Consider the following 72,089-nt stretch of genomic DNA (forward strand, 5'->3'; position numbering starts at 1 on the left):
CAATTTTCTCTTTACAGTACATAAGTCTTTTAAAAATTTTGCATAAGAATGTATTTGTTTAATAGCATCTAATAATGGAATATTTATCTTCACTTGTTTAAAAACTTCATAGATATCAGAATCACTTTTTTGTTTTTTATGATTTGTTAATGCATGAGGAAATGGTGGAGGTTTATTTGACTTATTTACTATTTCAGATGATTTATCATTCACCATATTATTCTTAAAATTTAAGGTATCATCATTCTCAAAAGTATCAGGATTATCATCCTTACTCTTTGATTTTAAATGATCCTTGTTTTCATTACTATATGGATCATTAACTATTTTACCACTTCTAAGGGTAATAATAGATTTTATTTGATCAATTTTTTCATTTTTTAATTCTTGATTTTGATTTTTAGGATTAGGTTGAGGTTGAGATGGAAATTTTCCTTTTTCATGAATATTAAGTGCAGATGCAAATTTTGCAAGAGTTTCTTTCAAATCACTCATAGATTGACTGTTTTGAATATTGATAGACTCTTGCTTTTGGATAAATGCATGAATTACATCTTCAAAGTTTTTTCTTGGAGGTGTAACATAAGGAATATAATCTTGATGATTTTGGTTATTTTGAAAATATTGTTGTGACGGTTGTGCATTATTATCATTCCTCCAACTAAAATTAGGATGATTTTTTCATCCAGGATTATATGATGGTGAAAAAGGATCTAGTATTGGTTTTTTATAATTGTTAACATAATTTGCTTGTTCATGGATACATTCTTTAAATAAAGGTAATGTTGGACAATCTTTTGTAGCATGATCATGTGTATCACATATATGACAAACAATTTCTTGAATACTTTTTAATTGACCACTCTTTTTCATTTCTAATGACTCAATTTTTCTTGCTAAAGATGCAAGTTTAGCTTGAATATCTATATCATCTTTAAGATTATAGATACCATCCCCATTTGTTGAATTATTGTTTTTAGTTGTTGGTGGTTCTATTGTGCCTATATTATCCCAATTTTGAGCATTTTCTGCTAATGAATCCAAATATTCCATAGCTTCATTTGGGTTTTTATCTTCAAAAGTTCCATTACACATGAATTCTATCATTTGCCTATCTTTAGGTATTAGACCTTCATAAAAGTGAGAAACTATTCTCCATGTTTCAAAACCAAGATGTGGGCATGTATTAAGTAAATCTTTATATCTATCCCAACATTGATAAAACGTTTCTCCTTGTTTTTGAGAAAAAGTTGTAATTTGTCTTTTAAAAGAGTTTGTTCTATGGGATGGGAAAAACTTTTTGAGAAATTGTTGTTGCATTTCTTCCCATGATCTTATTGAACTTGATCTTAAATTTTGTAGCCATGTTTTAGCTTTATCTTTTAAAGAAAAAGGGAAAAGCTTTAATCGAACTATATTCATGCTATAATTTTGATCATTATAAGTGTTACAAACTTCCTCAAATTCTCTTAGATGCAAATATGGATTTTCAGAATCTAAGCCATGAAAATTTGGTAAAAGTTGAATAATTTGAGGTTTGAAGTTGAAATTAGATGCATCAGGAGGAAAAACTAAACAAGATGGGGCACTAGTTCTAATAGGGTTCATATGGTGCCTAAGTGTTCTTAATTGATCATGTTCTTGATTATTATTATTATTATTATTATTATTATTATTATTATTATTATATATTATTATTATTATTATTATCATCTTGATTATTTGAATTATCATCCATATTTAAATTATTTTCAGATACTCGAATAAGTCTACCACTTTTTTTTCGACTCCAAATACTCATACAAAAAAAAAAACAACACAATACTTATAAATAAAACATAATTAACAAATATAATCTTAATTTATACCTCCCCGACAACGGCGCCAAAAACTTGCTGCTACTTAAATAATAATTCACCCAAGTGTAGGTTGTCTGCAAGTAATATATTTCGTAAATACGAGATCGATCCTCAGAGAGGTTATTTTGAGTTTAAATTTATTAATTTATATATTACCAAATGCAAGAATGAAGTTTACAAATTATAAATTTTGTCAAGGCTTGAGGATTTATTCTTGGTTTATGTAATATTGTTTAACTAAAAGTAAAACAAAAGAAACCACCATAAATAATGGTTCCAAGAAAATTAAACACACACATAATATAATATAGTTCCCACTATAGAAAATACCGAATTAACCGATATTTTATATATGGTACCTATGATTATAATTATAACTATATAAATAAATAATTGCATAAAGTAAATGTTAAATTAAATCATTATATTTCATTTAGAACAACCGGCAGAGCCACGCTATTGCCTAAATGAAATATATTGATTTAATAAGTTAGTTGCGGTAAAGTAAAAGTTAGTTGCGATAAAGTAAATGTTAGTTGCGGAAAAGTAAAAGTTAGATGCGAGAAATAAAAGTTAGTTGCGATAAAGTAAATGTTAGATTGTTAGATGTTAGTATTAAATCATAATATTTCATTTAGAACAACCGGCAGAGCCACGCTATCGTCTAAATGAATATTATGATATTATTATATAAATATATATATATATATATATATATAATAATAAGTGATGAAATATTTATTGTATCAAAATTAAACAACAAATCAAGATAACCACTTTAATGGTATCAAGCATTTGATGTAAATTGATAACAACAAATAATTCATTTTTATACCTACAATAAAAATAAGTTAGCTAAATGAAATAAATAAATAAAGAATATACAAAATATAAACAATCTTACTTCACCAATAATGCATCCTCTTCACCTTGACATAATAGATTTAGCTTGCCATAAGCTTACTTTTGATCAACACTAAAATATCACTCATAGTTGAGAACATGAAAGAAAATATATTGGAACTTAGAACTTTGATACACACTCACACTATATTTCACAATGAGATAGAATGATTCTCAAGCTAGCACAAGGCCTCTATTTATAGGCCAAATGAGAGAAATGGTCAAAATTTTTATTAATGTCATTTGTTGCAATAGTATTCTTTTTCTCCTTCAAGTTCAATTCCATGTTCCTTCTTTCAATGCTTTGTTCCTCGACTTTAATCACCGAATTTGACTCTGCTCAAAACGGCAAACATGTGGGGAATTGTCTGTAGATGAATTTTGCCACTTGGTTCACCTCATTTGGTTAAATATTGAAATAGTTATGATTTTTTTACTATATGCTGGTCATAGTAAAAGTAAATTTGTCCTCCTTTTGATATTTGCACAACTTGATCATCTTAATGAACTTTTTAGGCAATCATGTCTTATGCAAAGTTGTAGATAATTTCTCAAGAATTCCAAACATGTTTGAGTCACCTCCATTTGAATTTTCTAGCTTGAGTTATCATTATTTTACCAACACGTAGAAAACCTGAAAATAAAACATATTTAGTAAGACAATTAAATATAAACAAACAATACTAAAATAACATAATTTTATAATTTTAATGAAACTTAAATTTTAAAATACAGGTTTTAACATATAATAAATTATTAATTTTAAGTTTCATCACATATTGGTGAGGAGATTGGAGGCGCCGAAGACTGAGTAGGCGGAGTTGGATGTGTGCACGCTAACCCGAGGACCACACTTTTTCCGCACATCATGTTTATGAGTTGGGAGTGATCATGGATATTTTCTTACATTTTATTATTTATATGTTTATGGTTTGACAGGACTTGCATGTTGTTTATTTGAGCTCTTTTAAGCTGCAATATTTTTGCCCAATAGTTGAATATCTTTTATTTTTTAAAATTATGTTATTAACGGTGCCTATAAATATATTTTTGAAATAAAAATGTTTATTTCGAGATTTAGTTTAAAAAAAATCTCTAGTAGTATTTTAAGTCGTAGACATTTCAGTTGGTACAGAGCGAAAATCCTGTATAAGGTTGTGCCACTGCCAGCTTCACCAGCTCAGTTTTCAAGATTCAAGTCTGTAAGTTTGCATGTTTTTTAAATGTTTTGAATGGTTTAACGCTATCAACTGCATGTTTACATGATACATATTTTTCAGTGATTTACAATATATGTTTAATTGTATACATGATTTAAGGATTAAAAGTTTTAAAAACTAGATTAAATTTCATGATGGGTTACGTTTAAAATTTGGATTATATTTAGATACTATACCTCCCAGACGCGGCCCTAGCATTGATAGACATGATGATACTTCTGGAGGCGATAGAGGCCTTCCACCACCACCACCGCCACGAGACGCAGCTACCCGAGTCCTTGAGGGTATTGCTAGATTGATGGAGCAGGCACAGCAGGCTCCCAGGCCCCAGACAGACATCTATGAGCAGTTTAGACGGCTCAACGCAAAGGGGTTCGGAGGTACTACTGACCCTTTTGTAGCGGAGGGTTGGATACGGTCATTGGAGCTACACTTTTAGTATTTGGAGATGAGGGATGGCGACTGAGTCACGTGTACCACTTACATGCTGAGGGATGACGCATCCCTATGGTGGGAGGGAGCTGCTCACGTGGTAGACTTGGCTACCCTTACTTGGAGTCAGTTCAAGGATATCTTATACAACAAATATTTTCCAGTGGATGTTAGGGGACGCCTGACGAAGGAGGTCATAAGTCTCCGACAGGGGGACTCGTCTGTGGCAGATTTTATCAAGAAATTCAACAGGGGCTGTCACTTTGTGCCCCTTATTGCGAGGGATGTCGTATAGAAGCTGAGGCATTTCATGGATGGCCTCAGATCAACCTTGGGCCAAGATGTATGCTGATGAGACCGGAGAGCTATGATGAGGCCACCGCTTGTGCTTTTCAGGCGGAGGAGACCATGAGGGACATTGATATGGAGATGCAGCGGAAGAGGAATCAGGTCCAGCAGAGCTTGCAGCCACATAAGAAGCAATTCACAGGGCCACCGAGGCATCAGAGGCAGCAGAAGCCCCAGGGTTAGTTCAAGAAACCCGGACAGTAGCGGCCACCACTGGCACCAGGGGATCCTAAGCCGAAGGAAGGAGAGCCTTGCAAGTAGTGCAACAAATTACACTATGGCATGGTGTATGTGAGTGACCTTCAAGTGCTTTATATGTAAAGAGAAGGGCCATAAAGCAGCTGATTGCCCTAGGAAGAAGGGCCCACGACTTGCGAGGCCTATGTGATGCATGCAGAGGAGGCGGAGGCTCAGCCAGACTCTACACTTATCACCGGTAACCTTTACGTTTAAAATTTTTATTTACCGCCTCGATTGCATGAACTATTATGTTGGTTGTGGGAATTATTTTGGGATCGAGAACCTAGAATAAATTAGGTTGCATGTTCTAATAGTTTGACTTAAGGATTGAATTGAGTTCATAAAGAGTGTTAAGGGCTGAATTGTTATTAACTGAAATTCCAAGGACCAAATTTATAATTTTCGAGAAAATTAAGGTTCAAATTGTGTAGATTCAAACTTTCATAAGGACTAAGATGCAATTTTCGAAATTTTGAAGGGCCAAATTGTAAAGAATCCTGAACTTTAGGGGTCAATTTGCAATTTACAAAATTTTTGGGGTTAAAATTTGAAATTTTGATGGGAAACTAGAAGTAAATGAGTGATTGTTCAAGGATTTTGGGTTAATTACTGATAGAAAATCTCTTAAGTTTTTACACGATCAGATTTGATGGTATGTTTTGTCGCAAGAAGGATATATATTTCAGGTGTAGCCACGTATGCATTGCTAGATTCCGAAGCTACACATTCACTTATATCCGAGTCATTTTTCAAGCAGCTAGGAATCATACCAGAGGCTATGAATTTGGGATTCGGAGTTTCGATTCCGTCTGGAGATCAAATGTTTACCTCACAGATTGTGAAGATTTTGGAGCTTCGGTTACAGAAAAATGTTGTGCAGGCAGATTTAATTGTTGCTACCGTTGCCGGAGTTCGATATTATTTTGGGTATGGGCTGGATTTCTTCGAATTGAGCCACTATAGATTTTCTATGGAAGTCAGTATCTGTCCGACCGCCCAGCGGTCAGCCATTTATTTTTTAGGCAGCCAGATAACAGCAGATGTCGCACATCATTTCTTGCATCTGTGCGAGAAAGCTCATGAGAAGAGGCTGCCAGGCATTTTTGGCGAGTATTGTGACAGTGATCGAGCCAGTCAGTCAGAGGCTAGAGGATGTCAAGGTCGTCGGGTATTTCCCCAGCGTTTTCCCGGATGATGTTTCAGTAATTCCACCAAACATGGAGGTCGATTTCTCTATCGAGTTGATTCCAAGTACAATGCCGATTTCTAAGGCACCCTATCGTCTAGCACCTGCAGAGATGAAGGAGCTGAAGGATCAAATATAGGACTTGCTAGATAAGGGTTTCATTCGCCCGAGCTTTTCTCCATGGGGAGCACCGGTACTGTTTGTTAAGAAGAAACACGGCAGCATGCGCTCTGCATTGATTACAGAGAACTGAACAGTGTCACGGCCAAGAACAAGTATCCACTGCCCAGGATCGAGGATCTATTTGATCAGCTTCAAGGAGCATCAGTATTCTCGAAGATAGATCATCGATCAGGATACCACCAGCTGAAGGTGAGAGAGTCTACCGTGCATAAGACGGCTTTCAGGACGCGTTATGAGCATTATGAGTTTATGGTTATGCCCTTCGGCTTGACGAACGCGCAAGCGATCTTCATGGATCTCATGAATCATGTGTTTCAGCCGTACTTGGATCAGCTCGTCATCGTTTTCATAAGCGACATCCTGATCTATTCGAAGAGCATAGAGGAGAACAACCAGCATCTGAGGACCGTACTGCAGACCTTACATGACAGACGGTTGTATGCCAAGTTCAGTAAATGCGAGTTTTGGCTAGACAGAGTGGCATTCTTGGGCCACATCATATCTCGAGATGGAGTGGAGGTTGACCCCAGTAAAGTCGATGCAGTCCGAGGTTGGCCAGTGCCTAAGAGTGTGACAGAGATCTGCAGTTCTTGGGTTTGGCTGGGTACTACAGGAAGTTTATTCAGGGCTTTTCTTCTATTGTGGTGCCTATGACCACCTTGAAAAAGAAGAATGGAAAATTTGTTTGGGGATCAGAGTGCCAGGAAAGTTTTGATAGACTGAAGCAGGCATTGACTTCAGCACTAGTTCTAGCTATGCCATCAGGGCAAGAGAAGTTTGTGCTTTATACAGATGCTTTGAAACTCGGTTTGGGCACGGTTCTGATGCAGCATGACAGAGTTATATCCTACGCGTCCAGACAGTTACAGGACCATGAGAAGAATTATCCGACTCATGACCTCCAGCTAGCAGCAATGGTATTCACCCTTAAGATATGGAGACACTATCTGTATGGAGAGAAGTGTTGGATTTCACTGATCACAAGAGCCTGAAGTACTTCTTCACACAGAAAGAGCTGAATATGATACAGAGGAGATGGCAGGAACTGGTGAAGGATTATGACTGTGACATTAGCTACTATCCGGGTAAGGCTAATGTGGTTGCGGATGTCCTGAGCAGGAATAATGCAGTGATCACTCAGTTGTCGGTACAGAGACCATTGCAGGCAGAGATTCGGAGGTTTGAGCTTGCAGTCTATGCCAGGGGCGATGCCCCTAATCTTTCTATTCTCGAGTGAAAATGGGAAAACATACCATGGACTTTGTGACTGGATTACCGAGGACAACTGGGGATATAATGTCATTTGAGTGAAAGTTGATCAGCTCACTTAGTCAGCACACTTTCTACCGATCAGAAAGACTTTCACCTGGAAGATCAACAACTCGTTCTAACTTATCAAGAATTATGGTTTTAAGTATACTTTCGCTACAGTTTATTTGTTAACTTATTGATGATTTACATGATGGATTATGAGTTTTCATATGATATTCTCCAACATTAAAATTATTTTTCACTTGAATAAAATCCATATAAAAAGATATTCATATATTTTTCTAGTATCTGAATAAAATCTTATTTTCTTTATCAAGTTTACCAATTAGAGAAAAGCATCTGACTTTTCATTGAGAATCTTAATCATGCAGCATAAACACATATTATCTTATTATTTTGTGTGTGGATTTTAAAGTATTTTTCTTCGCCACGAACTATTCAAATGAATGTGCTATAAAAGTAGGATTTTAAATATCATCCTGCCCCATGCTTTTAAAAAGCAGCGCCTCGCAAAGCAGGAACACACTCTGTGTCTATATATACACAAAACATACACGAAAATAATCCTTGCACAGAATCCCAATGGCAGCAAAGCGGCCATGCACGGCGAGCCGTACCGAGGATTCATTGTTGCCAATATATTCTAAAGAAGCCAGCTTTCCACCGGAGGAGAAAGGAAAAGGGTTGCAAAAAATAGCCATATTTTCGGTCACCGGAATGACGTGCTCCGCCTGCGCTGGCTCGGTGGAGAAGGCAGTCAAACGCCTCCCGGGAATCAAGGAGGCCGTGGTTGACGTTCTGAACAACCGGGCACAAGTCCACTTTCTACTCTAATCTTGTCAATGTAAGTCGTCCATATAGTAAAAATTTTGAATTTGACATAGAAATTTTTAGGGAAAATTGAAATTTTGATTGACTGTGTTTGCTTCTATATATGTAATTTTAGTCTTCTATCTATGTTATAAAATTCAATCTCAGTCCCGCATGTTCTTATTTTTGGTAATTTTAATATATTTTTAATTGAGAGTGTTGATGTGACACTATATACGTCAGGGTCATGTTAGCGCCGCACAGATGCCACCTCAGAAAGAAAATTAAAATTGCGAAAAAGTTAAGATAATGGATTAAGACTGAAATTCATCAGACACAAAATCGAACAAAACGAGCACACAATACCATAATAAATTTTAAGAATGGGTATTGAAAAAAATAATTCTCTATAACTTTATTTTTATTTCTAGTTATTGTTTTAAGGATTTAGGATGCAAAACAATGTAACCCTTTCATGCACAAGCTTGAGCAATCATTGAAGTTCCTATATATTTTATAGAATAATTATAATATCTATATATTTTGTGTATTTTAACATATTAAAACTAAAGCAACATCTTACCAGGTTAGTCATTCATGTGACTTCTATTTGATTTGAATTCAATATATGTTCAAAATAGGAACCAGAAGTCATGCTCAATACATGCCAATTAAATTTTAAAACATTTAATATTTATCGAAGCATGATTTTAGGTTCAATTAGATTTCAATTCGATACCGATATAAGTCCGAGAATGAAGTATCAAATAGTACTTTTTGGACCAACGAAATGGCAAAACGAGTCATAGGGGAAAAGTAATTATCCAAATTTAACGGTAAGATTTGTTTCAGTTTTATCTAAATTTAAATGATCAGATTATTCCAAGTACAAAAAATTGTTAAAAGAACATCATAAATTCAAAAATAGCTAAACTTATCATATTTAAATATTTAATATAATCAGTATACAAAATTTTATTTAAAAAATTCTCTAAATTTTTAGTTTTAATATAATCTCTACGTATTTAATTCACATCAAAATAGTTTTGGCAAAAACTTGTGTGATACGGTCTCACGGGTCGTATTTTGTGAGACGAATCTTTTATTTGGATTATCCATGAAAAAATATTACTTTTTGTGCTAAGAGTATTATTTTTTATTATGAATATCGGCAGAGTTAATCCATCTCACAGATAAAGATTCGTGAGGCTGTCTCACAAGAGACCTACTCATTAGTTTATTGTCTGCCGATCAAACACTATTAGTTATTTATGAAGCCTGAGAATTTCAGATGGTTTCACCATTTTTTTAACAAAATTACTCTTATTAAACAACAAAAGTCTTAGGCCCGTTAAATTAACAGAATATAGATATTAAAAATAAAATTAAAATTAAAAAAATGGAAAAGAATCGATCAAATTACATAAAAAATTGTTTAGAAAAATATATTTATTTTGCAAAAATATTTGTTATATGGAGGAGTATGATTCCAACAATATAGTGGAGTAGATAATGAACATTTGATTAGATTTTCAACTTTAATAAAGTATATAATAATTTACTAATTATACTCTATGTTTTCTTTAAAATATGCGCTTTGGCATCGAGGTTCTTGGGTGAAAAAGTTCGTTCGTAGAAAAATATATTCTTTAGGGTCGTGAAATCTGTGATGTCGAGTGGCCAATATGAACATTACCTTAATAATTATGCAAAGGAAAGCATTTTACTTTTGCAAATATTTCACCACTACTAGATATTGTTAAGACAAATTAAATATATAATAATTAAATATCTTCAAGCACTTGGTATAATGCCAATTTTCAAAAGTTTGGTCTTTTTAGAGATGGGATGTTATTGGGTAATAGTATTTTATGCTAGTTTCTAGTTGAATGTTGTTATATTGTTGGGATGTAATAATAATGATATTTTTGTGATAACAATCAAAATGTAGCGTTTCAATTGTTGTACGATCTCGAAGTCATATCATCGACACATGGCTAGCGAAATTCTCATGTACTTTAGAATCACAATTGGTGAAAAAGATTCGTACCACAGTTCAATGCATATTCTTTTGCTACTAGTCAATACTTTCTCATCTGCTCAAAATTTTCATTTGTAGATCCACTTGCAGCCAATAGGAACGATTTAAAGTCCATCCTAGTTTAGATTACATGGAGTCCATTTTGGATTTTATGGCGTCTGTTCGATATCCGAAATCGACGTGGTCCTTGAGGATCTTCGAAAGTCCATTTCGGTATATAGTAGAGGCATGGTCGGCTCACTTGATCATATTGTTTTCACGTTATCAATGGGTGTATATCTTGAATTTCGTTTGCCTATAACTATGCACGTACAATAAAGTTAAAAGATTAGCCTTTCAATTTCTTGCTTCATTGATAATCCTGACTTGAGTGTCTTAGTCGCTTGGCAGAAAAATTCCCTGTATCCTTTCACTTATTTGTCCTGTGGCTTATATCTCACATCCCCATCATTCAAATCTGAATCTTAATCAAAGTCCTGCGTGAATTATCTCTAGTTTAAGTTGCATCAATTGCCAATAACTCCAATTCTAGACATGACAATATGTCACTCCACAACCTTTACTCAACATTTACAGCAAATATTTTAGACATCATTTTTGTGAAGAGTGCTTATAGTAGTTGCCTTTCAAATTTTAGGAGGAGAAGATCCGCGAGGCAATAGAAGACGCAGGCTTTCAATCCACTTTGATTACAGAAAAAATAAACGAAAAGTCCATCCAAATATGTCGTATTCATGTAACGGGGTTGACATGCACATCTTGTTCCACAACTATTGAATTCATTCTGCAAGCTGTAAATGGTGTACAAATGACAAGAGTTGCTACAGCAACAGAAGAGGTTGAAGTTCATTATGATCCGAAATTTTTTTCCCACACCCAGGTATTGGAAGCAGTATCAGAATTTGGATTTCATGCTGTTGTCATTAGCACAGGGGAAGATGTATGTCAAATTCAACTGCAAGTTGATGGAGCTCACTCCGAACATTCCATGAAAATTGTTAGAAACTCAGTTCAAGCACTTCCAGGAGTTCAAGAACTGAACTTTGATCCAGGCCTCAAAAAATTATCGATTTCTTACAAACCAGATTTGGCAGGACCTAGAGACTTTATCGAAGTAATCGAATCAATTGATAAGGGAAGTTTCAAGGCTATGATATATCCGGAAAGGGATGGAAGAGAAGGTCATCGAGTGGAAGAAATCAGGAAATACTACAAATCTTTTCTGTGGAGCTTGGTTTTTGCCATTCCCCTTTTTTTATTGTCAATGGTTTTTATGTATATCCCTAGCATCGGTCGAAAACTTGATGCCAAATTAGTGAACATGCTTAGCATTGGTGCCATTTTGAAGTGGATTTTGTCTACTCCTGTGCAGTTCGTCATTGGCAGACGATTTTATATTGGCGCTTACAAAGCATTGCGCCATGGTTCAGCAAATATGGATGTTCTGATTGCCTTGGGAACAAATGCGGCCTATTTTTATTCCGTTTACTCAGTGTTGAGAGACTCGACTTCTCAAAACTTTGAGTCATCCGATTTTTTCGAGACTAGTGCATTACTCATCACATTTATTCTTCTTGGAAAATATCTTGAGGTTTTGGCGAAGGGGAAGACATCGGAAGCCATAGCAAAGCTCATGGATTTGGCTCCAGAAACAGCAACACTCTTAACCCTTGACAGCAAAGGAAATGTGTTGAAAGAGCAAGAAATAGAGGGCCAGTTAGTACAAAAAAATGATGTGGTGAAGATTATCCCCGGAGCGAAAATAGCCTGTGATGGTGTTGTAGTATGGGGTGAAAGTTACGTGAATGAGAGTATGATAACTGGGGAATCGAAGCCAGCGGCCAAAAGGAAGGGTGATATGGTGATTGGAGGAACTGTGAATGCAAATGGGGTGCTGCACGTTAAGGCAACCAAAGTTGGATCACAAAGTGCTCTTTCTCAAATTGTTCAATTAGTCGAATCAGGGCAGATGGCCAAAGCACCGGTTCAAAAACTTGCTGATCATGTATCCAAATTCTTCGTTCCTTTAGTATGTGAAAAACCACTTTATCCATTCTAGTTACTGTATTGCTGACCATGCATTTTTACTAGAGGGAGTGATCATCGTACTGTCCCCTCATTGGTTCAATTTGTTGCTCGCACATTGAATATTGCCTGTAGTTTAAAGTTGAATGCTCCTCTGCGATTTGCAGGTTATAGTTCTTTCATTTTCAACTTGGTTTGCCTGGTTTTTAGCTGGAAAATTGAACAGCTATCCTAAATCTTGGATTCCATCATCCATGGATAGCTTCGAGCTTGCATTTCAGTTTGGCATTTCTGTAATGGTCATAGCTTGTCCTTGTGCACTGGGGTTGGCTACTCCAACAGCTGTAATGGTGGGCACTGGAGTAGGTGCCTCTCAAGGTGTTCTAATTAAAGGCGGAAATGCATTAGAAATCACTCATAAGGTAGAAATCATTTAGTTTTTAAATTTTCATACAAACTAGCCGAGGTTATTACGGCTCAATATACCAAGTGCGATGACTTCTTTATATAACATGTGCAAGCTTGTCAAAAATATAGGTGAATTGCATCATTTTTGACAAGACAGGAACTCTCACTCTGGGGAAACCGGTGGTTGTCGACATAAAGCTCTTGAATGGTATGAATCTGAATGAATTTCTTGAGCTGGTTGCTGCTGCTGAGGTATTACTTCTTGGTTACACCCTTCAAAATTTTGTAAAACATTGTCCATTTGTTCATTGTTTCTTCCATTCATCAGGTAAACAGCGAACATCCATTAGCAAAAGCGATCGTGGAGCATGTCAAAAAGTTGAGGGGAGATGGAGAAAACCATGTTTGGCCTGAAGCCAAGGATTTTAAGTCAATCACTGGCTACGGTGTTGAGGCGTTCGTGAACAGCAAAAGAGTTCTTGTGGGGAATAAGAACTTAATGTTGGATAGGGATGTTGCTATTCGAGTTGATGCTGTGGAAATACTAGCAGAAATAGAAAGATTAGCTCAAACTGGAGTTCTTGTGTGTATTGACAGGGAACTGGAGGGGATTCTTGCCATATCGGATCCGTTGAAACCTGGGGCAAGTGAAGTTGTTGCGATTCTAAAGTCGATGAATGTGAGTAGTATAATGGTGACCGGTGACAACTGGGGAACTGCTTCTGCGATTGCGAAAGACGTCGGGATCGATACAGTTGCTGCAGAAGCCAAACCAGAGCATAAAGCTGAGAAAGTGAAAGAACTACAGGTAGGAATATTACGTTGATTTCTGTATAGTCTCGTAGTATTGGCACATATAAATTAACTCCACACACTATTGTTCAGCCTAGGAACAAGAACTCCTATAGTTTGATTTACTTGCAGTTACACCTGTTAAAATACTGCTTCCTGTGACTAAATTGTGATACATTTCCTACCATCTTTATCCTATATGTCAGTAGGCGACTATTGTCTCGTCATCAGTGTAGATCTTCTTCGTCGAACAATGTAAAATCTTGTGTTGTATTGCAGTTTAATTTAACTATATTTCTTCTATTCAATGCAATACGCAGGCAGCAGGTAAAATTGTAGCAATGGTGGGAGACGGGATCAACGACTCACCGGCGCTCGTAGCTGCAGATGTTGGAATAGCTATCGGTGCAGGCACCGACATTGCCATTGAGGCAGCCGACATTGTTCTCATGAGAAGCAATCTGGAGGATGTTGTGACTGCTATAGACCTTTCAAGAAAAACCTTCTCCAGAATCCGCCTCAACTACTTGTGGGCATTCGGGTACAACGTGCTCGCTATCCCCATAGCTGCCGGAGCTCTACTCCCGGCCATCGGACTGCGGTTACCTCCATGGATCGCCGGAGCAGCAATGGCTGCATCTTCAGTTAGTGTTGTTTGCAGCTCACTCTTCTTGAAAAGTTACAAGAGACCAAAGGAATTGAATACTGTTTGAGGTGACTGAAATAACTGTGGAATGAAAAAGAATCTTGTAATATACATATTTGCAGTCGAGATTTGTTGCACTGCTTATTTTATTTAAATGTATATGATTTTTAAACCCACTATTCTGAACAGAAAAGAAACATCATACGCATTTTCTTATCATGGGTTCCAAGATAGCAGTAAAATATCCCGTAACCTCCGCATTGTCCGCTTCTTCGAGTGCACTGCAAAAGAACAGGACATTCAAGAAAATCAACAAAAAATTAATATGAAAGAGGAAAACCATCAAATGCATCAAGTACTAATTCACCCACTTGACGAGGATTTGCCTGCGTTTAAACCCACCATTCTGAAACTCACGACACTCCTCAAGTTGTCGTTACAGTGCCATCAAATGCAAAACTTAAGCAGTTTTAAAGTGACAGAAACAATTCAGCAAAGTAATTAAAACAGGTGGCACAGAACTTCCAACGACCTCTTAAATAGGAACTTTGTACGGCACAATTTACTGAAAACTACACCGGAAGCTACGTTAAGTAGACCAACACATTGATCATAAAGTCAAGTGTACCAATCTCCCTAACACTATGACACAAGATTAAACAAGAACAAGAGAACCCTTGTCACCATAATTAATAATTTTAATCATGAACCCACAATCCTACGTATGCTGGGGCCATCGGATTGTTGTCTACTTGAATATTACTTTCTGGGATCATGTGCAAAAACCAAAAAGAAGATCCTTTCACCATCTAACTCAACAAAGAATGAAAAATCATCTAAGTTTTGCTAAATGTATATACATATGTTGCGGGGATACAACAAAGGACATAAACAAAATATCAATATTCAGCAGCCCGGAATTTAATCAGGAAAAAAAAAAAAAAAACTTCGATATTTGCGCAGACCAGTGGACATCTGATCGGTTCGTAAAAAGCCCAGGAATAATTATAATCAAGTGGGATAAATTTTATTGAAAATTGACCTAATCACCCAGCTCTGTCCTACTCCATTAGATTTTCCTTCCTCGGGGATGCTCGGCGGAAGATGCAGGAAGGTTAAACGCGCGTTTCATGGAAGGCTACAGCGCGTGTCGAGCCAACTCTAGTCCACTCCACTAGAAACTGATTTTAGCGATTAATTTTAATTTTTTCATAAATGTAATATAAATTTAATTATTTAACGTAATAAAATTATCAATCTTTCATATATATATATAATATATATATATAGATATATAAATTGATAGGATTGATTAGGGGATAATCATTGATCTACAATAGCTCGATTATTAAAATATTGAACAACAATGAATTGAATCGTGTTTCATTTTCAATTCAAGTGAAAGACACTCAAAATAATCTTTTGTTGAAATCAATTAAATATTTTGGTAAAGAATTTAAAAGATATGGAAGTTGAATATGTAAAAACGTTTTTGGTTAAAATATTTTATCAAACAATTTGTATCCAATATTTTTGTATTTCAAAAAATGCTTCAACATGCATCTTAAAAACAGTAGCAATAATAAGTAAATGCAATAAATAAATAGACACGAAGTTTTTTATGTATGTTCGGAGATAATAACTCCAACATCACCCCTTCTTTCTCTTTCGGAAGAATCCACTAGAAGATTTTGATTTATACAACTCCTTGTATAGATGCATTTCAACTTCGAACTTATCCCTTGCTTAATTGAATCTCCTAACACATTCTCGATTGTAGGCCGCAACCTCACAATTCGCATAATATTTAACGTCTCTTATGCCTACATAAGACAAAACTATAATCTTAGTTTAAACGTTAATACAACTGTTGGAACATTTCATGTTCGCAATCTTGTTTTTGATGTTAACAAAACTTGTTATTTTGTTTCTAATGATTTATCTAAGTGTGCAGGAAGCTGGAACTGATCAGGCTTCGAACTGATTAGTTAAACGAGGTAAAACTGAAGCTATCGAGACATGAACTAAAAACACCAACTGATCGACCAAACTGAATCAGCTCAACTGAAATTTCAAAGAACAGTTCAACTGATTGTCGAGCTGATAGGTGGTTCAGCAGAAGACCTTCAGAAGCCTGGCCGGCTGATGGAGAGTTCAATTGATGAAGAACCCAGTTGACCAGTTCAACTGAAAGTGTGAAATCAGTTCAACTGACGAGTCAATTGATTTCACCAGTCCAACTGAAGATCAGTTCAGATGACTAGTTAGGAATCAATCAGTTGCATATCAAGACAAACTTATCTAAATGATTCCAGTTACGCACAAGGGTACAAAAGCATATGTACTATCTATAGTACAATAATGGACGTTGCAGCTAAGATTAAAGCCGAGAGATTCCTGGAGGCATGTCAGAAAAGTCAAGACACATATATCAAGGAACGCATTCAAATTGCAACGATCACATGTGATGAGTCTTGGAGTACGGTCTCAATGCCTCTATAAATACAAGCTCAAGACCATCAGCGAAAGAGAAGATACGCATATACAAAAGTGTGTGAAGATACAAAAAAAGGACACGCTTATTTACTTATCAGCTTACAAGAAGCAATTTGCCCAGAGGGAATACTCAAGTCATATAAGCTTAGTTTAGAAGCTTACTTCCCTCAGTGTGTGAGAACACCTTTGTGGTACATTCCTTATTCGGTTGTCACACACGCACACACACCACCACTCAAATACAGTCTTGCACAAAGACAATAAACTTGTGTATGTAGTCTTTGACACACAGACGTTAAACAAATGTTGACTGGAAAGTGCTGCCTTCAGTCTAGTCTAGGAGTTCAGTTAGGCAGTGGGTAAGTCCTAAGCTGGGTGGGATTATTACACTTATTGTAATTAATCAAATTCTTCTAGTGGATCCTACTCGAGGTGGTAGAAGGGTTGACGTAGGAGCAGTGGAAGTCTCCGAACATCAATAAACATAACTTGTGTATTTAATTGTTTAAACATCAAAACCAAGATTACGAACATGAAATGTTCCAACAATTACCAATAAATATTATGGATGAGTACCAATAAGTATGATATCAAATTAGACATCTCCTTATTACTTTAATGAATATCAATAAGTATATGTGGTCTCGAATTTAGTATTGTAAGGTCAAAAACAGGTATCTGTGGTATCAAATTAGGTATTTTTTTGTAAAAGTTTAGGTAGCGTATTTTTACTTCATGAATTACACCATCAAAAGTCACTCAATATTAACTTCAAACTATAATATTGGACATCTCTAAATATACAAAATTGAGTAATGTAGGGTAAACAACATGTATATGTGATATCAAATTAAATACATTTTGTACAAATATATGTATCATTTTTTTCGTCACAAATTGCACCATCAAAAGTCAATCAATATTAACTTCAAACTATATTTTTGACATCCTCAAATAATTAAATTTGAGTATTATAGGGTCAAAAAACAAGTATACGTGATCTCGATTTTGGTACTTTTTGTATTAATTTAGGTATAATATTTTTATTTCACGAATTACACCATCAAAAATCACTAAATATTAAATTTAAAATATATTTTTCGACATCCTCAAATATTCAAATTTGAATATTATAATGTCAAAAAAAGACATGTGGTCACGAATTATGTAACGTCTAGGAAATTCGAACTACTAAATATGACTGCATGCAATCTAGGGTTTTACTAAAATATGTGTTTAATTATTTTAATGCATTAAGTGAATGTTTATTTCATGAATATGTGTGTTGGTTCATGATTTATTTAAAGTTTCATGCATTATGGCTTTAAGTTGTATTTCGCGATTGAACGAGAAACAGAGATAATCAGGAAAAAATGTTTTTATTAAATAATTATGTTTAATTATTTAATATATGGTGTAATTAATTGTGATTTTTGAAAATGGGGCTTGGTTAGATATTTTAACTCGCCAAGTCATATTTTAACCGGTACGCAAATTTTAGCGAGTCGAGAACTTTTTGAGGGTTCAGGAAATATTTTCAAGAACGTACCAAAACGAAATATTTTCCGAGAGTGTCATTGGGCTTGGCGGGTTTATTTTATTTCATAATAGGCCAAAAATCCTTTTGATGGATCGGTTCGGGCACCTTTGAGGGTGCTTCAAACACAATATTCTCAATGAGCTGCAATAGCTCATGTTCTAAGAATGTATACACCGATAAATTAGATCGATTTTGGTTTCAAACCAAGCGAAAAATATTCGAAATAATCATTCGTTAAGAAAAACTGATAGATTTTAAAACTCTAATTACTTGTGTAAACTGATCGACTGAAATATGGAAAATCAATTCTGGATTCTATCAATTCAGCTATGGACTTAACTGAGTTGATCAAATCAGTTTAAAACACAAATAAACAGTTAATACTCAAGATATGTTTATGGATGTTCGGAGACTTTTAACTGCTCCTACGTCACCTCTTCTACCACCATGGGTAGGATCCACTAGAAGACTTTGGTTTATACAACACCTTGTACAAACCCATCCAGATTAGGACTTACACACTGTCTAACTGAACTCCTAGTCTAGGTTGAAGGCATCACCTTCCAGCCAACACTTGTTTAAAAAGTCTGTGTGTCAAAAACTACATACACAAGTTTTACGTCTTTGTGCAAGACTGTATTTGAGTGGTGGGGTGTGTGTGTGAGAGAGAGAGAACTGATCTCTGAAACCAACCCGAAAGATGTTCTCACACACTGAGGGAATTAAGATTCTACATTAAGCTGATATAACTTGAAGTGTCCCTCGACTGGGCTTATTGCTTCTTTGTAAGCTGATACGCAATAAGCGTGCTCTTTCTTTTCTTTCTTGTTTTTCCACACCTATTGTTGTTGATGGTCTTGATCTGTATTTATAGCAGCAATGCGACCGTACATCAAGACTCATCACATGTGATCGTTGCAGTTTGAATGCGTTCCTTGAAATTTGTGTCTCGACTTTTCCGACAACCATTCTGAAATATTTTTTCTTTAAGCTTTGCTGCAACGTCCATTATTGTACTATTGATAGTACAGTTGCTTTTCCTTAATGCGTGCAGCTGGTTTTAACAACGATTTTAGTTAAAACCGTTGTCATAGATCATTTTTTAAACAAAAGACAACGGTTTTTATAAAACCGTTGTCTTTTGGGGGTCAAAGACAACGGTTTTTAGGGTCAATGGCAACGGTTCTGTAAAACCGTTGTCTTTGAACGTTTATGACAACGGTTTCATGAACCGTTGTCTATTAGCGTGTTTTTTGGACAATCGACAACAGTTTTAGAAAACCGTTGTCGATTAGCGTGAGTTTAGAAAAAACACAACGGTACTTAGCGATGGTTTCCTACAACCGTCGCTATAAATCGTTTTATTCCAACCGTCGCTAACGTTAGCAACAGAATCAAGTAAAACCGTCGCTAATTTGAAATTCGCGACGGTCTACTATTAGCGTTAGCAACAGAATCAAGTAAAATCGTTGCTAATTTCAAATTAGTGACGATTAAGCTATAACCGTCGCTAATATTAGCGACGGTTGTAGCAACACCGTCGCTAATTTCAAAAATTCATTCCCGCCTAAAATTCCCTCCATTTTTTTCCACCACTCTCTATAAATACCTACAAATTCGCTCCATTTTCTTCCACTTCACTTCACAACACTTAAAATTTTTCTCACTTACACGATTTTACAACTTCACAACACTTAAAATTTTTATCTCTTACACGATTTTACCACTTCACATCTCTTACACGATTTTACCACTTCAAAACAATTAAAATTTTATCTCTTACACGATTTTATCACTTCACGACACAACACAGATTTATTAAATTAATATTTTTTTTTACCTAAAATATTAGCGACGGAATTCATGTATGAACCGTCGCTAAGTAACGACGGTTTTGCACATGAATGCCGTCGCTACATTTAGCGACGGTGTAATAAACCGTCGCTAATTAGCGACGGTTTATATATGCATTCCGTTGCAAATATCAACCGTCGCCAATTGTCGTATTGCGACGGTTTTCAAAACCGTCGCCAATTGTAGCTACGACAACGGTGAAAAACCGTTGTCTTTGAGCTAACCATTTAACAACAGTGGCTTTAACAACAGTTTTAAACGATGAAAAACCGTTGTCTTTGAGCGAACCATTTTTCTTGTAGTGTAGTCAGTTTAACTGGTCTTCAGTTGATCTGGTGAAATCAGTTGACTCGTCAGTTGAACTGATTTCACTCTTTCAGTTAAACTGGTCAGCTGGGCTTTCATCAGTTGGGCTCTTCATCAGCTGGCAGGGCTTCTGAAGGTCTTCTACTGAACCACCTATCAGCTGGACAATCAGTTGAACTAGTTTACGATATATTAATTGAACTGATTCAGTTTCGCGCAATCAGTTGGCTTTTCAGTTTACGTCTTTGATAGTTTCAGTTTAGGCCTTAGTAACTGATCAGTTCGAGGTTTGATCAGTTTCAGCTTCATACGCACTTAGGTAAATCATTAGTAACAAAATAATAAGTTTTTTTAACATCCAAATCAATATTGCGAACATGAAATGTTCCACACCTTTTAAACTTAATTATTTTAATTAGGACCCATTATACACTGATCTTTTTATTTAAAAACTATCGGCTAAACCTTAAACCTAATACCATCACACGGCTGCCCCCTTCTCTTACACCAGCAGTAGTCTCTCTTCAAAAATATAGCAGATCTCAAACTTTTTCAAGGTTTTCAAGAAAACTCCTTCCCCGTCCCTCCGGTGCTCATCCTATGCGTAGATATCCAAGTTTTCGAGCGTTTAAACGCAAAGACACGTCATAAATCCTTAGTTTTCTCATCATTCATGCTAATATACGCTGATAAGTGTGTGTTTGCATGAGGAGCGTTTAAATTCTTTTTGTTGTATCGTTTATAAATTGTTTGTGATGAAATATGCATGTTCTTAGTTGTAACTCACGGTTTTCATGGCTTTTATGTAAGTGGCTGCCATGGCTGTGTGTTTATAGGCTGTACATTTTTGGAGTCATGGTTTCAAGGGGCTGGAGTTGCGAGGTAGTCAAGTATTGTGAAGGCCGAGCGCTAGTTACCCTTGGTGGATGGTTCAGGTGTGGCTAGATCGAAAGATTTGAGCGAGCCGACGGTGCAAGGGCTGTTCCAAGCCTCGAACCAGAACCTGGTGGGTTTGAGCCACCTAGGATGGCTCAAACCCTGTTGTTCTTGGTCTTGGGGCCGGTCTAGAGATTTGTGTTGAGGGGAGTCTCGGTTAGGGCTTTTTCGGTTGGCTCATGGGTGGTTGCACTTAGCAGCGTGCATGGGGCTGAGGGCTAGGATTATTTCTGTCCAGGAGGGTCCAGAGGTGGGTTAGGAAGGGTTGGCTTGGGTCTGATCCTCGTCGGCTTGGGCTAGAGCAGAGAAATCGAGGCTACCCTAGGGTTTCGTGGTAGGTGCGTAGAAAAATTCCAGCAACTTCCAGGCATTGTTTGTAGGTCCTAAGGGGTCTGGAACAAGTGGTTTAGGGGCTGTTCATGTAGGTCGAGTCATGGTTTAATTTGGGAGAAGTTTGATTAAGTTTCAGGTTGATTCGGGTTAAAACCGGGATCCCGGTCCAAGTTTTAAAACGAATCATATAAGTTATGGAGCGGGCTCGAGGTTATGTATAGGAAATGTTTATAAAAAAATTTTGAGGTTTTAAGAAGTTTGGTTGACTTCGGCTCGAAATTTAGAGGTCCAGGGATAAAATGATCAATTAAGGTTTCCAGGAGAAAAACAGTCATTTTTCACCTGGGTCGAGTTATCAGTCCTGGCGGCGCTCTGATCACTAAATTGCATGTTTTAAATGTTTATGCTACCACGAACATGAATTTTTATGGAAATATGAAAAATACATTGCATGCTTGATTTTAAGGAAATTTACGTATATGCATGATTTTTATAAGTGATGAATATGATGATATGTTTGGAAGGATGAGATTTGGTTGTGAATAATACGAACACAAATACGAATACGATAACATGTAAGATCAAGGCTCATGGATGGGTAATAATGTCGATGATGTCCCCGCCGCCAGGATACCACGGTTATACATAGATCGATCTATCGAATAGAGCTGATACGAAAGTCACAACTAATGAACGAAATTCAAATAAAGAAAATGAACACGTATATGATGATATGTTGAGACATGTTTTGACATGTTATTCTTTGTTATGATACGTTTACGTTCATGTTTTTAAGATCATGAAATATACGAAGAGTACAGTATTTTTCAATATTGCATGTTATGTATATGTACTTGTTATAACGTTTATGGTGTGTTGAGTCTTTAGACTCGGTAAGTGTGAATGATGCATAGCCTATTGATGAGGAAACTGGAAGCACCGAAAACTGAGTACGCGGGGCTGCATGTGCGCATGCTAACCCGAGGACAATATTTTCTGCACATTACATTTATGAGTTAGAAGTGATATTGGACATTTTCATATTCTTTCTTTTATATTTTGATAGTTGTCAGAATTTTCGCATGTTTCATTTGTGAATTATTTTAAACGACTGTTTAGGATTTGACAGTTATCTCATTTTTTTAACTGCAGTGTTTTTCCTGTTAGTTGAATACTTTTATTTTAAAATGTGTAATTTTCAGTTGTTTTTGCATGCAAGCATAAAATGTAATTTTTGAAAATTAGCTTGCAAAAAAAAATTGTAGATGTATTTAACGTTTCAAATTAGGTACTTTTTATATCAATTTAGATATCGTATTTTTACTTCACGAAATGTACCATCAAAATCCGCTCAATATTAACTTCAAACTATGTTTTGTAATCTCCAAATAAACAAATTTGAATATTGTAGGGTAAAAAACAAGTATATTTCATCTCAAATTAGGCACTTTTGTAAAAATTTAGGTATCGTATTTTACTTCACAGATTGCGCCAAAAAAACCACTCAATATTAACTTTTAAACTATATTTATGACATCCCCAAATAATCGAATTTGAGCATTGTAGGGTCAAAAACATATAAATGTGGTATCGAATTAAGTACATTTTGTATCAATTTAGGTATCGTATTTTCACTTCACAAATTGCACTATCAAAAGCACTTAATTTTAACTTCAAATTATATTTTTACATCCTCAAATAATCTAATTTGAGTATTGTATGGTCAAAACCAAGTATATGTGGTAAAAAAAACAATATATTTGTTGGAGAAGAATAACAAGTGTATGGTCAAAAACAGGTATAGTTGTTGGGGAAGATTTTTATTTAATAAATATAATTAATAATAAAAAGATAAAAAAAAGTAAATTAATTTATGTAGGGAGTTAAAAATATATTTGACTTGTAGTCAGATAGGAAATAAAAAAAATTATTTTGTAGGTACTGAATTTAAGATAAAACATGTACAGATGAATTTTAGTTGAATTTACCGTTATTTTAAAATATTCACTTATATTTATCTATTTTCATTTTTCGGTATATGAATTGCCATGTTGTCCCGCAAGTCCACTGTATTTTATTCTTAACCAAAACAAACTTATCGGCTGTAGTCATTCCAACTAGTTGCCAGACTATAAAATCATACTGGCGTCGGACAAGATAGCATACATGTCCTCGATCAGCCATGCCGAGCTGCCCAAGCTCGATAAATGGAAGGTCTATGATGTTCAAGTCGAGAGTTATATGATGGCTTAAATGTCAAATGAATTGCAGAACAACTACAACTGAAAGAGCTTTATGCTAGCCAAACTTGTTTGGTGACTAACAACGAGATCTCAAAGACGAGAGAGAACATAGACAGAAACCTTGTGACGGAAGGAATTGGGTGTAGCTGGGTGAAAAGGACATCGAAATCCCGAGCTACGGCCTCATAGAATTATGGGAGGGGGGAAGTGAGCTCGGTCCTCAGAAGTAGGAACAAGGATAGGATAACCTGAGGGGATATCTCCTAGCTCTCAGAGATCTGCCTCATCCCTAGGTTTATCTTAGATACTTGGGTATTGTTCCGAAGGGTTGTATCATGACGAGGAGGTGGGGGATGAGCTTTGGATTTTCCCTTGCGGTGGGTCGAGGAAGGACCGAGAGCGTTGATCCGAGGAATGTTTTTTGCTCTATTAAACATCATATCAAGTACAGGTCATTGGAACAAAACTCTTATGTCTAAGTCATCATTGTTTTTTTCTCTCTATAAATACCCAGATTTTCACATTTGATACATTCATTCACTTCATTTTGCAACTTTTGTGCACTTGTACTTGAGCTTTCTCTTTTTCGTTAGCTCAATGGTAATTTGAATATTAGAATGATCATGCCGAAAAAATTTTATGACTTATCATTCACGAACTTATTGTTTGAGTGCCTGTAGAAACCCAATTGTCAGAGCTCGGTCATCGCTTGTCCATCTCATGTATAACCCGGGGAGAGAAAGCTCCAGCTCGAGAATCGGACGTCAAATCTGCCCCGTCCCGCCTTTTATAGAACTTCACCAATCCCAAAGTAATTAAAGCCATCCACGCTTTTAGCAATTGTTTCCCACCAATCTATTCCAATTTTCAAAAGAATGCCTATTATAGCGACCACTTTAACACAGGGGCAGATTTACAACAGGGCCCACGAGGACCCCGGTCCCCCAAATTTTTTAAATATTTTTAATTGATATTAATTTTTGAAAAATTATATATATATATATATATATATATATATATATAAATGGCCGACCACGATAAGTTAAAGAGCATGTGTCTCCATGGTAAGGCAAGAGTTTCTGTACGTGTAAACCCAGGTTCAAATCTTAGGTTTTTTTTCTTTTTTTAAATAATTGATTTACTGGTCATTCTCAACTATGCATATCGTCAAAACTAGGCTTCAGAGCAAAATGAATGATGATTTTCTCTCGATGTATTGATGATATTTATTGAAAGAAAAATTGCTTAGAATATTTGTATAGATGTTATTATTGAAGAGTTTGAAAATTTTAAGCAACGTCGGATTCTTTTTAGTTAGAAATTTTTTCTTAAAACGTACTGTTTATATTTAGTTGAATATAACCAATATAATTTTTTATCTTTCTTCTTTCAATATTTTGTCCATATTTTATAAGCAGCTTCCCAAAAAGTCGAAATTCTAGATCCGCCCCTGCTTTTAACACATGCAAAAATTAGATGAGAAGATTAATTATAAAATGTTTGAATTCCAAGCTAAGCTGGCCATAGCTTCTTAGTCAGAGAACACACGTACCAATACCATGTCCCTCAACATCACTGTAGGTAGGTAAACACCAATATTCCTTTGAACCGACGACCTAACACTTGAAGGGCGCGTCGGAATAATTTTGAAGTTCGGTATATCAGAATTCAAGTGATGCAATACTTTTGATTATTTTATTTATCTGGATCTTTACATTTGCATATTACATAAGCATACTTATAAATCAAATCTAACATATATGGGTTGTTAACTCTACTTTTTGATTAGTTATTCAAACTTCCTAATTGACTTTTCAAGTCCTGGTAAATAATTTAGAAAACAAGTCCAATTTTTCCTTTTGTACAAACATGTGATACCTTACTCAAGAAGATATACGAGTGTAAACTTAGAATTTCAATGATTATAGATTTTGTATCCTTAAAGGTTGATTATACCAGAATAAGGAGAATTAATATCTTTAGAGAAAATTGTTTTTTTTTTCTTTATGTTGTTTGATCTTTTATATTGTCACATTTCAGTTTATTCTACTAACTTTGTTTTTCTTTTTTTTTTTTTGACAATTTAAATTATTTTCTAATGTTGCACTCATGTGTCAATGATATGATGCAAACATATGCAAGACCACATCAATACTCTCAATGAAATGAATTAAAATTACCCAAAATCGAAAGATTCAGGATTAAGACTGAAATTTGATATCATAAATGACAAAAATTGCAAAGAAACAAACACAAAGTACCAAAAATACAATTATATCATATAATCAAAGATAGCTTAGTTTTTAGCGTGCCTGACATTTACTAATTTCATTACCCACTCAATTTCCATATACATACACGAGAACAAAAACTTACGATGGTGTAAAGTCGAAGCACTATAGTCTATATATCAGTCTCCAGAACGCATGCATCTAGACCAAGAAAGTGATTATTTGTGTACTCTACTCACACATTCACGACCAAAGTGGAACTGCAATTTTTCAAGAAACGAAACCACACAACACTCAAGTTAAATACCCGATGATGAAAAAGAGAGAATCTACTGAAAATGAAGAATAAATTATGATATATTAGTTAGGCCAAGAAAACCACCGAAACATATAGAAATTGGTAGCCACCAACATTGTTAATCTTGCATAATGATAGTAAGTCCTCACACAACATGAAGAAAAGGGAAACATTGAAACAAACACAGAGTTTGCAAATGGAGTTTACAGCCGACGACAACTTCATATCGCAGTCAATACTAAAATTGCAAAACGAAAGATCTCCTTTACATTATGGAGAGAATCGTTTTCAACTCTAATAAGCAAAACCATTTTTCCCTTAACCCTTGAACATCCATAGTAAAATTACCCCATCTAAGACTTCTACATTAGTAAGGTTTCTGATTACAACATAAATGGAGAAAGAAATTTCACCAATTTACCAAGAAAACAAGCATTCTTATGAAGACAAAATATAAACCTATGATACATAATTAATCAACAGCTCAGATTACGCCTGAGATCGAAATTACCTATAACTTCAGGACAAGAACCTAACAATGGAAACTTCGATACAGCCTTTGTTAGCACAAACAAACCTCGATCATCTACCATACAGTGAGATCACCACCAAATAATCAACTCATCTGCTCGTCTCATTTGCGACGCATATGTACAAACAGCTGTCATGTCTGTTTAAACTGATATCAGGCACGCATTAGGTCAATACCTGGATTTTTAACTTCTGCTCGTGAAACCTGTGGCCAAATGCTTGTCAGGCTTTAGGAGTAAGATTTTGAGCAGAAGCATCGTTGTCTGGTGCTAATGACTTCTCTGTAGATTGGTTGGTCGGAAGATTTTCATCCATCGTTTTAGACCCGGCTTTCGTTTTTCCTTTTGAACCACCGTACACAAAACTACATGCAACCACCTACAGAATCGATTTTACAAAAAAGGATACTTCAGTAAGCTTTTGAAACAAAAAGAGTACCATAAATATTTGTAGGCTGTTTAATCTCTTACATGTTTGTCAACTCTCACAAAATAAACAGCATAAATACTCCCAAAGATATAGCATTACTACAAAACATCATTCCAGGAACAACCCTAAAGAATATAAAATATATCATAGCATTCAACAGGAAAAGATTTTAAAGAAAGGAGCTTGGGGGAACATTTTATAGATGCTATAGATAAAATGTAAAATCCAACATGTTTGTGCCAAAATGAAATCTAGTCAAGATGTGATAATGAATGCTAATTATAACAAGTTTGAAACAAATAACAGATCTCAACCAAAAAAAGTTTAATAAATCTTTCACTAGACATGATTTAAACAAAACCCATAGTAAAGTTTTTGGGGTGAGAGATTCTAGTTTTCGCAAAATTCAAGTATGACCATACTTGATGCATTCAGGAAAAAGTCTTTGATTGGTTGTAATTATGATGGTTATTTCCTTTCAGGATTTTGTAGTTATCAACAAGTGATGAGATGCCTGCATTGACTAAAAGAGGTATAGTCAGACTTACTAACAAGTGCTTGAAGTAATTTTAAAAATAAAGATGATGTGGTGTAGTTGAAAGCACTTTTAGCTAAGAAAAAGGAGTGAATTAGTTAACGGTTGATATGACATCGTGAGGCCTGCTTACATCATTTCTGATGCAGATGTTATTAAAATATATGGTAAGTTAAAGGACTTGAAGCAAAAATATTCGGCCTGCTTACATCATTTTGATGCAGATGTTCTAAAAATATATGGTGAGTTACAGGACTTGAAGTAAAAATTCAGATCCACACTTGTTTCAATAATTTACATTCTATCATGGTTGTGATCAGGAGTGCAAGTGAGTCAAGTGACTGGCTCAACTTGGCTCGTGTGAACCCGTAGCTGTAATAGATTTGAATACTCCCAAATAATTTAAAATACTTAACTTCAGCCCCTTCCCGAAATACATATCCGTCATTACAAAAACAAGTTCTGTATTTTCCAAATCCGTCAACGAACATTGTGCACTTTTTGGTGCCAGTGTGCTTAAATTAAGAAGTACATTGAAATGGTTCGAGAAGGCTTTTTGAGACACCTTCAGGATCACGTGTGCTCACCATCTTCCTATGTCTGGCACAATGTATTTCATTTGGAGTGCATGTAACAAGAAATTATTCGAAGAGTTGATACTAGTTTGAATAGTTTATCTGTTAAGGTTAAGTTACATGTATTCCGTTGTTTATAACGTCATTTACTGGATGTTAATTGCGTTGAAGATATAGTTGTCCAGACTTGTATTCACCTGAGTACGCCAAGCATATTGTGCGTTGAATCCTTTGATCTATAAAATTAACTTCATGGATTAAAAGGAAAAAAAAAGTGTTTTAAGAAACTCAGGGTTAAATATTCAGCAGCAAAGTGGCCAAATTGGAAATCAAGTCCCTGAAATAAAAGGCTAATCCAAGTAAAAGTGTTCAACTGTACCAGACTCGCTGCAATGAGCCTACCGCCTATTGCACCTCCAATCACATGCCCATCAGGACTACAGACTGAAATACTTATACCACCGGTCCTATTTCGAGGACTGCCAATTTCAGCAACCAAATATGAACCGGACAAGTATAATATCTCGAACAGACCCTAAATACAGTAAAATACATCCATTTTAATTCCCTTCAAAATATGAAATAAAATATCCAGTGGCTTACCGAAAATACTTGCATAAATCCATACAAAATGCTCAGGAAGATGTTGATAAGATTGAGAAAATTCATGCACAAATTTATCTTGAAACTGATTTGTTGTAACATATTAAACTGCAACTACTAAAATTTTGATTTCACAACTGTGTATGATTTATTTTGTCTTTTATGAGACATGAAAAGACGTTAAGAAGCAATTAAATGATGCCAACACCAGCTTTATTTGAGCGAGTAATTCGTATTTAGGAAAGGTTGTTTCTGCTTCAATTACGACATGGATATGTATCCGTCAAGGTAGAAATGCCAAATAAAATATCTTATAACTATTTAGCATGTTTCTGAACAAATCGATTTAATGTCATCATCAGTTGCACACTGGTAATGATATTATAGACTGCATCCAGTCAAAGTCATTCCATTGATCCAAAATAACAAAATTAAATAGCTAAAAAATGTTACATATTGGTAAATTTCATATTGAACAACAATAGGTTTGGTTAGATGAATAGAAGTGGAAAAACTAGCTGGCACCAATAAATTTGAAGCTCTACCACATTGCATGATAATCAAGTCTGTGTTTACTTCAAGACGAATCAGAGTTAGGCTTCAGCGCATCCAAATTTAAATATATAAAATGATAAGATGAGTGCCTAAACCTCATATGTGACAGTGTCACCAGAAGCTGTAGGTTGGCGTAACGTAGCTAGAGAAACTGATCCATTTGCTGACACGATGCATAAAGCTCTAGGCCTTTGTTGTGCAAATGCCAATATTTTTGCCACAATATCCTGCAGAGAACAGCAATGACTACATAGCTTTCCACTATAAATGACAGATGATCCAACTATTTGTCATTACAAATAAACATTTGCATAAACATAAAAACTTTCCAGATTCAGAAATTTGGGACGTACAAGGTCTAATAGCAACAAAGCAGAGAATTCAGGGAATCATACAGGAGGAAGAACGTCAAAGAGAACATCAAAATCATGCCAGTTTATTTAGCATTATATCTTTTTTTAAAGACATTTAAATCTGATTTTATTTTTGTGGTCGTAAATCCTCAGAATCATACAGTACCTCTCCAATTTCAATACTCAACATGTGTGGTGTAAAAGCTAGTCCAGCTGAGCTGTTCATCCAGTCACCTGGTCAAAAATGTTCAAGATTTTGGTCAACATAGTGTTCTAACAAACACAAAACAAAATACAGAGATAAAAAAGAAAATCTAAATTTACAGTGTTACTGCCGGACAAATGATAGATTCGCATCGAACTCAAGACCTTCAAGAGAGCAGCAATTCCAATATTTTTTTCCCTCTTCCTTTATGACTATGCTATATTTTGTTTACACGTCCATAAACAATAACTTTATATTATGCTGTGTTAGAGGTGAGAGAATATGGAGGGAGGGATGGAATGTAATTTAAGCACAACAACAAACTGATTATTGTAATCTAAATACTGTAGGGAATGATGGAAATGTAATCAATCCGTAACAAACAGATGACTGCATAAATAGCGTATGCAGAGATCAAGCAATCACGTATATGAAACCAACAGGACTATTGAGAAACCACTTAAGGCTTCCACCGCATCCCCAACCCTCGAACGAGCATAATTTCTTCCAGCATTAACCAGAAAGCAATGAAAACTACAATTTAAAAAATTGCTACAACACTAATAGTAGTTCCATCCAAACAGATCAAATCAAATCAAATCAAATCAACAAACTATGTCGAGTAAATTCCAGATGTAAAGGTACTTGACCACCAGATCAGTATCATACAAACCAAATTTTATTTAATGATTTTTACTTATCATTTTTTGAAAAGTCCACTTGTATCAAGAACCCCGCACATCTAACATCGTTTACATATTATGCATCAACTTATCTAATATATTGTCTCGGTTAAAACAATTCCGATCCATCAATTTACGCAAACATAACAATTAATACAGAATTTAAAATCATATATTCATAATCAACATCGATTAAAACTCACCCAGTGGAGCAAGCTGTTGCTTCCACCCACTCCCGCGTGGCCGTCCTCTCTGTGGTTTTTCCCCAGATAGAGGAGACAACTTTAAAGACATATTAGCTCCATCTGGGCCATATTTCCTAGGCCTACCCCTCTTTTACTTAAATGGATCGCTCCCTTGAGACACACTGGACGCTCTAACCATGTCTATTCCATGAGAAAAATTGGGTGATGAATTTTCAACATTAAAAGCTGAACCACTTACAGCACCACCACTAAAGCTTACATTTGGAACATTGGTATTTGAAAGATTCTTGAAAATAGGTTGGGCGTGTAATACAGGAGTCTTTGCTGTGGATGAACTCCCCATTGGTGTATGAACATTAGAAGTATGCCCTGAATTACCTGACCCACTAATCCCACCTCTACCATGATTGAAATAGTATGGAGCTGACCCAGGTAATGTCATACCTTCTCTAACTTCTATACAATAAGTCGGTAAAAAGAACACTGAAGAATCGGTTTTTTTAGATGATTTCACCTTGAAAACACTACCCTTGCAACTTTTCAGTCTTAACCTGCAATCTGAAACAGACCCACAAAAATTTGAGGGAAAAAACTTAACAAAAAAACCCAGGAAAAGCAGGAAACTGAAAATAGAGAAGGTCGTATTTCGAACGATTTTTCAACATGGGTTTTCCAAGAATCATACGAAAAAAGGAAAAGAAAATGAAAGCTGAAGCTCAAGCTCTAACTCACAGATAACGAAAATTAAAGAAAGACCGAAAGTTTGAATCTTTTGACAAAATGAATCTCAAAGGAACCCCATCATCAAAAGCTCATGCTCAGAAATGCAGAAACCTACTTCTTCATAATCACTCAAACTTGTTTCTCTTGTTGCATCTCGCTTTTCTATGCGCCCAAACACTTCATAAATTTTAAAAAAAATTTATTTATTTTGATAATTAAAATATGTTTGGATGTTCTTAAGTATTATATACTTTCGGTGAAATATTCATTAGGCTCCAACTACGTCAGTATAAGCGAACGGTCATGTTGTAAATCCCACATACGTTCATCAAATCTCCTAATCCGGTCCACGACTGTAATATTTGTTCCTCTTCTAAATTGCACTAGAAATTTAGAAGAATTTTTGCTAAGAGATGGAACACGAAGAAGAAATCGACTCAACACCAAAAAAAAAAGATTTTTGAGAGCAGCGCCAATCATATTGGAAGAGCCGAAAGTTTATAAAAAACTTTTCAAAAGATTTTGGATGCCTTCACGTAAAATAAGGATCAAATCCTTATAATTATGTCTAATCTTTAATTTAATTCATTAATTAGATAATTAAATCAATCAAAGATTCTACAAATATTTTATGCAATCTTCATGAATCACAATTGGGAGAGTGTGGAGCCTAGGTCATTTTTCCTTTTTATTTTCTTAAAAACAATATCCTTGACCTAAATGTCATAATTAACATTAATGGACTTGATTAATTAATTGGGCTAGTCAAACTAGTTTAATTAATTAATCAAAGTCCATTAATAACTTTAATTATTTAATATGTTGGACTTGTACTCCTACAAGCCCATTAAACATACTCTCAATATATTTAATTTAATATTTAATAAACTCAACCTTTGAGCTTAATAAATTAAATACATTATAAATTCAACATTTGAATTTAATATTTAAATTGTAAATTCAACTCCTTGAATTTTATCACCTCCAAAATTTAATATTTAATAAACCCACTTTGAGCTTAATTAATTAAATTATCAAATTTTATAAATTCAACTCCTTGAATTTATTCTCTCCAAATTTCATAAATTCAACTTTTGAATTTACTATATCATAAATTCAACTCCTTGAATTTATTTTCTCAAAATTTAATTATCATAAATTCAACTCCTTGAATTTACTATATCATAATATAAATTCAACTCCTTGAATTTATTCTCTCAATGTTTTCTATAAATTCAACTCTTTGAATTTATTATCTCAACGGGGACAAAATAATCCAGTGCTTGTGTGATCCTCAATGGTTCAGGGATACAGCTAGCCGTGGGTTCACAACTCTTTGTGATTCAGAATAACATTTATTCTTATTCGGGCTTACCCTAGTTAGCCCCATTCTTTTCATCAACACCTTGATCAAGAATGTCAGAACTTATTTCTGATTGCACTCATCGGATCATGGTAAGAGCGTCTAGTAGCATCGCCCCATGATCCCCTAGGTATCACTGATAGTGCCTGCAAGAACCAGTCGATTATGATCAGCGTACAGTACGGTCCCTTCAACTCATATATCCCGATCGAATCTGCAGTCATTGGTTCATCGAGGGTTGCATAATAATTCGATAACTGTGTGACACATATAATAGTGGCATCGCGTGTACTATTGGAGAACTCCTTCTCCAACGTACATCTCATACTCTGGCCAGAGATTCCATGCACTATTATTACATCAGATCACATAGGATATCCACACCCGTAGGTGAGCGGTGAATCCCCGACTACAATGCACTGGCTCCTATATGTGTCGCAATTGTACCCAACCTCGCCACCTGATGACTATCCTAGAGCCAGTAAACGAGTCAAAGCACAGCCCTAGCATATAAAGCCTCAGTGTTGTCTCGGGTCGTAAGGAATAATGGTGTACAATCATAACCACGGACTTATCCTCTCGATGAATGATAACCACTTGAAAAGTTCGAGGAAGGGTTGTTCGGTATAATCATCATATGACTACCCATCTGCATGTTTGGACATCTCCATGTCCTTACCAAGAAACGCAGTACACAACATCACAGATGCTAGTCTCGAGCTCAAGCGACCTTTATCCTTGTTTTAGGCGGCTGAATCGACTAGGAACAAATTTAGAATATGCAGTGTTTACAAATGAGTTTCAACATCGAATTACGATTCATTTGTATTAAAGCATAATCAAGGACTTTATTAATGCTGTTTGCATGGGTATACAGATAAAGTATAACAAGACCATAAAAAGTTAAATTATATTAAAATAAAGATTGTTTATTTCACTTGAGTCAATAAATTTCCTAGCCAACCGTTGGCTTGCAGGGCATCTACTCTAACAATCTCCCACTTGCCCTAGAGCCAACTACCCTTAACTATAATCCCATTGTTTTGCGATGCTTTTCAAACAATTGTCCTGGCAAGGGCTTTGTAAGTGGATCATCAACATTATCTGCAGAGGGGACTCTTTCAACTGATATGTCTCCTCTTCCCACTATCTCCCGTATGATGTGGAACTTACTCAGTACATGTTTGGATCGCTGATGAGACCTTGGTTCCTTTGCTTGCGCAACGGCACCAGTGTTGTCCCAGTACAACGGGACTGGATCAACTCCATTAGAAATAATGCCAAACTCTTGGACAAAATTCCTCATCCAAACTACCTCTTTGGCCGCATCAGATGCAACAATGTATTCAGTTTCAGTAGTGGAATCCGCAACGGTGTCTTGCTTGGAACAGAAGTCGATTTCGAATCATCTACGTCATATTGGAAGCTAGAATCAGTGTAGTCTTCCAATTTCAATTCTCCACCTCATAGACCATGAACAAGTTCTTAGTCCTTCTCAAGTACTTAAGAATATCTTTCACGACATTCCAATACATTGGACCAGGGTTTGCCTGATATCTGCTTGTAACACTCAGAGCGTAAGCAACATCAGGACGTGTCTATATCACACCATACATGACACTACCAATGGCTGACGCATATGGAATACGTGTCATCATCTCTATCTCTTCATCAGTTTTCGGACACAAAGTTTTAGATAGAGTAATACCATGACACATTGGTAAGTATCCTCTCTTGGACTCTTCCATAGAGAATTGCTTCAGAATGGTATCGATATAAGTGGCTTGGGTGAGCCCCAGCATCCTTTTTGATCTATCTCTATATATTTGTATTCCTAATACATAGGACGCTTCACCCATGTCTTTCATGGAGAATTTACTAGCTAACCATACTTTAGTTGATTGCAATAATCCTACATCATTCCCAATGAGCATGATATCATCAATATAAAGTACCAGGAATGTCACTGCACTCCCACTAACTTTCTTGTACACGCATGGTTCCTCAGGATTCTTAGCAAAACCAAACTCTTTGATATTGCTATCAAATCTGAGGTTCCAACTCCTTGATGCCTGCTTGACACCATATATTGATCTCTGAAGTTTGCATACCTTATGCTCACTTCCTACTGATGTGTATCCCTCAGGTTGAGACATATAAATTTCTTCTTTGATGTCTCCATTGAGGAATGCAGTCTTTACATCCATTTTCCATATTTTATAGTCATACCATGCTGCTATGGCTAGTAGTATTCTAATGGACTTAAACATAGAAACTGGTGAAAAAGTTTCCTCATAGCCAACTCCTTGCCTTTGAGTATAATCTTTTGCAACCAATCTTATTTTGAAGGTCACTACCTTCCCATCCGCCCCAAGCTTTCTTTTGTAGATCTATTTGCATCATATGGGAACGATTCCCTCAGATGGATCCACCAATGTCCAGAATTGGTTTGAATACATATGATCCATTTCAGACTGCATGGCTTCAGGCCATTTGGTTGAATTAGTATCAGATATTGCTTCTTTGAAATTCATTGGATCACATCCAACACAAGGCTCATCATTGCCTTGTTCATGAAGAAGCGTATATCTTGTAGGTGGTCTGACAACCCTATCAGACCTTCTAGGAGCGTGTACTTCAACTACTGGTTCTTGGAAAATGGGTTCAACTTCTATAGTTGAGGGAGTATCTTGAATTTCTTCAAATTCTATCATCTTGCCTTTTCTATCTAATAGAAATTCCTTTTCCAAAAAGGTGGCATTTCTTGAAACAAACACTTTTGCTTCATTGGGATGATAGAAATAATATCTAATAGAATTCTTTGGATATCCTACAAAGTAGCATAAAGTGGATCTGCTATCCAATTTGTCTCCCACTGTCTGCTTCACGTAAGCAGAACATCCTCATATTCTCTCGTAAGAATATTTGGGAGTTTTTCCCATCCATATCTCATATGGTGTTTTATCAACTGCTTTAGTATGGACATTATTCAACAACATTGCCGCAGTTTCAAGCGCAAAACCCCAAAATGATGTAGGCAATTCAGCAAATCCCATCATAGATCGAACCATGTCCAACAAGGTTTGATTACTGAAACGTCCTGTCCTTTTTATTGCTTTAAAAGTACTAGAAATTTTTTTTTTTAAACCTCACTTAGCATCGGCCGAACCATAAAATATTTTTGACATCATTTTAAAATTAAACATCCAACTGCTATTTAAAAATCCAAAGGAAAATATTGTAAAGCATAAAATTGTCAAATATTTTACCAAACCTAAAAAGCAATAATTTGAAAAGAATAGCCCATACTAAACCTCTCAAAAATCTCTCAAATGCATAAATAAATAAACTTAAAAACCTTTAACTTAAATCATAAAGCATAATGCGGAAAATGTAGCGCTGGTCCTCGGGTTGTGTGCGCCTTCAGCCCAGTCAAATCACTCATCAAGTCCTCCCTCAATACCACCTGCATCCATCACACCTAGTGAGTCTAAAGACTCAACACACCATAATCTTGATAACGAGTAATACGTAATACAGTCAACATATAACGGTGAAAAATACTTGTACTTAAAATATCGTTTCCATGAAGATGCATAAACATAAACATTTTCGTAAACATTTTCATGACGCATAAAACTTCAACATAAACATTTTCATAACATGCAAACATGAATTTCCTTTTCTTCAACATGACATGACATAAAACCTTAAACATAATCATGAACATTTCCTCCTTTTTTCTTTTTCCTTTGTTGAATTCAGATCGTTAATTGTGACTTTCCTGACATGACATGACATGACGATGGATCCATCTACATAAAACCACAGTACTGGGCGGCGGGGACATCAGCGACACTCTCACCGGTCAACTGAGCCTTGGCCTAACATGATCGAATAGAAATACGATCGTCGGGGCTCACTCTGGGGCCTTCTCCCATAAATGGGCTCCCTCTGGGGCCTTCTCCCCTCACGATATTCTCATTCTTCCTCAAACCTCATAACCTCATATTCGTAATAATGGAAACACGATCGTCGGGCTCCCACTAGGACCATAACCCTCACGACGTCGCCATCATTAACGAATTAGTCACAATCACTTCACTTCCTTCAACATTTATATTCTCACCACTTTATAAAAATTATGCATAACATAACATTTTATTTTTGAAACCAAGCATGCAACATGTCTTTTAAATGTCTTCCTTAAATCATAGAAATCAAATAGACATTTTAAAATCATAATTTAATCATAAGCATTTCATAAACATTTAAAAATAATCATAATATCATAAAAACAGTATTTAGGGCACTACCATGACCTTTACTAATTTCTAGGTGTAAAAAGACCGTTTTACCCCTGGACTCAACATTTTACGATTTCGACTTTTTTCTTGATTTCATGACTCTAACATGTCCCATATAATTATTTAAGCTTACATGAATTTTTCCATAATTTTATTTAGTTTAAATATTAGATTTTTAATTTAATCTTTAAATAAGACATATTAACGCGTTTTAATCCCGAATTAACCCAAACCTTAATATAAAATTCCCAAATTAAAAACTTAGACTTCTAATAATTATTTAAGCTTAAATATAATTTTTCATAATTTTATAAAGCTTAAAACTAGGCTTTTCAATTAACTCGTTAATTAACATTTCGTGCGGCGATTAAATTCTGAATAAATCCAAAACTCGTTATTTTGATCCATAATATTTTTAGTATTTATTCTACCCTTCCAAGTCATGAGACACACCCGTGGACCCATGGATTTAATTTTTAGTTCTTAAATCTCGTTTTTGACCCTTAACCGAACACACCGAGCCATCTCCTAATTTATTCGAGCCGCGCCCGAGCCACCTCGAGCCAAAACCTAGAAAACCCATCTAGGGATCCTCCTGACCAAGACCAGCCCAAAAAACCAGCCCTGGCCCACTCCCAAAACATCCTGGAACTCTACCTAAAATTCTGCACGTGTGTGTTTGTAGTGTTCTTGTTGAAGTGGGTTCCCTAGTTGCCTAGGACTCTTCCAGCCACCTAACCACCGACCCCTCATGAGCCTAACTGACCCTAGACCAGTCCCAGACCCTAGCCACCCCAAGCCCGAGCCCCTGAACCAAGCAGCAAGGTGCTGTACATAGACAGCACCTGCGCATCCCCTTATTTGCGAGAGTCCTACTTGCGTGGGACTCTTTGCAGCAACCACCAACGACCCCTAGCCTCCCTGACCCACTTTGGACCACCCTGAGCCATCACCTGGACCACCCTAGCCTTTGCCTTAACCCGCGCACCAGCCTAGGCGCTTGCACCAGCAGCACGCCACTTTCTTCTTCAAGTGGGTCTCGCGCATCTCCCCTTCTCCCCTACGTGCAGCAGTGCCCAGCCGCCTAGGGCTCCTCCTATCCTCTCAACACAACCCTAGCCAAGCCCCTACCAGCCCTGGCCGAGCCCAGGCTGTGACCCAAGCTAGGCCAAGCATCTATATTCCCTTAAACCGAGCCCCATGATCAAAACGTTTCGATTTCGGTCCCGACTTAATTTTATTATCAGTTGCAGCTTGTTTCTTTGGTGATTGCCGTGAGTCTAGTGAGTGTTTTAGGACCTTAAATCATGCATAAACACTACTGGTTCATACCTAAGACCATGGCAGCCCCTTTACATGATAAAAACATGAGTTTGCATCAAAAATCTTAAGTTTTCCCCCAAGTGCATGTCATATTCCGAAAATACAGAAAAATAAATCATGTTCTTCATGCATACAATATTTAAACATTATTATGATATGATGGATGAGAAAAGGAGATGTATGGCGTGCCTTTGCGTTATATACGCTCGAATATACGTTGACGACGAAGAACGGGAGACGACTTTGGCTTGTTCTTGCTAACTACCTTCGAAAACCCTTCCCAAAATCCTTCAAAGTGATGTGTATGTGTGCTGCCGTGTGTGGTGGGGGCTGGGGAGAGTTTTCAGAATTGCAAAGTGGGTGGCCGATTTTGTGATGCTAGGTGTAGGGTTTTTTAACATATTATATACTACATAATTCAACTAATTAAGGCTTAGGCCTATTAAGCCTTCTAATTAAGCCCATTAGTTTAATTAGGATTTAAATAAAATATAAACAAAGTTTTTGTTTAAATAAATTTGTGAATTTATTAGCCAGGTTGCCAAAAAGCTCGTATTTTTTGTTGAAAATCCAACACCGATAAAAATTACGTCCCGGCGTATAAAATCACCTCAAAATCCCTTATTTTCAAAAATATTAAAAAGCATCACCCATATTTTAAATAATTAAAAACAACTGTTTAATAAAAATATTTTCTATTTTGTTCAGCCATCGGTCTCCGTTCCTCGATCGCAACCTGAATAACTTTTAAAAATACATTTTAATGCAACAATGTCGAAAAATATATTTTACACATTGCAAATATTCACAACATAAATAATTAATGCAATCAAAATAATTAATTAAAATACAAAAGAATTTAATAATTGCATGCATGTGGTTTGCGTGGACCTTTAAATTTTCGAGGCTTTACAATCTCCCCCTCTTAAATTGAATTTCGTCCTCGAAATTCGCTTATCCTTAATAACCCAAAGTTTAGACTTAGTTCTTAGTATCCCAAAAATCCACGCTTCCGCTGCGCTACTCTGATAAAATTTAAATTCTAGTATGTCCTTACGTCTCCTTGATCCCAATTAATTTTCCTTCTAAATCCTTATTTTTGAATTGCAACTTAAGGAAACCCATAATGACTTAATGCTGTTACTATTATAACCTCGAATTTCAATTTTTCTTACAATTCCCAATATCAAAAGATGGATGACCACTTATCGTATATTACCTTCCTTATTTTATACCCAAAATATTCATCGACTTATCAAATTTCAATCTTAAAATCCCAAACTCATCCATTAACACTTAGATTTTCAAGCCTAATATTGTTTCATCCTTAAAAACCAATGATCATTATTCCTTATAATACTATAACCAAGGTATCCCAAAGTTTCAAATATTCTTAAAAGTCTAAATCCTCAAAATTCTTATCATTTAAACCATTTAATTATCGCTTATTGCTACACTAGTCCCTAAATTCCTTAATATTTGTAAAATAAATTCTTAATTTCCTCAAAAATTATCTTAATTGGTCCTTATTTTCGAAAATCTTACGATTAACCCATGAGTTCTTGGTATTCTTAACTCCCTTCTATGGGTTTCTTATAACATAAATTTTGATAATTTAAACTTAATCATCCAAAAATCAATTCCTATAAACAATATTACCTTTCATCAAAACTTAAAATCCCAATTTATACATTTCTATACTCCCAAATATCATTGCAGTCTTTGAATCATTATTCCTTACGTCTAATTCCCAAAAATTAATTCAACTAATAACCACGAATCATAAGTATTTTCTTAGAAAATCTACGTGTCCCAAAATCATTCATAATATTCAGTATTAACTTATACCCCAAAAAGTAGATCGTCAATACTAAAACCCAAAAATCAACATAGTCCAATTCCACCACGAAGCTAACATGCGTTAAAATAAAATAATTTTTCATTTCATATCGTATCACATATAAAAAAAAATTCCAAAGTATATAAATCATATATCATCATGAAGCTATTAAACATGTGACGTGAACATATAATTCATGTAGTCATGCCGGTGACAACATGTAAATCATATAAAGCATGTAAAAACTTACAACTTTGAGGCTTGACGACTGATCTTTCTTGCGCTGATGGTGGCACAACCCTTTACAGGACCTTTGCTCTGATACCAACTGAAACGTCCTGTCCTTTTTATTGCTTTAATAGTACTAGAAATTTTTTTTTTTTAAACCTCACTTAGCATCGGGCGAACCATAAAATATTTTTGACATCATTTTAAAAATAAACATCCAACTGCTATTTAAAAATCCAAAGGAAAATATTGTAAAGCATAAAATTGTCAAACATTTTACCAAACCTAAAAAGCAATAATTTGAAAAGAATAGCCCATACTAAACCTCTCAAAAATCTCTCAAATGCATAAATAAATAAACTTAAAAACCTTTAACTTAAATCATAAAGCATAATGCGGAAAATGTAGCGCTGGTCCTCGGGTTGTGTGCGCCTTCAGCCCAGTCAAATCACTCATCAAGTCCTCCCTCAATACCACCTGCATCCATCACACCTAGTGAGTCTAAAGACTCAACACACCATAATCTTGATAACAAGTAATACGTAATACAGTCAGCATATAACGGTGAAAAATACTTGTACTTAAAATATCGTTTTCATGAAGATGCATAAACATAAACATTTTCGTAAACATTTTCATGATGCATAAAACTTCAACATAAACATTTTCATAACATGCAAACATGAATTTCCTTTTCCTCAACATGACATGACATAAAACCTTAAACATAATCATGAACATTTCCTCCTTTTTTCTTTTTCCTTTGTTGAATTCAGATCGTTAATTGTGACTTTCCTGACATGACATGACATGACGATGGATCCATCTACATAAAACCACAGTACTGGGCGGCGGGGACATCAGCGACACTCTCACCGGTCAACTGAGCCTTGGCCTAACATGATCGAATAGAAATACGATCGTCGGGGCTCCCTCTGGGGCCTTCTCCCATAAATGGGCTCCCTCTGGGGCCTTCTCCCCTCACGATATTCTCATTCTTCCTCAAACCTCATAACCTCATAACCTCATATTCGTAATAATGGAAACACGATCGTCGGGCTCCCACTAGGACCATAACCCTCACGACGTCGCCATCATTAACGAATTAGTCACAATCACTTCACTTCCTTCAACATTTATATTCTCACCACTTTATAAAAATCATGCATAACATAACATTTTATTTTTGAAACCAAGCATGCAACACGTCTTTTAAATGTCTTCCTTAAATCATAGAAATCAAATAGACATTTTAAAATCATAATTTAATCATAAGGATTTCATAAACATTTAAAAATAATCATAATATCATAAAACAGTATTTAGGGCACTACCATGACCTTTACTAATTTCTAGGTGTAAAAAGACCGTTTTACCCCTGGACTCGACATTTTACGATTTCGACTTCTTTCTTGATTTCATGACTCTACCATGTCCTATATAATTATTTAAGCTTAATAATTTTATTTAGTTTAAATATTAGACTTTTAATTTAATCTTTAAATAAGACATATTAACGCGTTTTAATCCCGAATTAACCCAAACCTTAATATAAAATTCCCAAATTAAAAACTTAGACTTCTAATAATTATTTAAGCTTAAATATAATTTTTCATAATTTTATAAAGCTTAAAACTAGGCTTTTCAATTAACTCGTTAATTAGCATTTCGTGCGGCGATTAAATTCTGAATAAATCCAAAACTCGTTATTTTGATCCATAACATTTTTAGTATTTATTCTACCCTTCCAAGTCATGAGACACACCCGTGGACCAATGGATTTAATTTTTAGTTCTTAAATCTCGTTTTTGACCCTTAACCGAACACACCGAGCCATCTCCTAATTTACTCGAGCCGCGCCCGAGCCACCTCGAGCCAAAACCTAGAAAACCCATCTAGGGATCCTCCTGACCAAGCCCAGCCCAAAAAACCAGCCCTGGCCCGCTCCCAAAACATCCTGGAACTCTACCTAAAATTCTGCACGTGTGTGTTTGTAGTGTTCTTGTTGAAGTGGGTTCCCTAGTTGCCTAGGACTCTTCCAGCCACCTAACCACCGACCCCTCATGAGCCTAACTGACCCTAGACCAGTCCCAGACCCTAGCCACCCCAAGCCCGAGCCCCTGAACCAAGCAGCAAGGTGCTGTACATAGACAGCACTTGCGCATCCCCTTATTTGCGAGAGTCCTACTTGCGTGGGACTCTTTGCAGCAGCCACCAACGAGCCCTAGCCTCCCTGACCCACTTTGGACCACCCTGAGCCATCACCTGGACCACCCTAGCCTTTGCCTTAACCCGCGCACCAGCCTAGGCGCTTGCACCAGCAGCACGCCACTTTCTTCTTCAAGTGGGTCTCGCGCATCTCCCCTTCTCCCCTACGTGCAGCAGTGCCCAGCCGCCCTAGGGCTCCTCCTATCCTCTCAACACAACCCTAGCCAAGCCCCTACCAGCCCTGGCCGAGCCCAGCTGTGACCCAAGCTTGGCCAAGCATCTATATTCCCTTAAACCGAGCCCCATGATCAAAACGTTTCGATTTCGGTCCCGACTTGTTTTTATTATCAGTTGCAGCTTGTTTCTTTGGTGATTGCCGTGAGTCTAGTGAGTGTTTTAGGACCTTAAATCATGCATAAACACTACTAGTTCATACTTAAGACCATGGCAGCCCCTTTACATGATAAAAACATGATTTTCATCAAAAATCTTAAGTTTTCCCCCATGTGCATGTCATATTTCGAAAATACAGAAAAATAAATCATGTTCTTCATGCATACAATATTTAAACATTATTATGATATGATGGATGAGAAAAGGAGATGTATGGCGTGCCTTTGCGTTATATACGCTCGAATATACGTTGACGACGAAGAACGGGAGACGACTTTGGCTTGTTCTTGCTAACTACCTTCGAAAACCCTTCCCAAAATCCTTCAAAGTGATGTGTATGTGTGCTGCCGTGTGTGGTGGGGGTTGGGGAGAGTTTTCAGAATTGCAAAGTGGGTGGCCGATTTTGTGATGCTAGGTGTAGGGTTTTTTAACATATTATATACTACATAATTCAACTAATTAAGGCTTAGGCCTATTAAGCCTTCTAATTAAGCCCATTAGTTTAATTAGGATTTAAATAAAATATAAACAAAGTTTTTGTTTAAATAAATTTGTGAATTTATTAGCCGGGTTGCCAAAAAGCTCGTATTTTTTGTTGAAAATCCAACACCGATAAAAATTACGTCCCGGCGTATAAAATCACCTCAAAATCCCTTATTTTCAAAAATATTAAAAAGCATAACCCATATTTTAAATAATTAAAAACAACTGTTTAATAAAAATATTTTCTATTTTTTTCAGCCATCGGTCTCCGTTCCTCGATCGCAACCTGAATAACTTTTAAAAATACATTTTAATGCAACAATATCGAAAAATATATTTTACACATGCAAATATTCACAACATAAATAATTAATGCAATCAAAATAATTAATTAAAATACAAAAGAATTTAATAATTGCATGCATGTGGTTTGCGTGGACCTTTAAATTTTCGAGGCTTTACAATCTCCCCCTCTTAAATTGAATTTCGTCCTCGAAATTCGCTTATCCTTAATAACCCAAAGTTTAGACTTAGTTCTTAGTATCCCAAAAATCCACGCTTCCGCTGCGCTACTCTGATAAAATTTAAATTCTAGTATGTCCTTACGTCTCCTTGATCCCAATTAATTTTCCTTCTAAATCCTTATTTTTGAATTGCAACTTAAGGAAACCCATAATGACTTAATGCTGTTACTATTATAACCTCGAATTTCAATTTTTCTTACAATTCTCAATATCAAAAGATGGATGACCACTTATCGTATATTACCTTCCTTATTTTATACCCAAAATATTCATCGACTTATCAAATTTCAATCTTAAAATCCCAAACTCATCCACTAACACTTAGATTTTCAAGCCTAATATTGTTTCATCCTTAAAAACCAATGATCAACATTCCTTATAATACTATAACCAAGGTATCCCAAAGTTTCAAATATTCTTAAAAGTCTAAATCCTCAAAATTCTTATCATTTAAACCATTTAATTATCGCTTATTGCTACACTATTCCCCAAATTCCTTAATATTTGTAAAATAAATTCTTAATTTCCTCAAAAATTATCTTAATTGGTCCTTATTTTCGAAAATCTTACGATTAACCCATGAGTTCTTGGTATTCTTAACTCCCTTCTATGGGTTTCTTATAACATAAATTTTGATAATTTAAACTTAATCATCCGAAAAATCAATTCCTATAAACAATATTACCTTTCATCAAAACTTAAAATCCCAATTTATACATTTCTATACTCCCAAATATCATTGCAGTCTTTGAATCATTATTCCTTACGTCTAATTCCCAAAAATTAATTCAACTAATAACCACGAATCATAAGTATTTTCTTAGAAAATCTACGTGTCCCAAAATCATTCATAATATTCAGGATTAACTTATACCCCAAAAAGTAGATCGTCAATACTAAAACCCAAAAATCAACATAGTCCAATTCCACCACGAAGCTAACATGCGTTAAAATAAAATAATTTTTCATTTCATATCGTATCACATATAAAAAAAAATTCCAAAGCATATAAATCATATATCATCATGAAGCTATTAAACATGTGACGTGAACATATAATTCATGTAGTCATGCCGGTGACAACATATAAATCATATAAAGCATGTAAAAACTTACAACTTTGAGGCTTGACGACTGATCTTTCTGGCGCTGATGGTGGCACAATCCTTTACAGGACCTTTGCTCTGATACCAACAAAAACGTCATGTCCTTTTTATTGCTTTAATAGTACTAGAATTTTTTTTTTTAAACCTCACTTAGCATCGGCCGAACCATAAAATATTTTTGACATCATTTTAAAAATAAACATCCAACTGCTATTTAAAAATCCAAAGGAAAATATTGTAAAGCATAAAATTGTCAAACATTTTACCAAACCTAAAAAGCAATAATTTGAAAAGAATAGCTCATACTAAACCTCTCAAAAATCTCTCAAATGCATAAATAAATAAACTTAAAAACCTTTAACTTAAATCATAAAGCATAATGCGGAAAATGTAGCGCTGGTCCTCGGGTTGTGTGCGCCTTCAGCCCAGTCAAATCACTCATCAAGTCCTCCCTCAATACCACCTGCATCCATCACACCTAGTGAGTCTAAAGACTCAACACACCATAATCTTGATAACGAGTAATACGTAATACAGTCAACATATAACGGTGAAAAATACTTGTACTTAAAATATCGTTTTCATGAAGATGCATAAACATAAACATTTTCGTAAACATTTTCATGATGCATAAAACTTCAACATAAACATTTTCATAACATGCAAACATGAATTTCCTTTTCCTCAACATGACATGACATAAAACCTTAAACATAATCATGAATATTTCCTCCTTTTTTCTTTTTCCTTTGTTGAATTCAGATCGTTAATTGTGACTTTCCTGACATGACATGACATGACGATGGATCCATCTACATAAAACCACAGTACTGGGCGGACGGGGACATCAGCGACACTCTCACCGGTCAACTGAGTCCTTGGCCTAACATGATCGAATAGAAATACGATCGTCGGGGCTCATTCTGGGGCCTTCTCCCCTCACGATATTCACATTCTTCTTCAAACCTCATAACCTCATAACCTCATATTCGTAATAATGGAAACACGATCGTCGGGCTCCCACTGGGATCATAACCCTCACGACGTCGCCATCATTAACGAATTAGTCACAATCACTTCACTTCCTTCAACATTTATATTCTCACCACTTTATAAAAATCATGCATAACATAACATTTTATTTTTGAAACCAAGCATGCAACATGTCTTTTAAATGTCTTCCTTAAATCATAGAAATCAAATAGACATTTTAAAATCATAATTTAATCATAAGCATTTCATAAACATTTAAAAATAATCATAATATCATAAAAACAGTGTTTAGGGCACTACCATGACCTTTACTAATTTCTAGGTGTAAAAAGACCGTTTTACCCCTGGACTCGACATTTTACGATTTCGACTTTTTTATTGATTTCATGACTCTAACAAGTCCCATATAATTATTTAAGCTTACATGAATTTTTCCATAATTTTATTTAGTTTAAATATTAGACTTTTAATTTAATCTTTAAATAAGACATATTAACGCGTTTTAATCCCGAATTAACCCAAACCTTAATATAAAATTCCCAAATTAAAAACTTAGACTTCTAATAATTATTTAAGCTTAAATATAATTTTTCATAATTTTATAAAGCTTAAAACTAGGCTTTTCAATTAACTCGTTAATTAACATTTCGTGCGGCGATTAAATTCTGAATAAATCCAAAACTCGTTATTTTGATCCATAACATTTTTAGTATTTATTCTACCCTTCCAAGTCATGAGACACACCCATGGACCCATGGATTTAATTTTTAGTTCTTAAATCTCGTTTTTGACCCTTACCCGAACACACCGAGCCATCTCCTAATTTACTCGAGCCGCGCCCGAGCCACCTCGAGCCAAAACCTAGAAAACCCATCTAGGGATCCTCCTGACCAAGCCCAGCCCAAAAAACCAGCCTTGGCCCGCTCCCAAAACATCCTGGAACTCTACCTAAAATTCTGCACGTGTGTGTTTGTAGTGTTCTTGTTGAAGTGGGTTCCCTAGTTGCCTAGGACTCTTCCAGCCACCTAACCACCGACCCCTCATGAGCCTAACTGACCCTAGACCAGTCCCAGACCCTAGCCACCCCAAGCCCGAGCCCCTGAACCAAGCAGCAAGGTGCTGTACATAGACAGCACCTGCGCATCCCCTTATTTGCGAGAGTCCTACTTGCGTGGGACTCTTTGCAGCAGCCACCAACGAGCACTAGCCTCCCTGACCCACTTTGAACCACCCTGAGCCATCACCTGGACCACCCTAGCCTTTGCCTTAACCCGCGCACCAGCCTAGGCGCTTGCACCAGCAGCACGCCACTTTCTTCTTCAAGTGGGTCTCGCGCATCTCCCCTTCTCCCCTACGTGCAGCAGTGCCCAGCCGCCCTAGGGCTCCTCCTATCCTCTCAACACAACCCTAGCCAAGCCCCTACCAGCCCTGGCCGAGCCCAGGTGTGACCCAAGCTAGGCCAAGCATCTATATTCCCTTAAACCGAGCCCCATGATCAAAACGTTTCGATTTCGGTCCCGACTTGTTTTTATTATCAGTTGCAGCTTGTTTCTTTGGTGATTGCCGTGAGTCTACTGAGTGTTTTAGGACCTTAAATCATGCATAAACACTACTAGTTCATACCTAAGACCATGGCAGCCCCTTTACATGATAAAAACATGAGTTTGCATCAAAAATCTTAAGTTTTCCCCCATGTGCATGTCATATTCCGAAAATACAGAAAAATAAATCATGTTCTTCATGCATACAATATTTAAACAATATTATGATATGTTGGATGAGAAAAAGAGATGTATGGCGTGCCTTTGCGTTATATACGCTTGAATATACGTTGACGACGAAGAACGGGAGACGACTTTGGCTTGTTCTTGCTAACTACCTTCGAAAACCCTTCCCAAAATCCTTCAAAGTGATGTGTATGTGTGCTGCCGTGTGTGGTGGGGGTTGGGGAGAGTTTTCAGAATTGCAAAGTGGGTGGCCGATTTTGTGATGCTAGGTGTAGGGTTTTTAACATATTATATACTACATAATTCAACTAATTAAGGCTTAGGTCTATTAAGCCTTCTAATTAAGCCCATTAGTTTAATTAGGATTTAAATAAAATATAAACAAAGTTTTTGTTTAAATAAATTTGTGAATTTATTAGCCGGGTTGCCAAAAAGCTCGTATTTTTTGTTGAAAATCCAACACCGATAAAAATTACGTCCCGGCGTATAAAATCACCTCAAAATCCCTTATTTTCAAAAATATTAAAAAGCATCACCCATATTTTAAATAATTAAAAACAACTGTTTAATAAAAATATTTTCTATTTTTTTAGCCCTCGGTCTCCGTTCCTCGATCGCAACCTGAATAACTTTTAAAAATACATTTTAATGCAACAATGTCGAAAAATATATTTTACACATGCAAATATTCACAACATAAATAATTAATGCAATCAAAATAATTAATTAAAATACAAAAGAATTTAATAATTGCATGCATGTGGTTTGCGTGGACCTTTTAAATTTTCGAGGCGTTACAATTACGACGTTCAGAAACACCATTCAATTGTGGTGTTGCTTGTGGAGTCCACTGTGAGAGAATCTCATTCTCTTTTAGATAACCCGAAAATTCAGCACTTAAGTATTCTCCACCTCGATCAGATCGAGGTGCCTTAATACTCCTTTCTAGCTGTTTTCCTACTTCAGATCTGAATTCTTTGAACCTTTCAAATGCTTCAGATTTGTGTTTCATAAACATACCCATACCTCGAATGGTCATCAGTAAATGTAATGAAGTAGAATTGCCCATATTCTGTGCTAACACTTAGCGGACCACAAATGTCTGTGTGGATCAAATCCAGTAGACCATGCGCACGTTCCACGTTTCCATCGAATGGAGTCTTAGTCGTTTTTCCTTTTAGACAGGACTCACAAGCAGGTAGAGAATTTATGTCTGACAAGTCAAACATGTCTTCTCCCACTAGTTTGTGCATCCTTCTTTGGAAATATGACCTAGTCTAGCGTGCCATATTTGTGTGGGATTTGGATCATCTAACTTTCTTTTGTTTGTTGTTGAAATCATGTTTACTTGGACATTCACTTATCATTTCCAGAACATTTCTGGCACATATAATATCTTATGTCTGGACTTCTTGCAGTGAAATAAATATGTTCTAACTTATCGGGCTTTGTAGGCCTTTTAAGTGTCTTTCAGAGTTTGTCTCTTTTTGGGATTGTTTTTCTTGTGAGGGGCAGAACATTTCTGTCCCTTACCTTGTGGGCCATTTTTGTCTGACGAAATGCCCATAAAAAAAACAATAATTTCTTGTTTTATGGTAATCTCATAAGTTATAAGCGTATTGACTAGCTCTTCAAGGCTATCATCTATCTTATTCAAATTGAATTTCACCATAACCCCGTCAAATGAGGAAGAGAAAGACAAAAATTGATGTCATCAATTAACTCATTAGGAATCACATATTCCAGGCCCACCACATTTTCAATAAGCACAGTCATATGTACACCATGCTCATGGGCTAGAGCCCCATCTAGCATGTGTGTAGTCATGAGCTCCTTGAAAGTAGTGTGCATCATCGTACGAGTTTCATGTACCATGCAACTCTTGCATGTTTATCCGAATGTCAGCAGCATTCAAAATCTCCTCAAACTGTCCCTACAGTTCATTTGACATAGTAGCGAGCATGTTACACTTTAGCTTGCATACTATGGTCCTACCATCTTCCATGCTTTGTCAGTTTAGCAGGACTGACATTAGTGTGTATGTCATTTTCTCCGAATTCAGAACAATTTCCCAACCAGTCTTGAAAATTATATTCGGTTAGCTTGTTAATAACAAAAATGGATTACGTGACGAAATTGAAAATATACTGATATGGAAACAGAATAATGGTTGCTGATTATTTTAAAATAATTTTAAGATATAAAATATGGATTTCATTTTATAAATCTCCCTCCCACTATTTTGACATTTCCACCACCTTCTGATGAAAAAGGGAAATCGTATTTCCTTAGTGGGCACGTAGAGTCCAATTAGCCAATTATAATCCCGAATAATATCAGCAAATTATAATTTCTAAAAGGTAGAATCCAATTGCATCCCTATGCAACATCCGCGTGTTTTGCCTCACGTTTAATAAGGACCCAATAATATGACGCAGTTTATTTTTCGCGTGTCAAACCGACCCATCAATATTGAATTGTAGTAGACGGTCGCCATGAGTTCCCCCAATAATATGAGCCGAAGTCATGGGAGTTCTACTCAATTCACATCATATGTCCGGTGGAAGTCACAGCTTTCCGGCGTACAGGCCTCCCCAATAATATGAGCCAGACACTGTCCGCGGGTAGCGATCAACATGCAACCACGGTTGATGGAAGGCAAGAAAAAATTAAACTCTTTTAATTTTTACTTTTACGGTTTGATATAAATTTTGAATCATATTCAAAATGAGGGATTTTAATTTTAAAATTTGTCTCATCATTTTAATTTAAAAATCGCGTGCCATGTTTGTATGTTTGTCGGATTCATGCAACTATATTATCTAATAATATACATACATGCATACTACTATATATCACATATATCATAATATGACATTCAACAATAAATAAGGATGATCGATCGCCACACTATTAGATCCATGTGAGCCATACATGGATCCAGGATCCAAAACCTAGGTGAATGCAGGGATGCAAATGCAACTATTACAAGAGCTTCTAATATTTTATATGTCTTCATCTCGTTCATCGGGCCCACCATCTTCCAGTCTTGATCTCCCACTATTTCTAATAATTACATTTAAATAGCCATGGCACATAAGGGATACATCTCATGGGGTGGGAACGGGCCATAAACCAGGCCCACTTTAATAATATCAAATATTAAAAACGAATAAAACAGTAAAATATCCTAACATACACCTAACACATCAGTCAAGGCTCTCGATCATCCTTCATACTGGAAAAAACTGTCAACACAAACCGGAAGGATTGGGCCATTAAGTTAGATGATGCATTGTGGGCCTATTGGACTGCGTTCAAGACACCTATTGGGATGTCTCCCTATAGGCTGGTCTTTGGTAAAGCATGTCATTTGCCGTTGGAATTGCAGCATAGAGCATTTTGGGCTGTGAAGAAATTAAATTTTGATTTGCAAGCTTCGGGAGATGTTATAAAACTGCAGTTAAGTGAGATGGATGAATTTCAAAATGACACTTATGAAAATGGCAAGATCTACAAAGAGCAGACTAAGAAGTGGCATGACAAAATCATTGTCCGAAGGGAGCTCAAACCGGGACAACAAGTACTGTTATTCAATTCGCGTCTGAAGTTGTTTCCTGGTAAGTTGAAGTCGCGTTGGTTAGGGCCATTTGTTGTGGAAGCAGTATATCCTTATGGGGCTATCGAGCTAAAGTGTAGTGATGGGAGAACCTTCAAGGTGAATGGACAGCGAGTTAAGCCTTACTATGGGACTGAAGTAAGGAATATCGACAGTGTCAAGTTGAGCGAACCAAAATGAACAGACTGGTGACAGTCGGGCTGACGACGTTAAACCAAGCGCTGTGTGGGAGGCAACCCACAATTATTTTTAGCATTCGTTTTACTATTTTATTTCAATTATTTTTATTTTATTTATTTTAATTTTTCTATTCAATTATTAATTTGAATCTTTTTACTTTTACATGTATTATATATATTAAAAAAAAGAAAAAAAGGGGAACAGACGCATGCGCGCCACCGCGCGAGATCACGCGCAGTAGCGGGCTCAGACCCAACGGCAAGACCAGAGGAGCGCGCGCAGTCGCGCCACATCACGCGCATCCGTGCGCGCTCAATCAACTAGTGGGCAGGCACAGGAGCTTGCACGCGGCCGCGCCATTTCTCGCGCAACCGCGCGCGCTCAATTATTGAAGCTCACCAGAATGGTGCGCGCGGCCGTGCCACTTCTCGCGCGACCGCGCGCGCCGCGTTCAAGTTCCCTCTTTATAACCTACCTCTCGATTTTTTTCCCAATCAAAACTCTTTCCCCTCAAACACAGAGCCGCCCCCCAACACTCCCCTTTCCAAATCCTCTCCAAATTCACCCAAAACACAAACCTCCATCCCCAAAACACTACACCACCTCAAGACATCCACTCCAACAAGCACTCCCACCCACCACCAACACCCAGACGCCGCCACCGCCGCCGCTCCACCAAGCCGCCGCCGCCGCCGCCTACTACCGTCGAGTGTCATCTACGGTTAATCTTCTACACTCAAGGTTACCATTTCATATATATTGTTATTGTTTGGGGATAATTTTCAGAATTCAAGCAATTGTTGGTGGCATTGTGCTCTATCTTTGTTGATTAAAAGTGTGGGATAAAAATAATTTCCTTTTTGAAAAATTATGCCTCCGAGAAAGAGATCGAAAGATGTGGCTTCCTCTTCTCGTTCCTACGATGCTCATAAATTTTGGAACGAGGAAGCATTGAGAGTTTACAAGAGCACCCTGTCTAGATCAATTATTAAAGAAAGAGGGATAGATATGACCTACCTTAACTGTGATGTAATTGAGGAAGTTGTGCAAAGGGGGTGGGTAGATATAGCCCAGTCACCGCCAGATGCAGTTATATCTATATTCCGGGAATTTTATGCTAATCTGAGAATCAAACACGAGGACTACGGAGTTTTGGTACGAGGGCAACTGGTCTATTTCGATTCGGCAACCATTAATGCTATCTATAATCTGCCGAGTTTTGAAAATGACGAGTATACTGCTTTGATTACTGGCAATGTGGATTAGGATTCGATTATCAGGAACTTATGCATCGAGGGTGCAGAGTGGCGCTTGAATCAAGGCTCTCCAGTCACTCTGAAGAAATCTGACTTACGCCGTGACCCACGCAGTTGGGCATCTTTTATTCTATCACGAATCATGCCCTCATCACATCAGACAGAAATTACAAAGGATAAAGTGGCGTTGATTTACGTCATAATGACTGGGAAGACCGTGGATCTTGGGAAGCTCATTAACAGTTTTATCATGCGTGCTGGTACGGGACTCATGATCGTCAGCCTCCCTTGTCCACATACTATCACTGCACTATGTCTTCATGTCGGTGTGCAATGGGGCGCAGATGAATAGGTTTTGAAATCAAAGGGCCCAATCACGGTATATACTCCAGACCGCGTGCGCTTCGAAAGCGAATTGGAAAGACAAGATGCTAGGGCAGCTTATAATCAGAGGGCCAGAGAACGCCAGCCGCCGCCACCACCGTCGATCCCTCGAGTCAGTCTGCGAGACAGGGTGTTCCGAATGGAACACTGATATGCGGGCTCAGCGCCAAGAGTTGGCCGAACACCGACACACTACTTATACTTTCATGTCTTATATGCTGGACTTCACATCGGTGCTTGCCCAGCGTTTTCTACCTACTGGACCCGAGGATGCCCTCTTTCCACCACATCCAGCCTGGCCACCACAGTACCCACCACCAGATCTATCACCACCGCAGCCCATGGACGATGATGATGAAGATGCTGCGAACGATGACTCGAGCCCCGAGTTCTGACACTCGTGCGCGAGGTATGTGTTGTCGTGTTCTTTATTTCTATACATTGAGGACAATGCATACTTTAAGTTTGGGGGGATGAAATTGCTTGCTTGCTTGTTAGAATTTTTTTTCTTATTTTATTGCTCAGTAGTTAAATTGATATTTTTTTCTTTAATTTTTATTTATTGCATGCTAGATTTGTTAGGAAGAGTCATGGATCAGTAAAATGTGTGGCCGATGATGAAAATTGGATTGCGGTCCTGAAGTATATATGTGTTCATGATAACTAAGCAGTCACAATTATTTTGCACTGTTGTGTTTGTTGATACTATCGTTGCTTAGAGACAAGTTGCATGCCTGTGATGCTAAATAGATGAGGGGGATCTGATTCTTGGTAATTCTTGCATGACATTGATTAACACTTTTGCAAACATAGAAATGATCTAGGCAATTTTTTCACGATATCTTTGGGCCTTTGTTCTTTGTTTACCATCAATTGTAGCCCTTTGAGATTCGAAGTAATTGAGGTGCTTAAAATTTCTTTTGTACCTACCTCGTATATCATTTTTGGTTGAACAAATGCATTTGATTAGTTTGTATGAGTTGACTAATGGATTGACGGAAATCTAGAACTTGCTTGAACACTTTTCGAGGTGAAATACGGATAATATATGACATAGGAATGATTTAGACGATCTTTGGAGCCGTTTTGAGCCTTCGAGCCTACCAAATGCATACGAAATATCCCTAGTGTCCCATTTTGAGCCTACTAAAAAATCAAGTGGTGTATGTCAATGACATACGATTTGCCCCCACTTGTATCTATTCGACATCCCACAACAACTATCTAATGAAGCTTATACACTTTTTATCCTACCTAATTTTGAGAGAAATAAGTGCATTGGTGTTATAATGATTCAAATACTCCTTGAAAAGAAAGAGCAAAATTAAATGTGCTAAAATGAGTTGAAAAAAAAAAATGAATCAAAAGTGGTGAAAAAGAAAGGAAAATATGGGAGATGAAGGAATATGATTGGGAAGAAAACAATAAAGTGATGGTGAATGAAATGAGGATGAGAATTATAAAAATTCAATTATTTCTCTCAAATCTTGATCTCCATACCTTTATTGTAGCCATGAGCCGTAGCCTAACGTTACAAGCCTACAAGACCTATTAACCTTGCCACAGTTATCCAATATACTAGTGGAGAAAAATTGTTCAAGTCAAGCCTATGGATACCTGAAAAACATTGTTATCAAGTATAGACTTTAATCACTTGCTTGCGAGCATCTCATTGTGTGATTTCATCTGTGGCATACTTATGTTAACTATCTTTCGAGCCAAATAATCACCGATAAAGTCCTATGTGATCTGTGAATGCAAATTTATAATTTGATGAAGTGTGAGTTGAACTGAATTGATGATTTCTTGATTCTGTAAGGCGAATGGGTATTACAACTCTATTTGATGCATTCGATTGGGTAAATGAACATTGACATATCACACACGCACGTGACTCTTGGGAAATCGTGAATTACATAAAACTAGATATGTTGGAGGCCAATATCACTTTTGCATATCCATGACTATAGTCGTTAGCATTAATTTTTTCGTGATTATTTGCTTTTATTTTGCTCGGGACTAGCAAAAGTTCAAGTTTGGGGAGTTTGATAATTGCAAGATTTGCACTTAATTTATATTAGAATCCATTTTGAATTATGCTTGTTTCGAACAGAATTATGTGTTTTTGGTTTGTTTTTGTTGTCATTTCAGGAATGGAGAAAATAGTGGGAACGAAGCCAATTGGACGAAGAAAACAGAGCGGTGCGCAAAAGCGGACCAATAAGTTGCACAGCAGCGAGCACTCCATCGGACAGAGGTGCGCGCGCGGCCGCACAACTTCACGCGCAACCGTGCGCGCAAACATGCAAGATGATAGACAGAGAGGCGCGCGCTATCGCGCCCCTTTATGCGCATCCGCGCGCGCATAGATACAGCACGAAGACCAGAGGCGCGCGCGTGGCCACGCCACTTCACGCGCAACCGCGCGCGCGCAGACACAAGCCACCAGGCAGAAGCTTGAGCGCGGCCGCGCGACTTCACGCGCAACCGCGCGTGCCAAGCGTCCAGAATTGTATAAATGCGCGACTCTTAGGTCAGAAAAGGGAATCAGGCGTCATTGGAGAAAGACACGAGAAATCGGAGCGCGTACACGAGAAGAAGATTCAGAGTGCGAAGAACAGTCACAAATACGAAGAACAACGGATCTGGGGACGGAGACGACACTTCGGATTTGTTATCTTTTCCTTCGCTTTCTATATTTTACTGTGTTGCGATGTCTAAATCGTTGAACATGTCTTGTTTTCGCTTGGATTTCGTGATGAACTAATTCTGCAGTCTAGAGAATGATGTAGCTTTGTGGATACGATAATTTGACGTGGTTATTTTATATGATTGAATTGTATTTTATATTTAATTGTGTTTCTCTTTGTTTATTTCACTGCAATTTACTGGTCATAAATTGTTTGTTGTTTGATTAATTATATAACTCGGGAGAGGGACTAGGATTATAGATCATTAGAAACACATGGTTGAATGTTTATATCGTTCGTAAGGCGTATAACTTTAGCGAGGCTTAGGTAAGAACATCGTTTGTATTTATCAATTAAACTTAGATTTTATTAGGAATAATTGAATCGAAGTTTTATTGATACAATTTATTCGTCATTTGGGAAAGAGAGAATAAAATAATTAAGTGTTCTTGGCCATTAAATAATTAGAATTCAGGAATATAAATTTAACTGGGAATAATTGTCGTGGAAACTTGGTGAAATCATTTCTCTAGATATTTTCTCTAATTGTTATTCTTCAATTCGGTGATTGGATTACTTCTTTGTTTTCAATTAATTCGATTAAGCAAACCAAGCTGGTTATTGATTTTTCTAGATAAATTCTTGACTATTTTAATTACAAGCATTGATATATATTTTTATACACACTCCTCATGAGATCGACACTTGTGCTCAGAATTACATTTTACTATAACTTCGTGTGCTTGCAAGCAGTCAAGAAAACACACAACAGTGCTACAATAGACTCCGGTATAACTCTGGCTCTGTCGTGAACCACTTGAGCTGGATGAACCACTACCATACTTCTTAAACTGTCTTCTTCTGGCTTTCAAATGATCTTTCTTCTTCTCAGTGCTACTATCACCACTCTCAAAATCATCAGATGTCTCAGTGCCCTTCAGAGTTGATGGTTCAAACAACTGAGAGCTCTTCAGTAGTGTTTCCATCGGTGTTGCTGTATCATCCATCGGATTATTCGAGGTACTTCCCTATTCTGGGATTCTTCGAGGAGGCATATCTGATTACCAAAAGGATTAGTAACCAAATACAACAAACCTATTTCAGGTCCTCCTCTGATCATCTTATTGCTGATCAAGAATCGGTTCTGATGCATTCTCAATAACACATGTTTCCAATCAATTCGGATATTCAGGTAAACATGCATTTCAAAGCAGTAAAACATATTATCATGCTAGCACATAAAAGCAGGAAAGAAAACTCAATCTACCCCGCTCACTAGCTTCTATCTCAGTCTAAAGAACTTACTGCTCTGATACCACCTGCTGTGGGGACCCGAACCTAATTCGTCTTCTTAATCATTATTAGGATCATTTAATTAATCTGGGTCTAAAAAATTTTTTTAACATACAAGAGCACGCAACATATGAAATAACTCTTATTTCATTTACAAGATCAATATCCAGATCTAAAGTACAAGTCTTGTACAAAAGTAAATCATAACAAACTACTATTCATTCACTACATGTCAGGTGATGAAACAGATCTACTTCGAAGTCCGGATCTCCACACTAATCTTGATCTCTCATCCTTCTCTTGACCATGATCCTGTCCCACCTGTTGTCATGCACACATACAAACACAACAACAGCCGGATAACTCCGGTGAGAAATACATTCCCAATATAAACAACGTAAACATGCAATCATATAAACAGATATAAAAGCATGAAACAAATATCAATAACATGTATCAAATCTGAAAGACATGAATCGATATAAAGTTGTAAATAAACTCTAGACTCGTCATCTCAGACTCGACTCTTTCCTAACCTAGGGATCCCGATCTAATTCAGACTTTGGCGTTCTGTAGTGAATCTCCGCAATAGAAGTCGATCCACTCCTACGCAACATCGGTACACCAAAAGTCTGATGTCTTGGCGGTTCCGCCGAAGACTTGGCAACTCAGCCAATACTAAGGCACATCAGCCCATTGGCAACTTAGCCAATAATAAGGCACATCAGCCCACAGACTTTGGCATTCTGTATCGAATTTCCGCAATAAAAGTCGATCCACTCCTACGCAACATCGATACACCAAAATTCTAATGTCTTGGCGGTTCTGCCAAAGACTTGGCAACTCAGCCAATAATAAGGCACATCAGCCCACAACTAGGCACCTCCGCCCATGACTCAATATCTGCTCTGCTATAAATCAATAGACTAAGCATATCAATCTCATGAATTGCAAATATCAATGCAATAAAGTAAAGTATGTGATTTTGGGAAACTCAAGTCAAATCAACTCGAGTCGTATCTCCCCGGTTCGACATTAATTTATACATTTCTCTTCTCGGTCTGACGAAGTCGAAGTCTCGAATTCAAATCGATCAATACTCAATATGGCAATGACAATATCGAGGATTACAATATCAATATACCGCTCAAATCAATACTGGATATAATCAGAACTCAATCAGATTCTGTTTCAACTGCATAACGGCACAATCTCAATATACCCAGCAATGCAATTCAACAGATATCAATCTCAACAACGCATAATCGATTAATAACCAAAATCTGATATCAAATCTGTATAATCTCACTCAAATCAATTCTGAAAATCATAACAGTTTCATATGGTATCCGTTCTTCAATCTGATTTCAATTATACGATGTCTAATATCTCAAGAACACCATATATCAGTCATATCAAGATTTCTTCCATATCATAATTTCAAATCATATCAGAACATAAGAAAACTTACGTCCAGTTGAAGCCTGTAACGAGAGGATCACAGTACTGAAGCCGAATTACAATTCAGACAGACGGATCTTGCACAATCACAAATCTAAAATATGAAAAGGCGTAAGGATTCTTCACGAAGTTTTCTCGATTCTTCTATCTGAATTCTGAAGGAATGATAGCATATATATATATATATATATATATATATATATATATATATATATATATATGTCCACTTGCATGCTGAAGACAAGTGGCTTATTTTCACACATTTCAGGCGGCGCTCGGGCGGTCGAGAACTACCGTTCGGGCGTGGAATGTTCTGTCCAAGTACTCGGCTGGTCCTATACTGGCGCTCGGGTGGTCATAAACTACCGCTCGGGCGCCAGACGTTCTGTCCAGATTTTTGGTTGTGAAATGAACAGGCGCTCGACTTCTCATTTTAGCCCCTAAAATCTCAATTATGTCAATTAATCAATGTCTGATTATAGTGATAAAATCTCGAGCATTACATATTGAGTAAATTGTTCTCATTATTATTATTCATTTAATTAAAGTTATATTTTTTTTTGTTTTTTATATGTTGAAAAAAAAAAACTACGATGTTGGGATCACAAATATATTTAGAAAGAGTGAATAAACACTTTAAAATATTTTATTGAATTTGATTTGGCTTTAATAGTTTCTATCTTTTAAAACCTTTCTTCAACGTCTAGATTGAACTGGATCATTGAAAATAATTTCAGTACGGAAAAAATTCGACTAGACTAGTGATATAATATATATTCAACGCAAAAAATCGAATAATAAATCGTCTAGATAAATAAACAGGAAGAAAAAAACTAAATGAGTAAGTAAAGGGAACAAAATTTTATGGATTTTCACCACCTATTCTACTTAGGAAGGAATCCTCTAAAAAACCTTAATTGGTAAAACCTTTTTACAAACCTACTTCAATTAGAATTTATCACTGCCTAAATCGAAACTCTTAGTCATAACTTCACACAACAAACTGTGGTTGTTTAAGAAACTTTTGGTTCACTAGAAACAGTGAGCCTTCCAACGGACAACTTTGAATCTCTAGAGCCGGTAAGGTAGCACAAGTTGATTTTTTATGATCTGATGTATAATATAAGAATGTGCTAATGAGCGGCTTGATATTTGAAAGAATAAAAGTGCTCGAAATCTTGTATATTGCAGATTGTAAAATGCTCGAATCTTGTTATCTTCGATGTTTTGAATTTTCATATAAGTATCCGAAGTTCCCCATGGTCGGGAATTTTTCAATGATTATCAATATTGTCTTCCACAACATGATATTGTCAATTTCTCTTCATCATACATTGCAATAAATGTTAATTTAGTGTTTCTTTGATTTTACGGATTTGGTTCTTTTAGCTTATGAAAATTTGATTCTCTTGATATTTTAGGAAACATTCCTGTCAAATCAAGAGTTGGTAGGATACTGTCTATGATATTTTATATGATGATATTAAGTAGCTCGAGTCTAAAGTATCCATATTAATCGGCTTGTAACTAACCGGTTGGAGAGCACTTAGAGTTTGAATGGTTTAACTATGAATACTTCATCGATAAAACGATCCGGTTAGAACAACTAGATCTAAGTGATGTTCTTTTGAAGATGTCTACAACTTGAGTTTCTGATAATGCGATGAGCAGCTTGACTTGTTAAACAGTTGGAAACATGTTAAATACATAAGAGCGACAGTTGAATCCTGAAACAACTCGATATTGTTTTTATCATTATCAAAACTTATGGTATTTCAAATTTTAACATATGGTATATTTGGGGAATGCTTGATTTTGTTTTTACCAAAAAAAAAAATTATTTTCGAAAATAATCATATACTTTTTTAGTAGTATGATATCATAACATTTTTAAGTACTATCTAGTTGTATTCAGAAACCGAACCAAATTGTAAAACCAAACCTAAACGCATAAGTTGCAAAATTATCATATACTTTATTTATTATATATTTTAGGCCACATAAGCATAACCACAATCCTAAAAGTTTGGGTTTTGTATAAGTTGTGAAATAATGTAACCTCCATAAGTATTATAATTTATTTTATTTTACTCACAATCATTCTAGTCCACGATTAAATACAATATTCACTCAAATTTTATCAAGGTTCGATTAGTATTTTTTCAACATTACAATATCTTATGCATTAATTCACTATAAAACTCAAAATGTAAGATTAATAATCCAAATCAGACCAAACCAGACTAAATCGAAACTCACAGTTTTGTTATAAATAATTCATGGTTTGATTCGATTTGAAAATTTTGTGATACCTATTTTATATAGTTTGATTTCAAATTTTATATAAATCTGAACTTGAACACGCACATTGTTATATCAATAGCAAAAAGAACTTGTTTAAAAACAAAATAGCAAAAACAACTCCCAAAACGGAGCAAACCTTCATTGTTTATTCAGTTTTAAAAAATACAAGAAATACAAGAACTTGTTCATGTTTTCTTTAAAATGCATATATTCTACTAGTCAAATAAGTATGCTGTATAACCATCGTGCAATTAAAGTTGTAAGGTATTTTTTTTGTCAACAATAAATTTTGAATTTATTTTTCGAAATTTTTTTACAAGTTTCCTTATTTTAGTACCAAATATAATATAGAAAAAATTAATCATGTTTTCCGCGTGTATTGAATTTTATTACAAAGATAAATGACAATGTTTTATAGCATTCAGTCATTTAAAAAACAGATAAATGACAATGTTTTATAGCATCCAGTCATTTAAAAAATAAACACATAGTCGTTACCATTCGATACGTATTGGGTAAACTTTCAGACTAATGAAGTAGTCCGCAAACAACGTTAGACAAGTAAACCACACTGGACAAGTTTTATGCAACATATTCGTCCGAGAAATTGTTATATGAAAAAGCAAGCTTATAATCACTGACCTAACGATTACATAATTCCCAAACTAGAACACCACTTGAGAGCCACATACTTATTTAATCCAGTATTTGATTCGAGTTTTTATATATATAATATTGAATTTGTATAAACGATAATCAATAGATTGAAGTACAATCACAAATACACAAACGAGATACACAGATCTTGAGAAATCAAAGCAAATATTCATTCACCCAATAGCACAGAGTAAAACCGAGGCGACATGGCCAAAATATTAATTGAGACAATTCAGCAAACACTTGACATCTAAGTGTCCGCTTCCTCGTCTTCGTACTCTTCTTCTTCGTTATCGGCGTTCGCATCCTGATACTGTTGATACTCTGAGACCAGATCATTCATGTTACTCTCTGCTTCGGTGAACTCCATCTCATCCATCCCTTCACCAGTGTACCAATGCAAGAAAGCTTTTCTCCTGAACATGACGGTGAACTGCTCGGATACACGCCTGAACATTTCTTGAATTGACGTGGAGTTCCCGACAAAGGTCGATGACATCGAAAGCCCGGTTGGTGGGATGTCGCAGACGCTCGATTTCACGTTGTTGGGGATCCACTCAACGAAGTAAGAGGAGTTCTTGTTCTGCACGTTGATCATCTGTTCGTCCACCTCTTTGGTGCTCATCTTGCCACGGAACATCGCGGAGGCGGTGAGGTAGCGTCCATGACGCGGGTCGGCGGCGCACATCATGTTCTTGGCGTCCCACATTTGTTGGGTGAGTTCAGGGATTGTGAGTGCGCGGTATTGCTGCGAGCCACGCGAGGTCAGTGGCGCGAAACCCACCATGAAGAAGTGGAGGCGTGGGAAGGGGATGAGATTTACGGCGAGTTTTCTGAGGTCGGAGTTGAGTTGACCCGGGAAACGGAGGCAGCACGTCACTCCGCTCATCGTTGTTGATATCAAATGGTTCAGATCACCAACTGCAGCCATAAATTATACAACCAATTAACAGCAGGTACATTTTGTAAATACAACTTCATTTCCATAGCTATGAATGAAGCAATCCAATCTTTTAATCTCCAGGGGTATGGTTTTTATCCGAAGCCAACTGTTTGTTCGCTACAGATCTATGCTTTTGAAATAAAATGATCAAAGATCTTACATTGCACCATAAGTTAAACATCATTCCAATTGATCTTCATATTTGTAGCTAAACATGGAAAATGGACTCTACTTTGGACATACTCAATGTATATATATTGTAGGATCAAGTTAATGGTACTTACAGCTGGGATTAGTGAGCTTTAGCGTGCGGAAACAAATGTCATATAGGGCTTCATTGTCAAGGACCATGCATTCGTCGGCATTTTCAACTAGTTGGTGCACTGAGAGTGTGGCGTTGTAGGGCTCAACGACCGTATCCGATACCTTTGGTGAGGGGAAAACCGAAAAGGTCATCATCATTCTGTCCGGGTACTCTTCTCTGATCTTGGAAATGAGAAGGGTTCCCATTCCTGATCCCGTTCCTCCTCCGAGTGAGTGGCACACTTGAAATCCTGCCAAACCAAGAAAATATCGAGCGAAATATCGTATCAGATCGAAAACTTTTGGATCAACAAGAAAACTATAGCTAGCCAACTCTATACAATTCAAGATTATGCCTTGTTTGATGATTTTATAGAATCTTAGCTTCGAGGTTAGCAGGTTGCTGATTGCTTATCTTGTCAACATAACATGTACCTTGCAAGCAATCACAATTCTCTGCTTCTTTACGAACAACATCAAGCACAGAATCGATCAGCTCAGCTCCCTCAGTGTAATGCCCCTTAGCCCAATTGTTTCCTGCACCATTCTGCCCGAAAACGAAGTTATCTGGCCGAAAAATCTTGCCGTAAGCTCCAGCTCGTAGGCTGTCCATGGTCCCCGGCTCGAGGTCCATCAAGACTGCCCGGGGCACGTACCTCCCACCGCTCGCCTCATTGTAGTAAACATTAAGCCGTTCAAGCTGGACGTTGGAGGTACCAACGTAGTTTCCGGCGGAATCGATTCCATGTTCATCACAGACAACCTCCCAAAACTTGGCACCAATTTGGTTGCCGCATTGCCCTCCTTGAATGTGGAGAATTTCTCTCATTTCTTGCCTTTGTTTTGGTTGGCTAAAAGAATTTGTGTTGTATGGTTGTGAGCCTAGAGGGGTGAATGAAATTTGGCTTTTGTAGCGAAGATGTGATTGAAAATATGACGGTAAATTGCAGGGACAACCCCAGGTGATCAATAATGGTCGAAACGTCCCTTGAAGTTGCTTATTTACAACTCACCTCCTATCACAAAAATAAAAACAATAATATTAATCAAACATCCTTCATGTTTATTCTGGTTGAAAATAATAGATTGAGTGTTGAAAATAAGAGTTGTAAATATTAAAAATTAGTGTTTGATGATATATGTAATAATGTATTTATTTTTGCATTATTTCCAAAGAAATTCTATAAATAAGTATATCAAATTGTGAAAAAAACGCAATTGAGTTGACAAAATTTTATAAAGTGTGTAATTTAATATATTTTGTGAGTTTGAGATTTTAACTTTTTAACGTAAATTTTTTATTTTAACACGTTATCAGGACGATACTCGAAGGTTCGGTCCTCCATATTTTTCCAAGCTCCAAAACACAAGAAAAAAATAACAATATTTAAAAGTAAGAATATTTATTTTTCTGTTTATTTATTTTTATTGTATATATATTTAATATACAATATCATGTTATTATATAAAATAAGTTTATGACATCTCGTTATAATAACGTGACGTGATTATATTATTACACTACTTATATAATTTTATTGTGTTAATATTTATTTATTGTATAGATATATTTGAATAATATCATGTTATTATATAAAAAGAGTTTATGACACCTCATTATAATAAAGTGATGTGATTATTTTACTGTTTATATATTTTTATTGTGTTATATAATAATTATATATATTTGTATAATGACACAATATTATATAAAAGGAGTCCCTGACACCTCATTATAATATTGTGATGTGATATACATAATTGTTTAAACATGATTAACATTATATACATCATATTATTAGCATAAAATTTACATATACATACATTTATTTTTTTAAGATTTTGTAATGGTCATAAACGGTCATAAACGATTAGTATTTATCCTATAAATATGATTTTACGAACACATTCAATCACTCCAAAATTACTCTTCATCCCAAAAAATTTTCTTCATCAAAATTTATATGAATATCTCATTGAAAAAGATCTCATGGCTTTATGGAAATGATTAAAAGAAAGATTTGAACATATAAAGGAAGTTATATTTCCGATCGCCCGTGATAAATGAAATATCTTCAAAGATTTTAAGAAAGTTAGTGATTACAACTCGACGATGTATCGAATAATCTCGCAATTAAAAGTTTGTGGACATGAGATTATAGAATCGGAAATGCTTGAAAAAATATTTTCCACTTTTCACGCATCAAATATAACTCTACAAAAATAATATATAGAGTGCGTGGATTTGCGAGATATTCTGAACTTATTGCATGTCTTTTTGTGGCAGAAAAGAACAATGAGCTGCTAATGAGAAATCATCAGTCCCGACCCACTGGATCAACAACATTTTCAGAAGTAAATATTGTAAGTAAAAATGAATTTAAACCTGGAAACCAAAATCAAAGTCAAAGACAAGGTTTTGGTCGAGGTCGAAATCGAGGTCGTGGTCGCAGCGGTGGTTTTGAAAATAATCGAGATAGTTACTTCTATAACTCATCTCAAAAAAAGTCATGAACCACCCATTGAAAAGTTATCGCGAGAACATGAGAGTTAATGAAAATCACTCAAAACGATTTGGAAGTTCTTGTTTCAGATGCGGCACTCCAGGACATTTGTCTCGTATTTATCGAGCCCCTGAGCACCTTTGTAAGCTCTATAAAGAATCAATAAAGAGAAAAGAAATGGAGACCAACTTCATTGAACACAGTGGCCGTTTGAGTGATCCAAATCATTTTGATGCTACAGATTTTCTGAATGATTTCTCTGAAAATGATTAATATATTGGTGGAATTGAAATACAAAATGTTTTATTTTTCATGTGCTCATATGCTAATGTTTTATTGTATAATTATGATATGCCTTATATTTTTCAATAAACTACATATGTATTGTCAGTAATTTTTTTCACTGCATATTTTTTTGAAGTTCAAATATGGAAACTTGCTATCAACAAAGCTAAACAAGAAACTAATCTCATGAAAGTTTGCATACTTGATAGTGGTACAATGCACACTATTCTTCGAGATAAAAGATATTTTTTGGAACTAAAACCAACAAAAACAACGGTGAATACAATATCAGGTCATGTAGACTTGATTAAAGGTTATAGTAAAGCACGTTTTTGTTACCTAATGATACAAAATTTTTGATAAATGATGCTTTGTATTCACCACAATCGAAAAAAAATTTGTTGAGTTTTTAATGACATATATTCTCATGGGTATGATACTCAGACAATAAATGAAGGAAATGAGAAATATGTGTGTCTTATCACATATAAATGAGGAAAGAAATATGTAGTTGAAAAACTATCAATGCTCCCTACTGGATTGTATTATACACATATAAATCCAATTGAATCAAACATAGTAGTTGATAATTCTTCAATATTAATCAATTAGCATGGTCGATTAGGACATCCTGGTTCAACAATGATGCGAAGAATTATAGAAAATACACATGGTCATCCGCTGAAAGACCAGAAGATATTTCAAAATATTAAGTTTTAATACAAAACATGTTATAAGACCATCACAAACTAAAATCTAGGGGTGGGAAAAAATACCGAAATACCGAAAAACCGTACCGAAAAAAATACCGAACTTACCGAAAAAATCGGTATACCGAACATTTCGGTACGGTATCATACCGAACCGAAATGTTCGGTATCGGCATCGGTATGAAATATTTTTTTTTTCGGTATTTCGGTATATACCGAAATACCGAAAATAATTTATTATTATTATTTTTTTTAAATTTAATTCGGTATAACAAAAAAATGTCGGTATACCGAAAACATTTTCGGTATACCGACATTTTTTCGGTATACCGACAAAATTTTTGGTGTCGGTACGGTACCGGTATGAACTTTTTTCATACCGAAAATTCGGTATACCGAAATTTCGGTATCGGTATCGGTATGGAAAAATTCCATACCGATATTTTCGGTATGGTATATGGTACCGTAGTTCGGTACGGTATACCGTACCTTACCCACCCCTACTAAAATCCATACAGAATCACCTATGTTTCTTGAACGTATTCAGAGTTATATTTGTGGGCCAATTCATCCACCATGTGGATCATTTAGATTTTTTATGGTATTGATCGATGCCTCCAGCAAATGGTCATATGTATGTTTATTATCAACTCGAAATATGACATTTGCAAGATTACTTGCTCAAATAATAAAATTGTGGAATCAATTTTCCGGTCATACAATCAAGAAAATTAGACTTTATAATGCTGGTGAATATACATCCCAGACTTTCAACGATTATTGTATGTCAATGGGAATCACCGTTGAGCATCATGTTGCTCATGTACATTCACAAAATGGATTAGGTGAATCATTGATTAAACGTCTACAATTGATTGCTAGACCGATGATTATGAAAAAAACTCCATGTTTCTATATGGGGACATGCAATTTTACTTGCTGCTGCATTAATTCCCATCAGACTAAGTGCATATCATAAATACTCCCCCATTGCAACTTGTCTTTGGCAAAGAACCATACATTTCTCATTTGAGAATTTTTGGATGTATGATATACGTGCCTATTGCACCGCCTCAACGAACAAAAATAGGAGCTCAAAGAAAGATCGAAATTTATGTTGGTTATGATAGCCCATCAATAATTCGATATCTTGAACCTCGGACAGACGACGTGTTTACAACATATTTTGCTAATCGTCATTTTAATGAGAAAATCTTCCCAATGTTATGGGGAGAAAAGAAACATATCGAAAAGAAAATTACATTGTATACATCATCATTGTTATATATGGATCCAAGAACTAAATAATGTGAAAAGGATGTACAACAAATTGTGTACTTGCAAAGAATAACAAATCAAATAGCAGATACATTTGCAGACACAAAATGAGTAACTAAATCATATATACATGCTATAAATGCCCATGCTCGAATTGAAATTAAAAAAAAAAACAAATTGAAGACACTAATGATGATATTAAACGCTTGAAGCATGGAAAACCAATCGGTTCCAAGGACAAAAATCCTCTAAAAAGAAAAAAGCATAGAGAAACACGATGATAACAAAATAGAAAATGATATTCCGACAGAAATATATGATGATGAAAATATTCTGTTAGAACTAAAAACCGATGAGAATTGTGAAATCTTTATCAATATATTAATACTAGAAAATATTGAATCGAAAAGATATAAAAGAAATTGATGAGATATTTTCTTACAATGTGGCATTTGACATCATAAATGACGATGAAGATCATGAACCAAAATCTTTTGGTGAATGTAAAAATCGACATGACTTGATAAAATGGAAAGATGCCATCCAGATTGAATTGGATTCGCTAAATAAACTTAACTTTTTTGGACCTATAGTCTTTACACCTGAAGGTGTAAAACCTGTTGGGTACAAATGAGTTTTTATTCGAAAGCGAAATGAAAAAAATGAAATAGTAAGATATAAAGCTCGACTTGTTGCACAAGGTTTTTCTAAAAGGTCTTGAATTGATTTTGAATAAACGTATGCTCCTATTATGGATGCAATTACTTTTCGGTATTTGATTAGTTTGACGGTATTTGAAAATTTAAAATACATCTTATGGATGTCACAGTTTACTTATACGGATCATTCGATAGTATTATATATATGAAAATCCCTGAAAGATTTAAGATGCATGAAGCACAAAGTTCAAAATCTAAAGAATGTTATTATGTGAAATTGCAAAGATCATTATATGAGTTAAAGCAATCATGTCGAATGTGGTATAATCAACTAAGTGAACACTTAATGAAAAAAGGATATGTAAATAATTCAATATGCCCTTACGTTTTCATTAAGAAAATAACATCCGGATGCGTAATTATTACTATATATGTTGATGATTTAAACATCATTGGAACGAATAAGGAAATTCAAGAAGTTGTGTTGTATTTGAAGGAAGAATTTGAAATGAAGGACTTTGAAAAAACAAAGTATTGTCTGGGTTTGCAAATTGAACAAAAAGAATATGAAATATTTGTTCACGAGTCAAATTATACTGAAAAGGTCCTTAAACATTTTGATATGGATAAATCAAATCCTTTATGTATTCCAATGGTTATTAGATCATTAAACATAGAAAAAGATCCATTTTGTCCATGTGAAGATGATGAAGTTATTCTTGGTCAAGAAGTACCATATCTAAGTGCTATTGGTGCCTTATATATCTTGCAAATTGTACAAGAACTGATATATCTTTTGCTATAAATTTATTGGCAAGATTTAGCTCATAACTAACAAAGAGATACTGGAACAGAATTAAACATATATTCCATTATCTACGAGGAACGACATACTTGTGACTTTTGTATTCAAAAGGTACTAATCAAAGCTTAATTGGTTATACTGATGCTGAGTATTTATCTGATCCACACAAGACACGTTCCCAAACCGGATATGTATTTACTTTGGAGGCACTACAATTTCTTGACGTTCACAGAAACAAACATTCATAACAATTTCATCAAATCACGCAGAGATTATTGCACTACATGAAGCAAGTCGTGAATGTGTGTGGTTAAAATAAATGACCGAACATATCCAAATCTCATGCGGATTATCATTCGACAAGAAGCCTATGACAATATATGAAGATAATGCTGCATGTGTTATTCAAAAGATAGAAGGATACATAAAAAGAAGACATAATCAAACATATTCCCCCTAAGTTCTTTGCATTCACCCAAGAGTTTGAGAAGAAAAAAGATTTTGATATTCATCACATGCAGTGAAGTGAAAACTCATCAAATCTCTTCACAAAGTCACTTCCTACGACAATATTCAGAAATCATATATATAATATTGAGATGCGCAATCTACGAAATTTGTGAAGAATCGTTCGTGTTAACATGAGAGGGAGTTTACGTGACTGCACTATTTTTCCCTTACTATGGTTTTTATCCCAATGAGTTTTTCCTAGTAAGGATTTTTCATGATGCAGTATAAAAACACGTAATTAAGATAATCATTGTATCATGATCATCATCACAAGGGGGAGTGTTGAAAATAAGAGATTGAGTGTTGAAATAAGAGTTGTAAATATTGAAAATTAGTGTGTAATGATGCATGTAATGATGTATTTATTTTTGGATTATTTTCAAAATAAATTCTATAAATATGTTTCTCAAATTGTGAAGAAAAACACAATTAAGTATAAACTATGTAGTGTAATATATTTTGTAAGTTTGAGATTTTTACTTTTTACCATAAATTTTTATTTTTAACAATTCTCGATTTCTAAAATATATTTTCAGCTTAATTCAAATGTAATCTCAAACCTCCTATAGAAGTACTTTATTCCTATGTTATATTTCGAGTCAAATGACAATATTTCAAAATCTTAGACATTATATTATGATGTGACAACATTATCATATAATTTATGATATTCACCTTCACACTTTTTTCAATGAAAATATCATTTTTTTGAAGGTGCCGATGGATCCCACGACTTTGATGGAGGATACAATTATCTCACATATTTGATCCCTATGCTTGTGGGAGGGGGTCAATGCAAAATTTGTTTTCATATTATTCAATTCGGATATTGATATTTTACTTGTTACAACTCTCAAAAGGATATGATGAAATAATTGAAGGGATACAATTAATAATTTCACGTGGGCATGTTATTTGACACCGTCTATACTGAGCTGGATTTGAAAGGAGACAACACACCTACTAACATATTATCTCCAATGTGGGCTTTGTTTCCCTTCCCAAAATCACCCATCCTCATCCCTTGCAACTCATCTTGTAAATTGTAAATTGTAAATTTTGGAGCAACTATCTTGTGATTTTTTTTTAGGACCGAGAGCTTACCGCTTTACCAAAAGCTATAGTTAGTAGTAATGGTGCAACTCAAATTTTTTAAACCGCACAGCAGCTCAAGCACCACGATTTGATCGTTCTACCAAGCAGTGACAATTATTGCACCCAACATTTTTTTATCCTATTAAATCGTTTTTACGCATTTTGCATGTACGACTCGTTGATCAGTATTGCGTAAGTAAGTTATTTTTTCTTATATATACAATGGGTAAGAGGTTCTAGTTTTAACATAGATTCAAACATATGCATCTCATTTATCGAGAGAGTTTTGTGTCACTACAGCCATAATGAAAGTTATTTTAAGGTAAATGTAAAAGTACACTATAAAGTTTATGAAGAAAAAAAGTTATATCAAAGCAAAGTGTTCTTAACTTGAAATGGCAAAATTGAGGTTTAAGAAAATAGGTTTCACAATGTAGTTATTATCGAGTACCAAAGACCACTTATTGACCCCTATTTGGTTGCTACCACATACAAATCAAATAAATAAATTTCCATTAACATTATGCATAGTTTTTATTTTTCTTCACTTAATAATTACATTATCTTTGCTTAATTATCAAGAGTAAACCTTAATTTCCATTTTTTTCAAAATTAACTTAATTTTAAAGATCAATTTAGGTGCCAAGTTGTGTGACAC

General features: G+C 35.8%; 3 protein-coding genes, 1 long non-coding RNA gene, 1 other non-coding gene and 1 pseudogene across 5 annotated transcripts; 3 read left to right on the forward strand and 3 right to left on the reverse strand.

Annotated features, from left to right (window-relative positions):
* Positions 1-1,165: 1,165 nt before the first annotated feature.
* Positions 1,166-1,276, forward strand: LOC142519959 (small nucleolar RNA R71). Its single transcript, XR_012813843.1, has one exon. It is a non-coding gene; the product is annotated as a small nucleolar RNA R71 (small nucleolar RNA).
* A 6,848-nt stretch (positions 1,277-8,124) lies between these two features.
* On the forward strand, positions 8,125-14,514 carry LOC142517712 (putative copper-transporting ATPase HMA5). Its single transcript, XM_075620099.1, is given in 7 exon segments — positions 8,125-8,462; positions 8,464-8,487; positions 11,132-12,523; positions 12,687-12,941; positions 13,057-13,179; positions 13,256-13,735; positions 14,040-14,514. Coding segments are annotated over 7 exon segments (2,904 nt in total). The 5' UTR covers positions 8,125-8,225; the 3' UTR covers positions 14,433-14,514.
* On the reverse strand, positions 13,475-14,762 carry LOC142517713 (uncharacterized). The gene is made up of 3 exons (XR_012813361.1): positions 14,543-14,762; positions 14,089-14,446; positions 13,475-13,685 (listed from the first exon to the last, which is right to left on the reverse strand). It is a non-coding gene; the product is annotated as an uncharacterized LOC142517713 (long non-coding RNA).
* An 11,995-nt stretch (positions 14,763-26,757) lies between these two features.
* Positions 26,758-32,131, reverse strand: LOC142518736 (AT-hook motif nuclear-localized protein 5-like; annotated as a pseudogene).
* Positions 32,132-51,967: 19,836 nt separating this feature from the next.
* LOC142519643 (uncharacterized) lies at positions 51,968-52,294 on the forward strand. The gene has a single exon (XM_075622679.1). The coding sequence runs from the start codon at positions 51,968-51,970 to the stop codon at positions 52,292-52,294; it is 327 nt and encodes a 108-aa protein (XP_075478794.1).
* A 10,123-nt stretch (positions 52,295-62,417) lies between these two features.
* On the reverse strand, positions 62,418-64,477 carry LOC142517773 (tubulin beta-5 chain-like). The gene is made up of 3 exons (XM_075620213.1): positions 64,021-64,477; positions 63,567-63,836; positions 62,418-63,260 (listed from the first exon to the last, which is right to left on the reverse strand). Exons 1-3 carry the CDS (start codon positions 64,412-64,414, stop codon positions 62,590-62,592), a joined length of 1,335 nt encoding a protein of 444 aa, XP_075476328.1. The 5' UTR covers positions 64,415-64,477; the 3' UTR covers positions 62,418-62,589.
* Positions 64,478-72,089: the final 7,612 nt, after the last annotated feature.

The sequence above is a fragment of the Primulina tabacum genome, chromosome 11 (assembly GCF_025594145.1).
Source record: "Primulina tabacum isolate GXHZ01 chromosome 11, ASM2559414v2, whole genome shotgun sequence".
NCBI lineage: Eukaryota > Viridiplantae > Streptophyta > Magnoliopsida > Lamiales > Gesneriaceae > Primulina > Primulina tabacum.

Coding starts and splice junctions, on each gene's coding strand:
- LOC142519643 (XM_075622679.1), top strand. CDS start 51,968: ATGGATGAATTTCAAAATGACACTTATGAAAATGGCAAGATCTACAAA.
- LOC142517773 (XM_075620213.1), bottom strand. CDS start 64,414: ATGAGAGAAATTCTCCACATTCAAGGAGGGCAATGCGGCAACCAAATT. Junction 63,837..64,020: donor GAATTGTGATTGCTTGCAAG/GTACATGTTATG, acceptor TTGGTTTGGCAG/GATTTCAAGTGTGCCACTCA. Junction 63,261..63,566: donor AAAGCTCACTAATCCCAGCT/GTAAGTACCATT, acceptor TTATGGCTGCAG/TTGGTGATCTGAACCATTTG.